This window comes from Ursus americanus, chromosome X, assembly GCF_024610735.1.
Source record: "Ursus americanus isolate L20-20 chromosome X, mUrsAme1.1.p, whole genome shotgun sequence".
Lineage (NCBI taxonomy): Eukaryota > Metazoa > Chordata > Mammalia > Carnivora > Ursidae > Ursus > Ursus americanus.
This window is the reverse complement of record NC_142164.1, coordinates 101,491,942-101,564,030: the sequence shown is the minus strand read 5'-3', so window position 1 is coordinate 101,564,030 and position 72,089 is coordinate 101,491,942. Positions and strand designations below refer to the sequence as shown.

At 42.0% G+C, this 72,089-nt stretch overlaps 2 protein-coding genes, 1 non-coding gene and 1 pseudogene across 3 annotated transcripts; all 4 read left to right on the top strand.

Annotated features, from left to right (window-relative positions):
• Nucleotides 1–49,878: 49,878 nt before the first annotated feature.
• LOC123796267 (U6 spliceosomal RNA) lies at nucleotides 49,879–49,985 on the top strand. Its single transcript, XR_006780703.2, has one exon. It is a non-coding gene; the product is annotated as a U6 spliceosomal RNA (small nuclear RNA).
• Nucleotides 49,986–54,135: 4,150 nt separating this feature from the next.
• Nucleotides 54,136–55,080, top strand: LOC123796260 (melanoma-associated antigen B17 pseudogene; annotated as a pseudogene).
• A 4,436-nt stretch (nucleotides 55,081–59,516) lies between these two features.
• On the top strand, nucleotides 59,517–60,563 carry LOC123796262 (melanoma-associated antigen B5-like). Its single transcript, XM_045803657.2, has one exon. It carries the CDS (start codon nucleotides 59,526–59,528, stop codon nucleotides 60,561–60,563), a length of 1,038 nt encoding a protein of 345 aa, XP_045659613.1. The 5' UTR covers nucleotides 59,517–59,525.
• Nucleotides 60,564–65,614: 5,051 nt separating this feature from the next.
• On the top strand, nucleotides 65,615–66,697 carry LOC123796263 (melanoma-associated antigen B5-like). The gene has a single exon (XM_045803658.1). It carries the CDS (start codon nucleotides 65,615–65,617, stop codon nucleotides 66,695–66,697), a length of 1,083 nt encoding a protein of 360 aa, XP_045659614.1.
• The last annotated feature ends 5,392 nt before the right edge of the window (nucleotides 66,698–72,089 follow it).

Sequence of the window (72,089 nt, the reverse complement as noted above, 5' to 3'; positions counted from 1 at the left end):
CTCACCCCAGAATCGAGGAGAATGCCCAGAGTCCTATCCTTGCTGTCAGACCTAGGAGGCCCAGGGCAACGCTCTCCAACTGAGGTGTCCCTCTTTCCACAGGAAGTTGTCTCACAGAGGAGAGGGCCTTTTTCTAATGGGAGCGGCCTCACTCAGTAGAGGGTGGAAAACTACTTCCTAACTGGAGTCAAGCTGATCACTCTAAAGGAGGATAAGGGGACCCCAACCAGAACAGAAGGGGCCACACAAAGCTCTGCCACTGCTGTCTTCCCTCAGGAAACCCAGGAATGGTGGCATGATGAGTCCCACTCATTTCCTTTTAGGGCCATCTCAGGGAGGTGAAGCACTTGGTCTAAGGAATAAGCATCAGGTTAGCAGAGGGAGAAATTCCAGGTCATGCCAAGAGTCAAGCACAGGTCCCTAAGTACAGAGAGAACCACCCAGATCATAAAAGTGGAGATACCACAGAATACCTCTCCTACTGTCAGCCATGTGACCACAAGAAGATTTGCCATGCAAGGCAATCCTAGGTGGTCAGAGGGAATTAAAGGAGTTAGTGTGAGAGAACAGGCCTCCAGGTCATATAAAGAACTAGTGTGAAGACTCTGAGTGAGGACTAAGGGAAACACCCAACCGAAAAGAGAGGAACAAATAGTCTCACCATCTTCTCTGACCTGAGGAGCTCTAGGAAGGAGTATTCAAATGTGTCACCCACTGGCACCCACCCTGGGGGACTTAGGTCAGTAGAAGGAGGCATCATAGAGTTTGACAGAGTGAGCACTATAGGTCACCAACCTCAGAACAGTAGAGTCTCACAGAGTTTTGTCCCCTTCTATTAGCTCTCAGAATCTCCAAACAGCTGTGAATAGATGTAGTTTACCCGACTTCCACTTCTGGGGACTCAGGGCGGTGAGGCCCTTGGTCTGAAACTAGCACAGAGACAATTTCTAGGTTGTGCCAGAGTTAAGGGTAAGGAAGGACCCTGAAAACGGAGCAGTGCGTGAAAATCATAACAATGGGGGCCCTGCATACTATCTTCCCAGCTGTCAGTCCTGGGAGACATTTGGATAGCTGTCAGGCAGAGCAAAGGCAACCCTCAATTCCTGTCGGGGTGACAGAGAAATGAGGACAGTAAAAGATCAAAAGAGGAAGGAATGAGGCCATCTCAGAGTCAAACTGAGCAACCTGAGTGAGGACCAGTGAGGTGAACCACCACAAGGTCCAGATTTGCCTACCACAGGCAGGTGTGGCCAAATATGGCTATCCTCACTCTTTCTAATGGGTCTCAGAGAGTTGTTGCCTTACTGTGAGGAGATGGCTTCAGGTGAAGGTAGAGAGGAGCCACTGGCCCTCCTAAGATTCAATTTGAGAATCCTGACTGAAGACTGAGGGGGTGACACCCCAATCCCTGAGTAAAGGAAACAACAAAGAGTCCAGCTTTGCCCTTGCTTTCAGCACTTCAAGGCTCAGGGCAGGGGTGACAGACAGAGGATCCCCTATTCCTCCTTTGTATCATGTGTAAGGGAGGTAAAATCCTTAGTCTGAGGGTGAAGTCACTAGAGGACAGGAGGGTGGGCCCAAGCCCCTATGCGGCACACTGAGTAGACTCCCTATGCTAGAACACAGGAGGCCCCACTGCCAGCCCCCGCCATCACCCCAGTAAACCCCGGGCAGGGCTGTGCAGCTGGGGCCCAAGGCTCACACCACCTTCCTCCACAGGGCGCTCAGGGCCCAGGCTGACCAGAATAATGCGAGCCCTGTGGGGTCCTACAGCGGTGCCCTCGGGGACCCTGCAGGGGTGGCCGTGGTCAAAGCCAAGGTGGGATCTCTCTGCTGAAGGGGCTCACCCCACCTCACTGCCCCCCCCCCTCCAAGTGCCCTCACTGCCTGCCAGCCCTGCTTAGTGCCATCATGCCTCAGGCGCAGAAGAACAAGATTTGCCTCCATGAGAAATGCCCCTAGGGTCTTGAGGGTGCCCAGTCTACTGCAGCAGCAGCAAGAGTCCCCCATCCTCCTCCTCTCATTTTGGGGGTACTCCCCAGAGGTCCCCTGTTGCTGGCACTTCCCAGGAGCCACAGAGAGCCCCATCCACCATTATAGCCACCGTAGGGGTTTCATGCCTAAGACCGGGTGAGAGTGCCAAGAACCAAGTTGAGGATAGGAAAAGCATGTCACCGAGAGCACCCTTCCCGGGGAGCTAACACGCAACTCCTCCAACCAGGAAGGTGAACATATTGGTACAATTTCTGCTCCACATCTTATAAAACAAAGACGCATTACAAAAACAGTCATGCTGCAAGTTGTTGACAAAAAGCACGAGAATCACTTACCTGAGATCCTGAAGAGAACCTCTGAGTGGATGGAACCGGTTTTTAGCCTTGAATTAAAGGACGTGAACCCTCACCATCTCTCTGATGCTCATGTGGTACTGGACCTCCTAACAGTGGAAGTTTGAATGATAAGGGTCTGTCCAGACCCTCCTGGTGACACTACTGAGCATGAGCTTCGTGACGGGCAACTGTGCCATGGAAGAGAAGATCTGAGAAGTTCTGAGTAAGATTTGGGTATATGTTGGGAGAACAACTTCATATATGAAGAGTCCAGGAAGCTCATCACCAAAGATTTGGTGAAGCTCAAGGAGCTGGAGTTCTGGCCGGAGCTCCACGGTGATCCTCCACGCTACGAATTCCTGTGGGGTCCAAGAGCCCGCGCTGAAATCACCAGCAAGAGAAAACTCGAAGTCAATGCCACCATCCTCGGTGCCTTCCCATCCCATTATGAAAAGGCTTTGAGAGAGGAGGAAGAGAGCCTATGGAACAGATGCAGCCAGGTTTAACGCCAAGACCAGCACGCAGTCCTGGGCCATTACCAATAACTACTCCTGCACCAGATAGGGTCTGACGGAGATGCTTTATCTTTTCCCTGAAGAATGCAGTTAGTGTTTTAAGCAGTGGAGACCCAGATGGGACTGGAAGAAACACAGTGCATGTTTTGTGTTCCCAGTCTACAAAAGTTTTGGTTTGTTTTACTCTTTTAGTACTTTTTGTAAAACTAAAAGATATGTATCTAGAATATCTTGGATTATTCAAGATTGTGGGAGGAATTAAATAATAATAAAGTAGACATTCTGCTCTCTCCCCCCAACCACTAACTGAGCACCTCTTCTTTGGGAGGCCTCATGCTAGTACTGGGGACGGTAAGAAAAAGAAGACCAGGCCACTGTCTATAGTATTTTAGTCTAGGGGCTGCTGCCATGTAAGGAAGACCATGAACTCCACTCTGTGACCCACACAAATGACAAAAGAAGGGGTGAGGGCGAGACGAGGTTCCCGATGAGCGCGGCCACGAGCAAATGCTCCGAAGCAAGGCACTTCGGAGCCACGCGATGCTGCACCCGCCTTAGAGGAGGTCATTGTAAGGTGAGCAGGAGAGCGGACTAGACGAAGTTGTGAGAATGGTGAGCAAGGAACTTACCCTCACAGGGCGGGTCTCAGAGTTGAGAGATTAAAGACTAGAACGAAAAACTGCCCTTGCTAGTTACTTTGGGACGGTGGATAAAACGGAGAGTATCTCCACCTGGGGCAGGAATAGAAGGGGGCCTGTGCTCTGGTCCCAGTGCGTGTGAACACAGTGTACAAACTAGGTATTTTATGGACATGATCTCTAGGAAAATTCTAGGAAACAAAGGTGACACTCCTCTAAAGTGAGATGTCACTTCATTGTTTTTGCACTTGGCTGGGAGGGCCAGAGGCTACTCCATTAAAGGGACATTCTATTAATTAAATTATTCTGAGTGTAATCTGGCAACCTCTATATGAAGGCGTGATTTCTGGTGGTGGCGAAATGAATAAAAATCAGGGTGGTTTGGATGCAGAGGCATCTGGAGGGAAACTTTTGGTCCCTGACACAAATACTAGGACCCCTGAATTACATCTAGTGGGGGGAGACTCTTCCACACTCAAATTAAATAACATCTTCTCAAATGGGGAAAATTTACATAGTTTTACTGGCCATGCAGTATTTCATTGCTTCCAAAGGTGCTGCATATTTTCTGACATCTCATAAAATTAGAAAAGAAAAAAATCCCAAGGGAGTTGGTATTGTCATCTGGGGTCATAATTATCATAGCAATAAATGCCCCCCTTTAAAGATCACTGTATCAGGTGCTTTGCAAACATCACACCTATTCCAACTGTCCTACCAGATAGGACACATCAGACTCACTTTGCAGATGATGAACTTACAATTTTCTCAAGTTCACCTGGCTTGTAAGTGACAGAGCTGGGACCAGAGCCCTGGTGTGAATGTTCCCAGAGGCCACACTGTGCCACTCTTCCCAGCTGAAGACACATGTAGAGTCCTTTAAGTCACTTTTCTTCCCGCTACTCCAAAACAGATCTCAGACAATAAGAAAGAGGAACTTGTAGCCAAAATATTAAAAGCAGGCATAAAGGAGCATGGTTAATATGAGAAGAATCCACAATTTGGGGATTGGCTATGGGCTGCATTTACCTGAGATCCACCTACCACTAGCCCTGTGGATCCTGGAGAGCAGACTTTGCCCCGGTTCCCCACACGTGTGTCCAGTTCCAACACTTTCCTGAGTTACAGCACCCTTGCCCTGGACCTTCCCTGCCGTGCCCTCCTGTCCAAATCTGGAGTCTGTTAACGGTGTGCTATTTGAGCCTGGCCTCTGAGCAAATACACTGATGAGTGAGCTTAACTAAGTGGTCAATAACCAAAGCCTCCTTCGCAGTCTGGGGATGAGGAACGCCCAGGGATTTCACTATGTAGCAAACACCCACTGAGGCTGAATTCCTCAGAACCGCAGAGTACTTCTGAGGGGAAAATGGTTCCTTGGTAGACAGGCTACCTTTGTACAGCAAAGATCAAAAATAGTTCGCCATCTTTCTGCTCCCTCTTACCTCAGTCCTTGCCCCAGGGGAATAGCTTGGTTTTTTCCCTGGGCCTAATGGCACTTGTAAAGCATCGTGCATGTTCAGTCAGGTGGAGGGTTGCCCGGACTCATGAGCAAAGCTTTTGACCACGCTTCAAGAGAACTTTCTCATCCTATTGAGACTCTAGACTCTATTTAAGAGGTGAGAACAGAAAGGATGAGAATGTTCTTTTATATATTCCATGTCTATATTTAACATGTTTCATCTTTCCTCTTGTGTTCTGAACAAATGGAATCGTCCTAAATCTCGTGGTGCCTCATCTCATCAGTGCAGCATGTCTCACTTCTAGATCAGTTTTAGCAATTACTGTTTGTCCACACTGCTGGACATATTTTCTGCTTCTTTGCACACCTAGTGACTTTCAATTGGATGCTGAAGACTGTGAATTTTGTCTTGTTCACACTTATCCAGCGTAAGTGACCTCAGCAGTTTTTTTCAATACACCTATTGTTTTGATAGACCTAGTTCCTTTTTGCTCTCTATGATCTTTCTGGTTCTTGATTTTGAGCTCTGTTAGGTGAGACCAGAAAACAAAAATCTAGGGCTAATTTTTTATCACTAGAGATAGAAAACCTTTCTGTGGACTTGCTGTGGCGCTCTGAGCACGATACGGTTTGACACTTTGACTAAATGGAATAAGAAGTATTCTGAGCAGTGTATGGACTCCAAAATTTTCCTCTCTGGTACTTTATCCTGTGGATGCTAGCCCCACGGTCCTCCTTGGACCCTTGGCCTCTTGTCCTCAACTCCGGAAGACCACCAGATTTCACCTGAACTACTCAAGGCAGCAAGCCAGGCCTATTCTAGACTTGCTTTGTTTCTTTTGATTCTCTTAGGAGTCACTGTCTTCCCTTGCCTGATGCCCAATATACTGAAAATGGTTCATCATATGTATTTTACCATTTGGTCTTGTTTTCGGTACATGTTCAGGCAAGTGCTTAAAAATCTGCTTCCTGTTATTCCATCTTTGCCAGAAGTAGTAAGACTACAAATCTAAAACCCAAGTTACGGCACATGCAAGTATCCCAAGGTGAAAGCTAACATTTCAAACACATTCAAATCAAAATGAGGCTCAAAAGACTGTGGGACACACACTAATATATATATGCTCATATGGGCATATTTACATGTAAGTAGGAGAGTATAAGCCTGTAAAACAAAATATAAGCAGGGTTCCTATCTTGATGGTGAAAATCACAGGCTTTAAAAATCTCATTTATGTTCAATATTTTCCAACACTGCTGAAACACCTAGGAATTACATTTAAATTATAAAATACTATAAATATTCAAAATGTGATTTACAGACTAAAAATAAACATATATCCTCTAGATTTTTTTGGGCCAATATTAACCTCTTGCCTGATTCTATTCAGCATCTAATTTACTTACCCCTTTCTCAACTAGGGAAAAAAAAATGAATCACCAGTAGTAAGATATGTATACTCAACCAACTCCCTCCAGAGAAAGTATTTTAAAAGCAAAAATTATATTTTTATCTAAAACAGTCTCCCTGAGATGACTGTATCCTTCAATTACATGGAGGACTATATGCAGGCGATATAGGCAGCGATAAATAATAATTACTTTCAGTGTTGTAAATTTTAAGTTTATATATTCTTTGGAAAAGCTCAGTATTAATAAATGGTGTTATTCAAAAATATGTTGTTTCCTCGTAGCTGCAATTAATTCTAAGTAGTGAGACTGCAAATGCACTTTTAATACTCCTTGATTTTCCTAACAACAATGCAAAGGAAATCAGCATTTTCTTTCTTAGGCTATTATTTCACAAAGTGTTTCTTAAGGTAACATGTGACAATATTTCACAATGTATCATGTAAGCAGAACCGGAATTCATGACTTTCTTAATTTGTTCTCCCATAAACGTTGTTACCTTCCACGTTAGCCACGTCCCACATACTTGTTTTCTGTGCTCAAAGTTCCTCTATAGAAGATTTCTATCACATACTGTACTGCTAACAAAGTCATTCATGATTTCACTCTTACTAATATAATTCTCTATTTCTTTGTGCCTCAGACATTTTATCCTCACAGTATTATCTACCACTGTTCTTTTCTTTTCTTTTTAAAAAGCAATATATTCTCTCTGGTCCAGTGAACATTTTAACTCTTTATTTTTGTAAACCATGCCCTCTTTCCAAAATTCATTAATCCCTGAGCTTTCCTCAAATATGTTTTTGATCCAAAGGTGATGCTGTACACTTTCCATTATAGAAAGCACGTACATTATTTGTTTACGGTGCGATTGTCTTCTAACAGTTTTATCTTTCCTTTTCAAAAGAGAGGTTGACGTACTCCACAAAGGATCAAAAGAAAGGAATAAACACCCGTATTTGTCCCAATACTGTTTTATACCTCAACCCGTACTTCAGCCTTACAAATAAAACACGCTCCTTATTTTGACACTTTATCATCCTGCTTCTTGAATATGCCCTCGCTGAAGGTCTAAATGATTGGCTGGAGCTTATATATGTTTAAACAGTGATACAGTACTATTGGGTCACCGGGCACTCATCATTATTTCGCTTTATCATGTATTTTGCCATTTCTGCCCTCTCTGCAAATCCTGTATTATATATTCCTTGCTGAACACAGAGTTTCCTATACATAGAGCTTGTATGCAGAACGACTGCTGCTCAACATTTTTTTTTTTTAATTTCTCAGACTGACATCAGATATTCAGCTTCTGTGTCCCTGAACATCCATCTCTCGACAAGAAAATTCCTTAACTCTTGCATTTTACTCTGATTTGAACTTCAAGGTTTGGACACACTCACACCACCTAAAATTACATCTTCCTCCAAGTCCTCTGTATCCTGTACTTTTGAAAAATGTTTCTACACCTTTTCACATCCTCCTGTGCCTATTTCTTCCCTTTGTAATACTACTGGAGTTATTCATTGATGTGGTTGGGTCCCATTAGTCCCAGAAACACTTTACAGGGATTTATGTAACAACATACTGTATAGTAATATACCTTCTTCAAAATATGAATAATTAAAAACAGGATAAAAAATGAGAGTAGAAATAGTAAGTAGCTCAAGGAGGTAGCATGAAGAATGTTGGTAGTGCAGTCCCGTTCATTTGGGCCTATCCTTTCCAACATCCAACCCAAAAAGGAAATACAAATATAAGTAATTTATAATGTCCATAAGATAGAAACCGAGGGCACTGTCTGGCAAAAAGTACTCTCTTACCTACTATAAGGAGAGACAGCACCAGAGAAAGAGACAACTATGTATAGAAAAAACTTATATAGAAATAATTATATACATAAATTAATAAATATATCTCTATTTGCCTTCTATCCTTCAACGTCTGAGGAGGAAACTGCAGGTGGCACACGCTGCTCTTACCTCCTCCTTCCCATGAGTGTGATGCAGGTCACGGCTCTCTCCGGTGGCTTCAGTGGCTCAGAGGAATGCACGGACTGCGCACCTCTCCAGCCAGTCTCTCTCCCAAGTTACACTTCTGCTCTGCCGAGCTTCTGAGGAGACTCTCCTCATCTCCGAAGCTCCCCTTGACTTCACTTTTCTTCTTCCTGTCCCCTCCTGTCAGCCCCATTCTTCCTCCTTGTGGAAGAGCTCTTCCTGACATGTCCCCTGGCAGGACAGAAGCCCTCCTGTCCTCCAGTTTCATCAATGTTCTCAGAATCTAACAGGACCTAGGCTAACTTCCTCTCCCTTCTTATTGTCCAGATGGAGGAACTGCATCCCCAAGAAACGTTACGTGGCTGTGGAGAATGTAGACATAAAACCCCATCTTTATTATTGCAACGATGCTGACTTTATGCATTTGATAATTAAGAAAGCCTATTAAGAAGCAGGCATCCCCACAGTGTTCACAGGATCTACCGTAAAATGTAAATCATCTTTCTCTGTTTGACATGCTACTGCTGAAGGAAGAGTTCTCTTGAGGGACTAACAATGTGGCATCCGTGGCTGGTGTGTGCCAACAGAGTAAAACCACTGAACCACAAAAGGTGCAAGTGATAGTTTTCTCTCTGTTATTGTTTCTTCAAGTTGGTATATTCTCCCTTTAGCAGATACTCTATCCTTTTTTTTTTTTAAATCTTTCTCACCTCTTGTAACTCAGAGGTTATTTCTTGCCTCTGTTTACTCGCACAGTTTTCTCATATTCCACTGTCTATGTGTGGCTCTGCGTTTTGTTTTAGATCACTGCCTCTACCAGAAGCATATTCTAATCAGGTGGCCAGTTAACTGCAATGGGCCCCAGAAATGCTGTCCTATAAGGGGAGAATGGAACCCTGGTGGACACTGGTAATTATACCATGCATGGTAGCCTGCCTATTCGTTTTAAACTTGTGTATAAAATAGGTGCCCCGTTGGTCCCATCCCCACAGGGAGGATCTGTGCTGGCAGTTGGAGCCATCTTCACTGCCTTCGAGGGACAGAAGTGCAATCCCGCACACCCTGCACTCCACCTGCACGGCTCCGTGGAGCCTTCTTTGGATTTTCAGAAAGAGCTACAGCCGGCACTGCCATGGAAGGTGTGCTGCACAGTGATGGAGGGAGACCCCCAGACCTGGCTGCAGGATGACAAGGACCCCATGCTGATTGTGCCAAGGCCACATCCAGAAGGGTCAAACCCTGCAAGGGAGCTGGACCCCGACCCTGACGGATACCTGGGTTTTTAAGGTCCTATCTTGCCTAGATAACAGCCACATTGGTGCAACTCACCCAGAAAACGACCTGAAGACTGGCAGAACAGACTTTCCACCATCAATCAGAGAGAGGGGGACACATCATAAAGGGTAGGAGGGGCAGAGACACAGTCGGGGACCAAAGTCCCCTTCAGATCAACCACAAATGGGAGACACAACACAGGTATAGAGAAGGGAGAGGAACAGCCCCCATACCAGACATCCCATACATGGGGCCCCTGCAGTGGGAAGATGAGTCCCCTAACATTTGGCTTTGAAAACACTGGGGCTTAATTTGGGGTTTTACAACCAGTGGGGCTTAACTCTGGGCACTTCAAAAATCAGCAGGCTTAGCTCTAGGAAACCCAAAGGGCAAGAGAAAACTGAGTCTCTGCCCTGGAAGGGAGAACTTAACAAACAACTCCACTGACATAGAAGTGTAGAGGCAGCAGTTTGAAAAACACCTAGGATATCCACGAAGAAGAGTTATTTACAAATCCCAGAATTGCAATGGAGGGGCAGGGATCTTTAGAAGACTTCTCCAAGAAAGAAAGAGCTGGTAGGTGCCACTTCTCTCCTTGCCCCCTTGCCTAGATAGCTTGACATTTGTAAAAACCAGCATGAACACTCTTCACCTACCTTGCTCTCAATGCCAGCCCCCATATGCTTCTGTGGATTAGCTCCATCAAAAAAGCTCTTGCAACAACACACCCTGCAAGCAGACCCAGCAGGGACAAGCACCACTCCAAAGTTACTCATGTCCTAAGGAGCGAAGGTCATTACAACCAACAGTGTAACCAGTGCAACCAGCAGATGGACTGGGGGCAGGCATGTGGTTTAACTGCAGGCTCCACCCACCAACAAAAGCCTCTCACGGGACAATGCAGGGAGAGTGCCCCGCAGTTCAGTGTAACCAGAACTCCAGTGGACAGGCTGAAAGCAGGCATCTGGTCTGACTCTGAACACCACCCAACTACAAAGCTACGGCAGCCACAGACTGGCTCCTGAACAGCAAAGGCACCAAATCCTGCCTAGTGCATGCACAATAGGCAAAGGGGGTCACAGCAGCAGACTGTATGCAACCTACATAGGAGACAACTCTGAGGCACCTAATTCTGGTTAACAGGGGACATTGTGTTGTAGGCCATCACAGGACCGCTTATCCATAACGCCACTACTTTTAAAATCAGGACAGGTAGCTGACTTTCCTAATATTTAGAAACATAAAGAGTTAGACAAAAGGAGGAAACAGAGGAATACATCACAAATCAAAGAACAGTATAAAATCACAACCAAACAGCTAATGAAACAGAAATTTGTAATATACCTGATAAAGAATTCAAAGTAATGCTCAAAAAGATACTCACCGGACTTGAGAAGAGTGGAGGATCTCAGTGAGACCTTCAGCAGAAAGAAAATGTAAAAGAGAACCAGTCGGAGATGAAGAATTTGTTAGCTGAAATTTAAAATACACTACAGGTAGTAAATAGCAGATTAGAGGAAACCAAAGAACAAATCAGCAACATGGAAGACAGAGTAATGGAACATAACCAAGCCAAACAGCGTAAATAAATAAATTTAATTTAATTTAAAAAAAAGAAAAGAATTCGAAGTGAGAATAGGTTAAGGGAATTCAGTGACATCATTAAGCATAACATTTGCATTACAGGGATCCCAGAAGAAGACAGAGGAAAGGGGGCATAAAATTTATTTCAAGAAATACTAGCTGAAATTTCCCTAACCTAGGGAAGGAAACAGACATCCAGATCCCAAAGCACAGAGAGCCCCCAACGAAGTCAACCCAAGAAGGTCTACATCAAGACACATAATGATTAAAATGGCAAAATCAGCAAGAGATAACAGTTACATGCAAGGGAAACCCAATATGGCTATCAGCTGATTTTTCAGCAGAGACCTTGCAAGCCATAAGAGAGTGGCGTGATATAGTCAAAGTACTGAAAGGAGAAAACCTGCAACCAAGAACACTAGCAAGATTATCATTCAGAACAGAGGGAAAGATGGAGTTTCCAGGGCAAACAAAAGTTAAAGGAGTTCATCACCACTAAGACAGCTTTACAAGAAACATTAAAGGAAATTCTTTGAGTGGAAAGAAAAGGCCATAATCAGGAGTAAGAAAATTAGAGAAGGCCAAGAAACAGACTCTTAACTATTAAGAACAAACTGATGGTTGGGGGGGGGGGTTATGAGGGAAACAGGTAACGGGGATTAAGGAGTATCCTTGTGATGAGCACCAGGTGTTCTGTGGAAGTGTTGAATCACTGTATTGTGCACCTGAAACTAATATAACACTGTATGTTAACTAACTGGAATTCAAATAAAAACTTAAAAAAGAAAATTACTGAAAGAAAGAATTTCACAGGTAAATGTAAAATACAAGTAGTAGATTACTTAAAAAACCAGTATGGAGGATAAAGCACAAAAGCAGAAAAATCAGTCAAGGGATTCACAAATAAAAGGATGTAAAGATATAAAGTATTATATCATATACATCAAATATGAAGGGGAGGGAGTAAAAATTAAGTGGTTTAGGATGGGTTCAAACTTAAGTGACCCTCACCTAATATAGACAGCTTCATGTGTTAGATCTCCAAATGAACCTAATGGCAACCCCAAATCAAAGGGAATCCAAGTATATCACTAAAGGAAGCCATCAAACCCCAAGGGAAGAGAGCAACAGAAGAAAAAAGGAATAGAAAAGAACTACAAGAACAACTGTAAAACAACAAAATGGCAATAAGTACATATCAATAATTGCTTTCAATGTAAATGGACTAAATGCTCCAATCAAAAGACCTAGGGTGACAGAATGGATAAAAAAGCAAGATGCCTCTATATGCTGCCTACAAGAGACTCAGTGGAGACCTAAAGGCACATGCAGACTGAAAGTACAGGGATGAAAAAACATTTATGATCCAAATGGAAGTGAAAAGAAAGCTGGGGTAGCAGTTCTTACATCATACAAAATAGACTTTAAGACAAAGACTGTGGGGCGCCTGGGTGGCTCAGTCGTTAAGCATCTGCCTTCAGCTCAGGGCGTGATCCCAGGATCCTGGGATCGAGCCCCACATCGGGCTCCTCCACTGGGAGCCTGCTTCTTCCTCTCCCACTCCCCCTGCCTGTGTTCCCTCTCTCGATAGCTGTCTCTCTGTGAAATAAATAAATAAAAATCTAAAAAAAATAAAAATAAAAAAATAAAATAAAAATAAAGACTGTAATAAACAAAGAAGGACACTACATAATGATAAAGGGAACAATCCAGAAGAGTATTTAACAACTGTATATATTTATGCAACCAATACTGGGGCACCTAAATCCATAAAGCAAATATTAACAAACATAAAGGAAAAACTGCCAGTAATACAATAAAGGTAGGGAACTTTAACACCCCTTTACATCAATGGATATATAATCTGGACAGAAAATCAATCAGGAAACAGCGGTTTTGAATGGCATACTGAACCAGATGGATCTAACAGCTATACTTAGAACATTTCATCTGGAAACAGAACATTGTTTTCAAGTGCACATGGAACATTCTCCAGAACAGATCACATGTTAGGCCATAAAACAAGCCTCAACAAATTCAAAAAGATTATCATATCATGTATCTCTTCTGACCACAACTGTATGAAACTAGAAATCAATCACAAGAAAAATCTGGAAAGAACACAATACATGGAAGGCTAAATATATACTACTAAACAATGAATGCGTCAACCAAGAAATCAAAGAGGAAATAAAAAAAAAATACATGGAGACAAAAGAAAAATGAAACCACAGTGATTCAGAATCTTTGGGATTCAGCAAAAACTGTTCTAAAAGGGAAGAAACAAACAAACAAAAAACTCAAATAAACAAACTAACCTCACACTTAAAGGAGCTAGAAAAAGAAGAACAAACAAAACCCCAAACTAATAGAAAGAATAATGAAGATTAGAGCAGAAGTAAATGAAAAAGTGACTTAAACAATAGAACAGATCCATGAACTCAAGAACTGGTTCTTTGAAGAGATCAGTAAAAATGACATGCCTTTAGTCACACTTATAACCAAAAAGAGAGCGAGCGAGAGAGAGAGAGAGAGAGAGGACTCAAATAAAATTAGAAATGGAGGAGAAAGAACAAGCATCACCAAAGAAATACAAAGGATTATAAAACAATATTATGAAAAATTACATGCTAACAGATTGGACAAACCAGAAAAAAATACATTCCTAGACACACATAACCTTCTAAAAATGAATCAGGAAGAAACAGGGAATGTGAACAGACTGATCAGTAGCATTGCAACTCAATCAGTAATCAAACAATTAACAAACAACAATCCCGGAACAGATTACATCACAGGTCAATTCTAACAAACATTTGAAGAAGAGTTAATCCCTATTCTTCTGAAACTGTTCCAAAAAAATAGAAGAGGAAGGAAAGCTTTCAAAATCATTCTACGAGGCCAGCATTACCCTGATACTAAAGCCAGTTAAAGACACTACAGCAAAAACCTTAGAAGGTGATATCTCTGATGAATAAACATGCAAAAATTCTCAACAAAATGCTAGTAAACCAAATTCAACAATACATTAAAAAGATCATTCATCACGATCAAGTGGGATTTATTCCTGGGATGCCAGGGTGGTTCAATACTGGCAAATGAATCAAGGTGATACATCACATCAATAAGAGTAAAGGATAAAACCATATGATCATTTCAAGAGATGAAGAAAAAGCACTTGACAAAGTACAACATGCATTCATGATAAAAGGTCTCAACAAAGTAGTTTTAAAGGGAACATACCTCAACTTAAAAAAGCTATCTATGAACAACCCACAGCTATCATCGTACTCAATACTGAAAAACTTGAGAGCTATTCTTTAAAATCAGGAACAAGACAAGGATGTTCAGGGGCGCCTGGGTGGCTCAGTTGTTAAGCGTCTGCCTTCAGCTCAGGGCGTGATCCCAGCATTCTGGGATTGAGCCCCACATCAGTCTCCTCTGCTGGGAGCCTGCTTCTTCCTCTCCCACTCCCCCAGCTTGTCTCGCTCTCACTGGCTGTCTCTGTGTCAAATTAATAAATAAAATCTTAAAAAAAAAATAAAAAGACAAGGATGTTCACTCTCACCACTTTTATTCAACACGATATTGGAAGTCCTAGCCACAGCGATCGGACAACAAAAAGAAATCAAAGGCATTCAAACTGGTAAGGAAAAAGTAAAACTTATATTATTTGCAGATGACATGATATTATATATAGACCCAAAAGACTCCACCAAAAACGTTCCAGAACTGATAAATGCATTCAGTAAAGTCGCAGGATACAAAATACATTTGTAGAAATTTGTTGCATTTCTATAAACTAACAATGAATTAGTAGAAAGAGAAATTAAGAAAACAAGCCTATTTAAAACTGCACCAAAAGGAATAAAGACCTGTACTCTGAAAACTATAAAACAATGATGAAAGAAATGGAAGACAACACAAACAAATGGAAAGATACTCCATGTGTATGGATTGGAGGAACCAATGTTAAAATATCCATACTACATAAAGCAATATGTAGATTCAAAGCAATCCCTAGCTATCAATGGCATTTCTCACAGAACTACAAAAAATAATACCAAAATTTTTATGGAATCACAGGAGACCCCAAACAGGCAGAACAATCTTGAAAAAGAAAAACAAAACTGGAGGTATCACAATCCCAGATTTCAAGATATACTACAAAGCTGTAGTAATCCAAACAGTATGGTATGGGAACAAAAACAGACACATAGATCAATAGCAGAAAAGAGAGCCCAGAAATAAACCCACACTTATATGGTCAATATATCTATAACAAAGAAGGCAAGAATATACAATGGGGAAAAGACAATCTCTTCAACAAATGATGCTGAGAAAACTGGACCACTTTCTTACACCACACACAAACTCAAAATAGATTATAGACCTAAATGTGAGACTTGAAACCATAAAATTCCCAGAAGAAAACATAAGCAGTAATTTCTTTGATGTGAGCCATAAAAACATCTTTCTAGACTTGCCTCCTTAGGCAAGGGAAACAAAAGCAAAATTAAACTGTCAGGACTACATCAAAATAAGCTTTTGCATAGTACAGGAAACCATCAACAAAACAAAAAGGCAACCAACTGAAAGGGAGAGGATATCTGTAAATGATATATACGATAAGGAGTTAATATTGAAAATATACAAAGAATTTAACAACACACACACAAAAACAAATAATATGGTTAAAAATGGACAGAGGACCTGAAAACACATTTTCCCAAAAACGACATACAGATGGCTGACACAGGAAAAGACGCTCAACATCACTCTCAGCAGAGAAGTGCAAATTAAAACCACAATGAGATATCACTTTACACCTGTCAGAATGGTTACAATCAAAAACACAAGAAATAAGTGTTGACGAGGATGTAGAGAAAAAGGAACTCTCATGCACTGTTGGTGGGAATGCAAATTGCTGCATCCAATGTGGAAAAAGCTTCCCCCAAAACCTAAAAATAGATGGGGTGCCTGGATGGCTCAGTTGGCTGAATATCAGACTTTTGATTTTGGCTCAAGTCATGATCTCAGGGTCATAGGATTGAGTCCCATGTCAGGCTCCAGGCTCAGTGGGGAGTCTGCTTGAGGACTCTCTCCTTTGCCCAACCCCGCCCCCCCCCCCCCGGGCCAGCTCTTTCTCTCTCAAATAAATAAATAAATACAACTTAAAAGAAACCAAAAAACAAAAATACCATAGGATCCAGTAATTCCACTACTGGATATTTACCCAAAGAAAATGAAAACACTAATTTGAAAAGATATGTGCACCCCTATGTTTACTGCAGCATTACTTATAATAGCCATGATTTGGGAGCAACTCAAATGTCCCCTGACAGATGAATGGATAAAGATGTGGGGCATATATATATAAAATAACTTAGCCATAAAAAAGAACGATATCTTGCCTCTGAGACAACATAGATGGACCTAGAGGGTATAATACTAAGTGAAATAACTCAAAGGAAGACAAATACCATATGATTTCACTCATATGTAGAATTTAAGAAACAAAACAAAGAAACAAAGAGACAAAAAATAGACTCATCTACAGAGAACTGGTGGTTGCCAGAGGGTAGGTGGGCGGGGGGATCGGTGAAATAGATGAAAGGGATTAAGAGCACAGTTTTGTGTTTTTTTATGAACGAGAAATGTATAGAATGGTTGAATCATTGTACTGTGTATCTGAAAATAGAACACTGTGTTAATTATATATCAATAAAAATTTAAATGTTATAAAAAAGAGAAGCTATGCTATTTTATAAATCAAACTAAGAATTCTTACATCTTATTTTATGATTAGGAACGTGATAATGTGGGGCACCTGGCTCAGTTGGTTAAGCGTCTGCCTTCGGCTCAGGTCATGATTGGGATCGGGTCCCACATTGGGCTTCTTGCTCAGCGGGGAGTCTGTTTCTCCCTCTCCAGTTCCCCCTGCTTGTGTTCCATCTCTCACTGTCTCTCTTTGTCAAATAAATAAATAAAATCTTAAAAAAAAAAAAAGTGATAATGTGGCCTTCTAATAGGCCTTTCTTTGGAAATACCAAACAACTCAGCAGTAATACTGTTGCGCTCATGAAATAGAGAAAAATACAATCAAAGATTGTCAACTCATGGATTCCCTAATACTTCCCGTCTGTCATTCTGTAAAATTTAAAAATGCGTACTTGGATAGATTTGTTTAACTTATCCAAGGATGTAGGCTACAATAAATCTTAATAAATGGCATACTATATTCACTGGTTCATTTATTCCCTTAACATTAATTGAGTATCTAGTCTTTGGAAAAGACCATGGTATTGCTGGAGATGTTAGGATTTAGGATAGGAGCAATTTTAAGTTGGTGGGCTATCATGGTAACCCAGAGGGACAATGAACAAAAAGGAGTGAGGAAGTGGATTTCTAGCGTAAACACCCTGAGACAAGTCTATTTGGGCATTTGGAAAACTATATTTCTTTAGTGGTACCAAAGTTTAAGAGTAGCTATACGATGGTTGGTAAGGTTGTGGGAGGCGTAAACAGGTGACGGAAACTTGGATGGATGGCGCTTGCATATTTCAGGACTAGAGCCTGGAATGTAAAAGCGACTTTTAGCAGTTACTAAGGAATTTCAGATAAACTTGAAAGAAAGTTTCCACTGGAGAAGGCAAGGGAGGTGTTTTGAGTACTAATCCCAGGGCATTTGATCACTATCTGCAAAGTAATTGTTTTACATTGAACACATGTTACCTTTCATTACAAAAGAAGGGTAACACAGAGGTTGAAACCAGGAACCCACAGAATGAAGCTGACAGCCAGAATTATTCTCAAACTTCAAAATCTTATCAAGAAATTGACAACTTTTGCCTAGTGGAATTTCAAAACAGCTAAATGACTCTCCTGTACCTCCCAAGACACCTGTTTTACACCGGAATTTCTGTAGCTGTTATCCCATTCCTGTCCTAGCATTGTATACTGAGTATGTTAAAACACGTAACCTTTTTGTTTAATAGGTTCACAAATAGAGAGGTACGAAGTTGACTTGTTGAGATATACTTAAACTACACAGCAAAAGCTTCATCTGCAGCTGGACCTTATTTAGATAATGAGGTTTGAAAATTGAATTCAGGTTGTAATGGGATCAGGCTTTTGGGGGTCTTGGGATGGCATGGATGAATTCTGTATAAGGCAGGGATATGAAATAATGGGGCCCAGGGGATGGGATGCGGCAGACCTTTGTGTACTTCTATGCTGAAGTGGGGGGAGGGCCTGGTGGCTTGTTTCTAATCAACAGATGATGTCGAGGTGATGGGTGTCACTCCATTTACTACATTACGGTATATGCCAAAGGTACGACATCACTCCTTTAGTTACAGACATTACGGAAGATACTGTTCTGCTAGCAAATAAGTTCTTGCTTCCCTACTTGCCTTGAATAAAGAAACCTGCCAAGTTTTAAACTGCTTATGGAGAGGGTTATATGGCATGGAGTTGGAGAATTTGGGAACCAAGAACTGCATAAACTGTTGTCCGTCTAAACCCCTGCACTAAGAAACTTAACTGAACTAAAGCACGGCTTTTCGCAGCCTAAGGCTGCATCTTAGGACAACCCAGCTGCTCTTGAGTTCCTATTTGGAACATATCAAGTCTACCAAAAGAATTACCATTTGTTTCAGCCAACATCTGATGATGGGGCCCTGATCTTCCTTTAGAGAGTCTATTTTAAAAAACAAAGCAACAACAAAAACTTTTAATTATAAATCCATCCTCTGTCCCTTTGAGGTGCATATTTATCTCCAACAACCCAGGAGTGTCTTTCTCAAAGATCTGAAAGCATTTCCACTGAAATGTAGTCATCAGGAAGGATAGGCCTGTCTCCCAGTCACTGTGGGAGGAAAAAAGCCAAAAAACAAAAAGACCAACAACTCAACTAAAAAAAAAGCAAAGAAATTGAATACAAGTTTCTCCAAAGAAGATCTACAAATGGCTAACATGAAAAGCAGCCCAGTCTCATTAGTCATTAGGAAAATATGAAACAAAGACACAATGGGATAGCATTTTACTAGGATGGTTACAAAAATGGAAAAACAAAAAAACAAGTGCTAGCAAGAACGTGGAGAAATTGGAACCCACATACAGTGCTGGTAGGAATATAAAATGGTTCAGGCTCTTTGCAAAACAGTTTGGCGGTCCCTCAAATTTAAACAAAGAATTACCATATGACTCAGCAATTCTACTCCTAGGTATATAACCAACATAATTTTAAGTGTATTCAAAGGAATATTTGTGCACAAGTATTCACAGAAGCATTATTATTGTTAAAGCCCCAAAATGCAGACAACCCAAAATTTCCAACAGATAAATAAACAAAACAGAGTATATCCTTGCAATGCAGTGTTATTTGGTCATAAAAAGGAATGAAATACCAACGCACGATAGACCATGGATGAACCTTGAAAACATCAGGATAGGTGAAAGAAACCAGACACAAAAGGTCACATATTGTATGACATGTAGAGGAATTATCCAGTCTAAGTAAATTCATAGAAAGGGAAAACAGAATGATGATTGCCAGAGGCTAGGGAGAACAGTGAACGGTAAGTAACTTTTTGAAGGGTAGGAAGCTAATTTTTGGAATGATTGTGTTTGGAACTAGGCAGAGGTGGTGGTTGTACGACATTATGAATGTACTAATACTACCGAATCGTTCACTTTAAATGTTATATATAAAACACACACACACACACACAATCAGTGGAATGACAGAGGATACCATTCTGCAGCCCCTAATGGATTTATAGAAAAGGGTGAAGATCTCAACAACTATCAACATCACCACAAAGCAGAAAACAGACAGTAGGTATCTGTGAATGGTACAGCTTTGTCTCAGAATTGGATGTGCCAATAAACTGATAAATAAATCTTAATTTAAACAATATTTGTCCTGTAACCATTGAGGATTATTGTTGCTGAGTTTCAGGTACACTGGATTCATTATTCTCTTCTCTGTAATGTTGTGTATGATTGTTTTAATTATAAAAGTATCATGCCTTTAAATTTGATAATCCGCATAAAACAGAACAAATTCTACAATACATAAATCACTATGCTGAAGATAGAGTCAAAACCTACAGCACCATTAAATTTTCCAGGACAAGTCAGGTTTGGAGGCCGATTATACCAAATGGTTAGGGAAAAAGTAATCACCATCTTATTTAAATTCTTCCAAATCATACAAAATGATGGGAAATGGATCAACCATTTTTAACAGAGTAGCTCTCCTTGATACAAATGCCAGGTAAGAATGCCTAATAAAAGAATACTTGATCAAAGATCACTCACATGGAGACAAATAATCATTAAAATAGATTTACAGATATTCAATATAAGCATGAATTAAATGAATAAACAGGGTGACTAAGAAACACAGTGATTACATCACAGAAAAAAATACTGACAAATGGAAATCACTACATTCACAGAAAAAGAAAATGCATTTGTAAAGGGAACGATTATTTTTCTTTACACTTCTACTTTCAGTACTACTGACACCAAACATATGGGTTTTTGGGTTTTTATCCCCCACACCAGCTAGGTATCCTACGATTCAATTCCATTCTGACAATATTTACCTGAAATTAGCATCAAATCTCACAAGTTAAGGGCCCATTCCCATTAAGACTATCCAATACTTAATCACAAATTTCCCATACTTTTGACTGGCTATAAATCAGGGGTTCCCACAAACCCCTCCTTGGGTTTGAAAATTTTCTAAAATGGCTCCTAGAACTCAGGAAAACAATTTACTTGCTAGGTTACTGACTTACTGTAAAAACGAAATGACCCCAGTAACAACGAAATGACCCCAGTAACAACCAAACATAAGAAATGCATAAAGCATGGTGTGGGGAAGGTGCACAGATCTTCCATGCCCTCTCTCCAGCTGCACCACCCTCCCAGTACCTCCACGAGTTCAGCAAACTGGAAGCTCTCCAAAACGCTTTGGTTAGGTTTTGTTTTGGTTTTTTTTAAGAGCAAGAGAGAGCATATGTGGGGAGGGGCATAGGGAGAGAGGGAATCCTAAGGCGGCTCCAAGCCCAGCATGGAACCCAGTGCCGGCCTCGATCTCATCTCACCACCTCGCAGCGATCATGAGTAGAAATCAAGAGTCTGATGCTTAACCACCTGAGCCACCCAGGTGCCCCTGGTTAGGATTGTTACTGAGGCTTCATTACATAAGCACAATTAATTAAATCACTGGCCACTGGTGATTAGGTCAATGTCCAGCCTCTTTCCCCTCCCTGCAGTCAGGAGGTGGGGCTGAAGCTTCCAAACCTTTCCATATACAGCTCGTTCCCCTGGCAGCCAGTGCCCATATTTAGTGGCTTTCCAAAGTCACTTCATGAACATACACTCAGGTATGGTTGAAAGGCACTTGTTTTGAATTATACAAAAAACACTGCTGTCACCTTTATTGCTCTTATCACTTAGGAAATTTCAAGAGTTTTAGGTGCTCTGTGTCAGGAATGGGGATGAAGACACAACAGGTATTTCCTATTATAAATCACGACATCACAATGTAATTATATGCAGAAGTAAGGAAAAGGCCTTTGGTAAAAATTCACTGGTTTAGGTTAAGGAATTTTAGCAAACTTACATTAGAAGGGAATTTCCGCTTTGTATAATCTGTAGTAAGCATACATAAATGCCAAATGCTATAACAATTTCCAATAAAGTAAGAAACAAGATATGGATGTTTGGTACCAACTCTACTATTTGAAATTAAACAATTTTCCTGCTCTGGCATGTAAAGATGTTAAAAGTCATCACTACCATCCCCACAACAAGAAAAAAAGCCCAACAAACTGAAAAGTCAGTAATTTTTCTTAGACCTATTAAGAGAATTGAAGTTACAGGGCAAACTAATAAGCCCAAAACTAAAGAGACGGGCAAATACAGGGAATCACAGCTTCCTGGGAGCAGAAGCCCCTGGATTCAGGAAGGGGCAGGAAAACAAACTGTAAACATCACCTGACAGCTGGGAAGTACAAATGAAAACCACGCAGGAGCTACCACCTCACACCTGTCAGAATGACTAAAATGAACAACTCAGGAAGCAGCAGGTGTTAGCTAGGATGCAGAGAAAGAGGAACCCTCTTACTCTGATGGTAGGAGTGCAAGCTGGTGCAGCCACTCTGGAAAACAGTATCGAGGTGCCTCAAAAAGTTAAAATAGAACCACCCTATGACCCAGCAACAGCACTACTAGGTATTTATCCAAAGTATACAAAAATACTGATTTGAAGGGGCACATGGACGCCAGTGTTTATAGCAGCAATGCCCACGAGAGCCAAACTGTGGAAAGAACCCAAATGTCCTTCCACAGATGAACTGATAAAGATGTGGTTCATATATACAATGGAATATTACTCAGCCATCAGAAAGAATGAAATCTTGCCATTTGCAATGATGTGGGTGGAACTAGAGGGTATTATGCTAAGTGAAATAAGTCAATCAGAGAAAAACTATTATATGATTTCACTCGTGGAATTTAAGAAACAAAACAGAAAAGCATAGGGGAAAGGAGGGGAAAATAAAATAAAACGAAATCATAGAGGGAGACACACCATAAGAGACTCTTAAGTATAGGAAACAAACTGAGGGTTGCTGGAGGGATGGGGTAATTGGGTGACGGGCATTAAGGAGGGCACGAGATGTAATGAGCACCAGTGTTATATGCAATTGATGAATCACTAAATTCTACCCCTGAAACTAATAATACACTATATGTTAACTGAATTGAATATAAAGAAAAAAATTAAAATAAAAAAAAGACCTTAAACTGTAATTGAGGCAACACTAGAAGGAAGCGGTATACGGCAAGCTTCGGAACTAAACACTCCAAGGTACCTAATCACAGGGGATCCCCCACACTTTTCTACGTTTCACCTTCTAGAGCTATACCAAGTTCTCATAGTAAAGATCCATGAAAAATTTCCTCATGTTTCTCACAGGAAGAGGGGGAAAACCCTTTTGAAATAACACCTAAGTAAAAGTTACCATTTTGAAAGACAGGCCCAGACAGTTTTCTCTACTTTCTGAAACCAACAAATCCGGGTGAAGTAAAAATCCTGACTCCAGCCCCCTCTTGCCACCCTGTCTCATATAAGGGGGCGGGTGGAGGGAGAGCTGGGAAGCATCTGTGAAGCTAACAGCCCAGGGACACAGAATTACTAAAATATGATGAACGAATAATAGGATTACAGGCCACTTCTCCTCCCCGCACACCTTAGCAGCACACCAGCAAGGTTCCACTATAATACTAGAGAATTATGGCTAAAAACTGCAAGGCACAGACTGTTTATGGAGGAGTTCCTAGATGGAAATGGAAACCTCAGATACCAACAGTAACAGCAAACAGTAAACACAGTTTAACTCTTATTCAGAAAAACATATACTCTCACACTTAAGGACCAATTTCACTCAGTTCCTATTATCTAATAAGTCATGTTTCAACAAAAAATTAGAAGGTATGCTAAGTGGCAGGAAAAACAAGCCTGATGAGACAAAGCAAATTAACCACACTCAGATATGGAAGATAATTTGGAATTATCAGACTAGAATTTTAGAATAGCTATAATTGAGATGCTATGTCTCTAATGGTAAAAATGAGAAACACAAGAACAGTGGGTAACGTAAGTAGAGAGATGGAAACTCTAGGAAAGCATCAAGAGGAAAGGTGAGTCATCAAAACCCTTGTAACAGAAATGAAGAATGCCTACGAGAGGCTCAACAGTAGACTAGACACGACCAACGAAAGTCCCAGGAAAATTAAAGATAGGTCAAGGTAAGCTCCCCAAAGTAAGAGTCCAAGAGAAATTAGGGGAAAAAAGAAAAGCAGAAGAAAATAATCAAGGATAGTGGGACGATTATAAAACACATAACCTTGCATAGCAGTAATAAGACAAGGAGAAAAAACAATATTTAAACAAATAATGAATGGGAATTTTCCAAAATTAATGAGAAAATAAGCCACAGAACTAAGAAGATCAGAGAAAACCATGCAGGATAAATACCAACCAACCAACAAAAAACAAAAAGACTACACACAGGCATATCAAACACTGCAGAAAACCAAAGAGAAAGAATTCTTGAGAGAAGCTGGGTACAGGTAGGACTTAAAGACACAAACAGTTACATCCTATTTCTCTTCACAAACCATGGAAGCAAAAAGACCGTACCTTTCTTAAAACATTGAAAACAAAACCCCAATATCACCATTCAACTAGAATTCTGTAGCCAGTGAAAAACCTTAGAAGTTAATGAGAAATAAAGACCCTTTCAGCCAAACAAAAACCAAGGGAATTTGTCACTAGAAGATCTACTTTATAAAAAATGTTAAAAGAAGTTCTCAGGGGGAAAAAAAATGGTATAACCAGAAGTTTGGAACTACATAAAGGAAGAGAGTTGGAGAAGGAATAAATGAAAATAATAGAAAGCCTTTTTCTTATTTTTCATCTGTTCAAAAAGATATCTATGTGTTCAAAATAACTTTAAACAACAATGTAACCAGTGACTATATCTTATGGGTAAGCAAAATTAATGGCATCAATGGTATGACACATAGGAAGGGAGGAACTGGGAAGACTCTGCTATAAGACACTTGTATTAACAATGACAGTATGGTGTGATTTGAAACAAGACTTGAATAAGGTATAAATGTCTAACGAAAGCTCTGGAAGGTCACAGGGAGGAGTGGCCAGATGAGGGGTACCTGCACTATTTATCAGGAGGAGTCTCAGAGAGTTTAAGTCACTAGTGTGAGGGCTTAAGTTAGCGGAGGGGAGGTTATCACAACTCTTACAAGGAGTCAAGTAAAGACACTGAGAGACGATTGAGAGAATCCCCAAAAGTGCACAGGCCCCCAAAAGCGACCACCTGGTGACTGTCAGATTGGGGAAGCCCCAGGCATGGCAGCTAAGCTCAGGCCCCCAAAACTTCCTACCAGAGGTTGGGAACAAAATGCCACCCTTGGTCTGAGGCCAGCAAACTCAGCACAGCAGAGGGAAAATTCACACGACCTGCTAAGAGTCACTGAAAACACCCGTGCTAATCCTGCAGGACTCTCCCCTACAATCCAGCACACCACATTACCCCGCCCCCTGCAGTCCTCCTGGGGGCCCAGAACCACATGACCGGAAGTGGATCTGGAAGCCCCTGAGAACTTCCTACTAACCACACCGTGCACAGTGAGGCCTTGTCGGACAACTCCTGCCTACGGTGAGCACAGACACAGGCCCCACGTGCCGGTAGGGGTCGAGGTGCGAGGAGTTGGGGGTTACAACCACGGGGACACGCCCCCAACTGCCCCCAATCTGATGTGAAGTATCTCAGGAGTAGCATTAGCAAGTCGCACAAGGAGTCCAGTTTTTTTTTTTTAACCTATATTTTCTATTAACCTGAAACAGATAACATGTTATTGGCATAGGAAATGTCATGGAAATATGAAATAACTCCACAGGAAAATTACTTGGGAATCACAAAAAAGAGAAATAGGACAGTAAACCGTTAAACTCTTGGCTGGGCTTATTCTTTCAGTCTTTAAATAGCTGGGTTTTCTCTGCTTATTCAGGAATGTGGGAGAAATGAAATCATAGGGGGTGCCTGGGTGGCTCAGTTGTTAAGTTTCTGCCTTCGGCTCAGGTCATGATCCCAGCGTGTTGGGATCCAGCCCCATGTGGGGCTCCCTGCTGGGCGGCGAGCCTGCTTCTCCCGCTCCCCCTGCTTGTGTTCTCTCTCTCAGTCTCTCTGTCAAATACAATCTTTAAAATAATAAAGTTGGAAATTTAAAAAAATAAAAATTAAAAAAAGTAATGAAATCATAATATATTAGAAATCCTGCTGTCTAATTCCCAAGCATTAATTCAGCATCTGCTGTTTGGAAGAGTCCATGGTAGTATGAGGGAATAGTAAGAAAAAGAAGACTGAGCCACTGTCCATAGAATTACCAGTTTAGGAGCAGCTATCATAAAAGGAAGATGGTGAGATACACTCTAAGACCTAATAGTCAACAAAAAAGAAGGGGTGAAGAAGAGAAGGAGCTTCCAGATGAGAACAGTCAAGTGTAAATTACCTGAGGCCAGGCGGTTTGGGGCTGGGACTCTGCAAGCCTTCAGAGGCAGAGTGTTGGGCTAAGTGAGGATAAGGGAATAGTAAGGAAAGGGCAGATAGTAGATTGTGTGGCTGGGAGTGGACAGACTGAAGCCTGGAGTGGAAACTGCTCATAACAGCTACCTTGGGCATGTGGGAAAACCAGACAGACCTCTCCATCTGAAGCAGGAATGGATGGGGTCCTGTGCTCCTGTCCCACTGGAGGTGAACATAGTGTACAAACTAGGCATTCCATGTACATATCTAAGAAACTTCTAAGAAACAGGGCAATCCTCCCTTGAAGTGTGGTCAAGAAGCCACCAAGTTCACACTGCCTTGGATGAGGAGAGCCAGAGCCTACTCCATTGAAATGGCATTGTAATTAGGTTTTCTTGAGTACAATTCTGCAAATTCTAAACTAGGGACCACTGAGTTGCCTCTAACTGGGTAAGACTCATACTGAAATTAAACAACATATGCTCAAATAGGGACAATTTTCTTGCCAGGCAACATATTGGCTATTTTGGTGTTCTCTGTCCTGCAGTGCATATTCTCGGACATAGGCTGGATCAAAGCAAACAAACAAAATATTGCAAAGGTATGGGTGGTATCATCTGGGACCAAAATGATCGGAGTAATAATCGTCATTCATAAGAGACCAAATATTTGCCGATCACTGTACTAGGTGCTTTTTATACATTACGTACAGTTCCAACAGTCCTGTGGGCTGGGGCTTATCCAATGCACTTAACAGAGAAAGAACTTGAAATATTCTCAAGTTCAGAGGGCTAATGAAGTGACCAAACCAGAAGTAGAGCCTGGTCTGATTTCTCTGGAGCCCACATTGTGCCACTCCTCCCAGCCCAAGGTTGATCTTGTGTCTCTTAATTCATTTCTCTTCTCACTGTTCCACAATGGCTCCTAGGTGATAAGAGGACCTTGCAGCCAAAACATTACAAGCAGGGACTAAGGAAGGAAGGTGAGTATGATAATAAACCGCGGTTGGGGGATTACCCGTGGGCTTCATCTACTTAGGATCCTGCCCTACCTCACTCACCCCAGGGCTTCTTGAGAGCCGAGTGCTGGCTTTTGTTCAATTCTGGCATTTTCCCACATTACAGTATCCTTCTCCCAGGCCATTCCTAGTGTGACCTACTATCCAAGCCTGGAAGCTGACCTGCTGGCCAATTCTTCACCGCCTTTTTCTCTAAAGGCCATCGCTTGTTGCCAATGTAAAGACAGTCCAGAATCACCTGCCTTCCTCTTGACTTAGAACATTTGAACTCCCCGGCAGTCATTTTCTTCATGTGGAACGTCTATGACAGCAACAGACCCTGGGATATAAAAGGTGGTTATAGACAGGTTTAGACACATCCATGTCAAAGATCACTTCAGAAACAGAAGTTTAGAACCCATGTGTGTTTTCACTACATTCTCGAAATATGTCCCAAGTGGGCTCATAAGTAGAGTTTGCTTTGGCACAGCTATGTCTGGGGATAGTCTGGGGATACGATCCTGCAAGTAGAGAAGGTTTTTGAAATCATCCTGGTGTATGCAGTATAATTTTAAAGGTGTGCTATTTGAGCCTGGCCTCTGAGCAAATACACTGATGAGTGAGCTTAACTAAGTGGTCAATAACCAAAGCCTCCCTCGCAGTCTGGGGATGAGGAACGCCCAGGGATTTCACTATGTAGCAAACACCCACTGAGGCTGAATTCCTCAGAACCGCAGAGTACTTCTGAGGGGAAAATGGTTCCTTGGTAGACAGGCTACCTTTGTACAGCAAAGATCAAAAATAGTTCGCCATCTTTCTGCTCCCTCTTACCTCAGTCCTTGCCCCAGGGGAATAGCTTGTTTTTTTTGTTTTTTTGTTTTTTTCCCCTGGGCCTAATGGCACTTGTAAAGCATCGTGCATGTTCAGTCAGGCGGAGGGTTGCCCGGACTCATGAGCAAAGCTTTTGACCACGCTTCAAGAGAAAGAGAACATTCTTTTCCTATTGAGAGTCTGGAATCTACTGCAATGGTTAGTCCAGAAAGAAGCTCTTATGATAAGATGATCCCTCCCTGCTGAAGTTTTACAGAATCCTTTGGATAAACCTGATGTGATCCTGTATTGTGAAGCACCTGCCACATAGTAGGCTCTCAAAAATGTAGAATTTCAAGGCAGACTTAGCCTTGCCAGAAACTCCACCAGGAATGGAGGAGATTGTTTTCGTAACAAGTTCTTATTCTCCTTTTATTTTTTTTTTTAAAGATTTTATTTATTTATGTGACAGAGAGACAGCCAGCGAGAGAGGGAACACAGCAGGGGAGTGAGAGAGGAAGAAGCAGGCTCCCAGCGGAGGAGCCCGATGTGGGACTCGATCCCGGAACGCCGGGATCACGCCCTGAGCCGAAGGCAGACGCTTTAACGACTGCGCTACCCAGGCGCCCCTTATTCTCCTTTTAGATTTATTTGAGAAAGAGAGAGCATGAGCAAGGGACAGGGAGAGAGTCTTAAGCAGACTTCCTGCTGAGTGTGGAGCCAATGTGGGGCTCGATCTCACAACCCTGAGATCATGCCCTGAGCTGAAATTAGGATTCTGATGTTTAATCGACTGAGCTACCCAGGCGTCCTGTGTTTTCCTAAAGAATTTGAGTAAGTGCTCTTTTCCTGAGTATCTACTATGCAAGTTTATGGGAGAGACTAGAGCTACACATCTACAGGTGTCTTGCCCCCCTCTTTGGACACCGGTAGACTATGCTGCCCAGCTTACTTGTAGGTAGGAAGGGTCACGTGACTACCCTTGCTACTGAAATATAAGTAGAAGCATTTTTTGTCATTTTCGTGCCTACATATTTGACAGACAGTATTCTAGCCCCACACTTTCTTCTTCTGCTCTATAGCAAGCACTGAAACCTGTGATTAGATGATGGATGGAGCCTGAATCCCTGGGTCACATGATAGCACAGACCCCCTTCCAACCCACATCCAGAAATGAGCCTTCATTCTGTGGAGCTGTTCAGATTTCACATTGTGTCCGTTGCATCAGCTAGCAGCTACTTTAATACACAGCTGCTCTTTCTGTTGTTAGACTTATTTCAATATTTTAATTACCAAGATAATGATGCATATATTCTTGCAGCAAAATAATTCAGACAATACAGAGAAATCACAACTGCCTGCTTTACATCATGCCTAGTAAACTCAGCAACATCCGCTGTGGTGAATAAAATTAGCCTGTGATAGGTGTTATTTTAAAAATGATTCTTTAATTTTTTTCTACCAGGACTTATTTATTTTATAACTGGGAGTTTGTACCTTTTGACCACCTTTACCCATTTCACCCACCCCACTTTCCACCTCTGGCAACAACAAATCTGTTCTCTGTATCTATCCATTGGGGATTTTTTTTGGTGATGGTGGTGTTTTTAAAGATTCTCACATATGAGTGAGATCATATGGTATTTGTCTTTCTCTGAATTATTTCACTTAGCATAATGCCCTCAAGGTCTATCCATGTTGTTGCAAATGGCAGGATTTCCTTCTTTTTATGAGTGTATAATATTTTATAGGTATTACATTTTATTTATCCATTCATCCATCAATGGACACTTAGATTCCTTCCATGTCTTGGTTACTGAAAGAATGCTGCAATGAACGTGGACTACAGATAAATTTTTGGCTTAATGTTTTCTTTCCTTTGGATATACAGATGTACTATAAAAATTTATTGTGACTTCAACATACACTAATCTTTTCTTCTGTCATATCTAATCTGTCATTAGTCCAAAAGAACGTGTATTTTTATCCCAGATATTGCAGTTGGTACCACAAAGTTCATTTGTGTTTCTTTATATCTTATGTGTCTCTATTTAACATGTTTTATTTTTATTCTTGGTTTTTGAAAAAAATGGAATATAGTTATAATTCTTTTGATGTCATTGTCTACTCGTCCGATTATCTATATCATTTCTAGATAAATTTTGATCAGTTAATTTTTATTCCTGCTAGTGGACATATTCTCCTGCTTGTTTGTATGCCTGGCAATTTTTGATTGGATGCTAAACATTGTGAATTTGGCCTTGTTCACACTTATCAAGGCCCAGTGTGTCGGATACTATTTTTTCAATACCTATAAATTCTTGAGCTTTATTCTGTGACTCAGGTAAGATTCTTAGAAACACTATGTTTTTTTCAATTTTTGCTTTAAAGGTTTGTTGGGTGTTGCCAAAGCTGCATAAATCTATGACCAAGCCTGCATCACGACAGAAGCAACTTTCTGAGTACTCTCTCTGATGCCCTGGGCATGACACGGTTTTCCATTGTGACTTGTACAAGTAGGAAATACCCCATGTGGAGTCTGAAATTCTCTCTGCTACTTTGTCCTCTGAACTCGAACTTTCTGGTCCTCCTCTAACCCTCAGTCTCATCTTCTCAGCTCCTGAGCTGCGGGTTTCACTTTAACTACCAGTCTCTGCATTGTGGACTCAAGGCAACAAGCTGGTGCATTTCTAGGCTCACTTTTTTTCTTTTCCATCTCTTCTGAGTTACTGTCTTTCCCTGATGGCCAATATATTGAAAATGGTTGTCATTTTTATTTTGGCACTTTTTCCTGTTTTCTTAGTTGTTTCTGGCAGGTGGCTAGATCCATTTCCTATTATTCCATCTTCTCCAGAAATATAAGTAGTACAATCCAAAATTAAAACCTACATTTTTGTGACAAATGCCTTCAAACTGCAAGCCACCCAACATTTAAAACACATTAGAATAAAAACTTGGATGGAGAGACTGTGGAACACACAGAAGTGCGTTTGTGTGTGTATGCATGTGTATGTAAATACATATATACATTCATAGACACACATTTAGAAATAAGTAGCAGAGTATAAACATGCAGGGCAAAATATCAAAAATGTTCTCCTCCTCCTTGTGGAAAGGTATATGATTACTTAATTATTTATGGTTTCTATATTTTCCAACACTGATAAAACACATATGCATTTCCTTTATGTTTATAAAATACTATAAATATTCAAAATATGATTTACATACCCTGCAGAGAAACTGAACCAATAGGATGTTTGTGTGTATGTATATACATCTCTATGTATCTATGTATCTATCGATCTACCTAGAGATATTTATTGTAAGTAATTGACTCACATGATTATGGAGGCTGACAACTGCCAAGATCTGCAGGATAAGTTGACAAGCTGGAGACTTAAGAGAGCTGAAGGTTTAGTTCCAGTGTAAAGGCCAGCAGACTTGAAACCCCAGAAGAGCTGATATTTTCAGTCTAAAGATAGGGGAAAAAAAGGTCCCATCTCAACGGCAATCGGGCAGAAGGAATTCTCTCTTAGACCTTGTTCTGTAGGTCTTCAAGTGATTATAAAAGGAGTACCCACATTAGGGAGGACAATCTGTGAATTTAAATGTTAATCTCATACAAAAGCACCCTCACAGAAGCACCCAGAATCATGTTTGACCATGGCACCCCATGACCCAGTTAAACTGCTACATAAATCAAACCATCCTGACACTGAAAATAAACATGCAGTCTCTGACTAACTTAACCCTTTAATAATTAGGAAAAATATTTAAAATCTAACTATTAGGCTATGTGCATTTAACCGGCTTAAAGGATGCCCTCCAGAAAGTTTTAAGTTGTATTTTAAAAGCAGAAATATATATATCTCCTACACAAATCCTCCCTGACATGATTGGATTCATTCACTATTTTCAATATTTATATGAAGTGCTGTTATGCAAGTAATAGTGGCAACAACAAAAAACATTGATTGCTTTCAGTATTACACACTGTATTTCTATATTACCCAAGCTCATATAAAAAATTGTGCTATTTAAAATATGTAATATTTTCACTGCTGCCATTAATTCCAAGTAGTAACTACAAATGTACTTTTTTTTTTACTTACTGATTTTCATGAGAACAATGTCAGATAAAGCTTATTTTCCCTCACAGACTATTATTTAACACATTTCCTAAGCCGACGTGTGAGTATCTTTCACAAAGTAAAAACCATGTAAACAGAACTGGGATTCGTGACTTACTTAATTCCTCTCCCCTACTGTCAATGTTGTTAACTTCTCAGTCGTTAGTTACACATCACATACTTATTTTCTGGTTTTGACATTCTTCTATTACAATGTTTGCATTCATAAATTGTTCTGATAACAAAGGCACTAATGATTTTGTTCACATTGATATAAATTTATATTATCTTATGCCTAAGTAATTTTCTCCCCATGGTATTATCTGCTCCATGTTATTTTCTTTTCCTTTATTAAAGAATTATATTCTCTCTTCTCAAGTGAGCATGTTTTATTTCTTTGCTTTTGAACCACGGCCCTCTTTTCAGAACTCATCAATTCCCAAGTTTTACCACATGCTTTTGATCTAAAGGTGATTCTTCAGATTTTCTGTTACAAAGGGCATATAAATACTAGTTGGCAGTGCAATTCTCAGACTACTTTACTTTCTCTTTTTAAAAAATTGCCCATATTCTCCAAAAAAGGTAAAGAAGAATGAACAGACACCAGTATTTTCCCTAAAACCATTTTATAGTTAGAGCAGCACCTCAACATTGCAAATCAAAACTCTTCCTTCTTTTCCCACTTTATCATCTTGTTTCTTTAGTATGCCTTTGCTGCGGATCTAAATTACTTGCTGCCCCATTCTTGCTTTTAAGTAGTTACACAATCCTACTGAATCATAAAACAGTTGGTATTATTTTTTTTAAAAAGATTTATCTATTATTTGATGGGGGGAGAAGGCAGAGGGAGTCGGGCTGAGCGTGGAGCCCAACGTGAAGCTCCATCTCATTACCCTGAGATCACGACCCTGAGACCACAATCTGAGCCAAAACCAAGATTCGGACGCTTAACTGACTGTGCCTCCCAGTGGTCCCAGCAGTTGTTGTTATGTTACATGATGATAACATATGCTCTGTCATTTTTGCCTTCTCCGCATCTCCTATATTCTATATTTCTTGCTGAACATGGACAGTTTCCTCTACTTTTGCTGCCCTGAAAACCACTTCTGCTCAATACTTTTTTGTCGGGGCGCCTGGGTGGCTCGGTCGGTTGAGTGTCTGCCTTCGGCTCAGGTCATGGTCCTGGGGTCCCGGGATTGAGCCCTGCATCGGGCTCCCTGATCAGCAGGGAGACTGCTTCTCCCTCTCCCTCTGCCTGTCGCCTGTCGCTCTGCCTGCTTGTGCTGTCTGTCAAATAAATAAATAAAATCTTCAAAAAATATATTGTTTTCTTAAACTGGCATTAGATATTCAGATTCCATGTTCCTGAGCACCCATCTCTCAACGAGCAAATTTCCTAACTCCTCTATATTTTACTCTGATTTGAAGCATCAAGGTATGACAATCTTCCTACCATCTAAATATCTTTTATATCTATATTCTTTGAAAAACGTTTCTATGTCATTTTCTTATACATTTTCATTTTCCTTCATAACACTGCTTCATTTATTATTCATCAATATAATTGAGTCCCATTAGTCCTAGGAACAATTTAAGGATATTTACATTAAAAAAGACTTCACAGTAAAATAATATAATAATTTAAAATTTCAATGATTAAAGCTAGATTTTTAAAATTAGAGTAGAAATGCCAAGTTGAATTCAACAAGGATCTAGTACACAAAATGTCTGTGTATATCCCTGTTTGGGAACAAAGTTTGGACCTGTCCTTTCTAACATCCAATGTGAAAAGGAGACCAAATACAATAAGTAATTGATAAGGCCCATAAAATGAAAACTAAAGCCATTATCGGACACAGCTCTTTTTCATCCTACCAAAAGTGAAGGAGAGAGAAATAGAACGAGAGAGAGAGATCCATTTCTCTTCTGTCCTTCACGTCTGGGGAGGAAACAGTGTAGGGGGCACACGCTGCTCTTACCTCCTCCTTCCCGTGAGGTCGGCGCGTATCATGGCAATAACACTGTTGCACAAGATAATTAAATAAACTGCAATCTAATTCAGAGTGTAAAGTTTTAACATGCACTTATTTGACGGGGGGGTAGAATTCCTTAAGTTCTTTTCCCCCCTGCATGTATTGATTTATGTAACAACGACCAAAATCAGGATACAGAACTCTTCTCTCACCATACAAAATGTCTTCAACACTCCCCATCTGAAGTCTCACCTTTCCCCAAACCTTAAACCTTGACAACCATGGATCTATTTTCCACTACTATAATTCTGTCATTCTGAGAATGTTATATAAATGGAAATTTATGGTATGTAAGATTTCACATTTAGGTCAGCTTTTTCACTCAGCATAATACTCTCAAGATCCATCCAGCATGTTTCATGTATCATTAATTGGTTCTCTTTTTAATGCTGAGGAGTATTCTATCATACTGATATGCCTGAGTCTTTTATACGTTCACCAGTATATTGAAGTACAGTTGGGTTATCTTAAATTCTGGGCTGCTATAAATAAAGCTGCTATGTACATTTGTTTGTGATGTTTCAGCCTATCTTTTCTCTGAAGTCCTAGGAAAAGGCTGCTTGATCATATGGTAGGTGTGTGTTTAACTACATAAACCTGACAAATTGATTTCCAGAGATCCGGGACCATTTTGCTTTCTCACCATCCATCTATGAGCAAGCCAACTGCTTGAAATCCTCACTGATACTTGGTATTTTCAGCAATTTCTATTTTAGCTATTATAGTAGGTGTATAGTTGCAACTCATCACTGTATGAAATCACAGTTCCTTAATGGACACTTATGTGGAACACATTTGCATCTGCCTATTTTCCATTCACAGGTCCTCTTTGGTGAAATGTGTTCAAGTTCTATGCATATTTTCTAATTGGACTCTTTTATCTTATTGTTGTTCAGCATATTCTTCCTTATTTCATTTGGGTATAAGTCTTTTGTCACAAAGGTAAATTGCAAAAATATGCAAATCATCCTATCTGCAGTTTTTATTATCTGTCTTTAACAGTGCCTCTTGTAAAGCAAAAGATTTTAGTTTTGATGAAGTACAACTGATCAATGCAGATCTAAAGTGAGATCCAAAAACACTTCATGGTGGAGGGGAGGCGCATGCCATACCTTGTGCTGGCTCTGCAGCCTGCAATGAAAGGTAGATGGTAAGATCAGAGAAGGAAAAGGTTTTAAAGTTCTGCCCCTTTTGCTTCCCGGTGAGTCTGGGAACACTGACTTACTACTGCTACACTACAGGAATCAGAGGAAGCCCCTCAGCCTCCCCATAACATGGGTTTACGTAGCTGTGGCACTGTGACTCCAGGGAATACAGAAACACCTGACAACTCTTTCTAGGTAAGTACTAGAATTTTCCATGATCATTTTCATAAACTATAAAGAATGAAAAATAGAGTAGTTATTATCACAGCAAATCACATGGTAAGACGAAATAGTTTTTCATGGAAATTTTGAGATTATGCTTATGTATATATGAACACGAAATCACTAACACACACAGTTGGTGGGTGTTTTTACTATTCCATATATATCTTACTATAATTGAGGGTCAAAGTCACTGTGCCGGACATTGCAATGTTACACAATGTCAAAAGATTGACAGCTCCCAAAAACATCTGGTTCAGCACCTTACCTTTAGAAAGGCAATATTTTTTGGACAGAAGCTACATCAAGTCTGGTTGGTGAGGAGAAAGAAGAGTTAAGTCGGTTTATTATCTGACAGCCTGCTACGGCCTGAATGTTTGTGTCCCCTCCAAAATGCATACACTGAAACCTACATCACCAGGTCATGAGGGAGCAGCTCTAGTGAAAAGGCACCTGAGGGACCCCTCACCCCTTCTACCATGTGAGGACACAGTGAGAGGTCAGCAGTCTGCAACCCAGCAGAGAGCCGTCACCAAACCAACCAACCATACTGGCATCCTGATCCGAGACTCCCAGCCTCTAGAACTGAGAGAAATTTCTGTTGTTTAGAAGCTACGCAGTCTGGTATGCTGTAGAGCAGGCCGAATGGACTAAGACACAGCATATCAGCTGTCCCGGGCACGATGCCTTTTGTGGCAGGTTCTTCAGCTCACGTCTAGCCTGGGCAAAATCTCAGAGCCTGTAGCGACGACATATTACTAGAAAGTCTTAGACAAGGAGCAATAACCACATATAAGGATCTGCCTGAGGGAGGACTAAGGTGACCACAAACGTCAGAACATAAGCATTACTACATCCTCGCCTCTGCTTTCAGACCTGAGAGGTCCAGGCAGCTGTATTCAGCTTTGGTGAGCGGTACCCAGGATCTAGGACATCAGGTCCCTGCAGCAAGAGAAGACGCACCCTTCATCTCCTGCTCTCCTCTTTTCTGGGTATTCCCCGGATGCTGCCTGCCATTTGGACACAAAGCATTCTCCGGGCCTCTCAGATTCCCCCATCCACCACCCAGATGCAGATTTTTCATGTAGCAGAACTGAGGAAGATGCCAACAGCCAAGAGGATGAAAATCTAAGCACTTCACAAGGCCCACCTGCCACAGAGACCTCATGCAGAGGCCCTTTAACCAAGACGGAGGCTTAGTTGATACAGTTCCTTTTGCTCATATATAAAATTAAAGAGCCCATCACAAAAGCACACATGCTGAAAAAGGTCAACAAAATGTGTAAGGACCCTTTTCCTGCGATCCTGTGGAAAGCCTCTAACATGTGGAGCTAGTCTTTGCCCTTGCTTGAAGGATTTTGACACAACTAAACATTGTCCTTGTTAGCAAAATGGATTTCACCCATCATGGGAATTAGAGTGCTGCCAGTGGTTATGAAAGACTGGTCTCCTGATGACCTTCCTGGGCATGACCTTTGTGAAGGGCAACTGCACCACTGAGGAGAATATCTGAGAACTCCTGAGTATGATGTAGATATATGCTGGGAGAAAGCCCTTCATCTGTGGAGAGGCCAGAAAGCTCATTACCAGAGATTTGGTACAGGGGAAGTACTTGGAGTATCAAGCGAGCTCCTGATAGTGATCCTACATGCTATAAACTCCTGTGGGGTCCAAGAGCTCAAAGGAACCACAAGATGAAAGTTCTGAGATTTCTGACCAAGGTCAATGAGAAGGCCCCATTTCCGCCTATGCCAATATAAAGCCTTCGTGAGATGAGGAAGGGAGGGCCTGAGCCAGAGCTGTGGACGCTACTGCTATGGCTCGGACACGGTCCCAGGTCACAACCAGCAGCTTCATTATCCCTAGTGAGGTTTTAGGCAGGTTCTGCACTTTCCGGTCGAATAGGTCCATCAACCTTACAAGTAGGGAGGGGCTGCTGATGGGAGGAGGGAAGACATTCCATATCATCGTATTCCTGTTTTACTGGGTAACTTGGAGATTTTCCTTCCTTCTTTCCACCCTTCCTTACTTCATTTCTTTCTTTCCTTCTTTCTTTCCACTTAGTTTCTTTTTTTTTTTAAGATTTTATTTTATTATTTATTCGACAGAGATAGAGACAGCCAGCGAGAGAGGGAACACAGGCAGGGGGAGTGGGAGAGGAAGAAGCAGGCTCATAGCGGAGGAGCCTGATGTGGGGCTCGATCCCATAACGCCGGGATCACGCCCTGAGCCGAAGGCAGACGCTTAACCGCTGTGCCACCCAGGCGCCCCTCCACTTAGTTTCTAAATGTTGTTCCTTTAAATAGAAAATTTAAACAGCTTCGGAATGTAAGCTTATGAATCACCACTTTGATTATACATTTATTGCTTTGCATCAAGTTTAGGAGTAGAAGCTATGCTGTTTTGTAAAACCAACTGGGACAATTTCCATCTTATTTTGTGATCTAAAACAGAATAATGTGGCAATTGAGTAATTGCTTCTTTGGAAATATGAATGGATTCAACAGTAAAATTGTTGTGCTCAAGAAACAGTGATGAAGTGAAAAACAAACTCTCAACTCTTGAATTCCCTGAACGTTCAGTTTGTTGCTCTGAAAAATTTAAACACACACAGATTTATTTAGCTTATTCAAGAATGTGGGAGAAACTAAATTTTAATAAATTAGATACTATGTTCATTGGCTCATTTATTCCCTAAGCATTAACCGAATACCTGCTTTTTGGAAAACACCATGCTGTTTCTGGGGATGCTAAGATTTCTCGCATAGGAGCAGTTGGAAGCTGGTGGGGTATTATGCTAGGGCACACGGATAATTTAGAAGAAGAATCTAAGCAAGAGCAATTAAGCATAAACATTCTGAGACAAGTCTATTCAGGATTTCAGTAACTGCAGTTCTTCAGAGGTACTGAAGTTCAAGTTTCGCCCTGCGGTCTGAGAGGTAAGGCTGTGGGAGTGGTGAACTGGTGCCAAAACCTCAAATGATGTGTCTCAGAGTTGAGAGACTAAAGCCCGCAATGCTAAGTAGCTCTTAGCAGTTATACATGAATCCTGAATAAACTAGGGAGAGCGTTTTTATTGGAGCAGGCAAGGTATGTGTTATGGGCACTTGTCCCACTGCATTTGATAACCGTTTGCAAAGTATTTATCGACATTCTCAACTGCAAACTCAGTCTGCCTTTCATTCAAAAAGTAAGGATAACATGTTTCATAGATCCACACAGAAAGATGTCATGTGTCCAGTTGGTATACTTAACGACTACACCTAGGATTCTAATCATTGGTAGGTGGACCTGATCTAAATAATAAGATTCGAAATCCGAGGTGATGTTGTAATTGGATCAGGCTTTTGAGGATCTTAGATGGGGGAAATGTATTTTGTATCAGGTAGGGACATGAAACAATGGGGCCTAGAGGATAGAGTGTGGCATACACAACTGTATGGGGGCCCATGATTCCCCACCCCCCAGGGATCATATCTTTGCATACTTCTACCCTCAAGTGTAGGACCTACGCTGGATTCTAAGGAAGAGATTATGACAAAGGTGTTGGGATGTCACTCCAATTATTACATTACATTACACATCAAAGGTAAGACAAGACAACACTCCTCTGATAACAGACATAGAGTGTCTTATATAGTAAGATACAATATTGGTATCAGATATGCTCTTGGCATCTTGCTTGTTTTTGAAGAGGAAATCTGCCATGTTTTGAATGCCTATGGATCAGGCAAAGTGGCATGAAACTGCAGGCTAGGTTTAGGTACTGAGGTTAGTCTCTAAATAACAGCAAGAAAAAAACCCTCTAAGGCCTAGAGACAAAAGGAAATTAATTCTGGCAAACAAAATGAGCTTGAGAGTGGATTTTTTTGGGGTCACTTTCAGTTTCTAGTCTAACATGAACAGAACTTACTTTATCACTCCCATCCTCACAACAAGAAAATATCTGAACCAACTGCAAATTGGCAATTCTTCTTATATCCATCAGAGAATTGAGGTCACAAGGCTAACTGCTGCTCCCCAAAATGGAGAGAGAAACCGGCTGGAATAGAGAATTACAGCTCACTGGATCATAAGTCCAGGAGCAGAAGCCAGTGCTGGAGCTGGCACCAGGACTGGGAAACTTCAGAGTGTATGTCACAGATTTCTGGAGACTCACTGCAGAGCAGCTTCGAGTTAAAAACTCTAGGCAGGTCTCCTCTAATAGGGGCTCCTAAACGTCTCTAAGTTTTACTTCCAGGAGCTCTACCAGGTTCTTATACTGACAATAAAGGTCAGATAACGGTGCCATTGTACTTCTAGCAGGGGAAAGATACTATAAAGTAGCCAGTTTGAAAAATGCCCAAAGTGATCTGTTCTTCGTAACAAGGCTTGCCTACAGAGAAACTATTTACCAGAGCCTTAATGACTAGGGTTTTGTTAGAGCCTAAGCCATCTGGGGCAGGGGAAATGATGCCAACTCTAGCCCCCTCTAGCCTTCCAAGAGGAGGAAGAGAAATACCCCAAAATAGGCCCTCCTTACTTCCTGTTTTACCTAAGGTGTGAAAAAACTGAGAAGCACTTGCGAAGTCAGAGCCCAGAGGCACAGGCTCACTACAAAACTGAGACCTAATCATTAGATTACGGACTACTCCCCCATGTCCCACACCTCACTACCACACCAACAGGGCTCCTGTCTAATAACAAAAGATTACAACTGAAAGAGCTGTACATCTTGGACCTTATTTAAGAAAAACAGAGAAGATGGGGGTGCCTGGGTGGCACAGCGGTTGGGTGTCTGCCTTCGGCTCAGGGCGTGATCCCGGAGTTATGGGATCGAGCCCCACATCGGGCTCCTCTGCTATGAGCCTGCTTCTTCCTCTCCCACCCCCCCTGCTTGTGTTCCCTCTCTCGCTGGCTGTCTCTATCTCTGTCAAATAAATAAGTAAAATCTTAAAAAAAAAAAAAAAAGAGAAGATGAAAAGGACACCAGAGAAAATTTAGTCTCCGACAATTGCAGCTACAGCAAACAATAAACACTGTCTGACTCCAGGCCAGAAAATCATAAAATCTTTCACCCAATACTTTATATCTAGCATTCAACAACAATAACAAAAATTATAAGGCATAATAAGAGACAAAAAACATAGTTTGAAGAGGGAGAGCAAGCATCAGATCCAGAATCAGATATGGCAGACATTTTGGCATCATATCAGGAATTTAAAATAACTATGATTAATATGCTGTGGGCTGTAATAGGAAAAGGGAAACTGTGCAAGAATAAATAAGGGATAATGTGAGTAGAGAGATGTAAGCTCCAAGAAAGAATCATAAGGCAATGTTAGCCATCAAAAACACTGCAAAAGACATGAAGAAACCTTTGATGGGTTCATCAATAGGCTGGACATGGCTGAGGAATGAAATCAATAAATTTGAAAACATGTCAACAGGAACTTCCAGATGAAATGCAAAGAGAAAAAAAAGAACGAAATAGATGGGAGAGAAGAGCCAAAAACTGTGGGATGACAAAAGATGTAACATTTGTGTAATGGAAATACTAGAAGAAGGAGAAAGAGAGCTAGAAACGGAACAAGCACATGAAGTAAAAATGACAGAGAATTTTCCAAAATTAACAACAGATGCTAAACCACGGATCTAAGAGGCTCCAAGAGTGCCAAGCGGTATGAAGAACAAAAACTACACCTAGGCATACCATATGCAAACTGTAGGAAACCAACCCAAAGGAGAAATTCTTGAGAAAAAGGCACCTTGTGTACAGACACAAGGGTCAGAATCACATTGTCCTTCTCTTCACAAACATGCAAGCAAGAAGAGAGTCAAATTAAAGCTTGAAAGAGCGAAAAACAAAACCCTACCAACCTAGAATTCTATATTGAGTAAAATTCTCCTCTGAAGTGAAGGAGAATAAAAGACGCTCACAGACAAACACAAACTGAGGAAATCTGGTACCAGAAGACCTCCCTTGCAAAAAAATGTTAAGTTTTTTCAAGGAGAAGAAAAGTAATATAAGTCAGAAACTCCGACCCATATAGAGACAAGAAGAATGTCAGAGAAGGAATAAATGAAGGCAAAATCATTTTTTTCTTTATTTGATCTAACAGATAATAGTGCAAAATGATAACAGAGACAATCTATTCCGTAATTATATCTTATGAGGAAGGAAGATGAATGACAGCAATGTTATAAGAAACAGGAGGGAGGAACTGGCACTACCTGTGAATCTGTAGTGCATTATTCGAAAGTGGACTTAGGTAGTCATAAACGCATCTTCCAAAAGTTAGAGCATCCACTAAAAAAAAGTAAAAATAATTGCTATGCTAAAGAGGAGAGAAAAAGGAATTATAAAATACTAAATTAAAGCCAGAGAAGGTAGTAAAAGGGTGAGAGACAAAAAAGAAACAGAGAACAAGAGCAACAAACAACAGGGTCAGAATATTACGGTAAATATAAATCCAACTATAGCGATAATTAATTTAAAAGTCAGTGGTCTAAATACACTACTTAAAGAATACAAATGTTCAGAGGAGAAAAAACAATACACTGTCTACAAGAAATCTACCTTAAATGTAAAGACACTGATAGATTAAAGAAACTGAAGAGATGGAAAAAGACATACCATTCTAATACAAATGAAAGGAAAGCTGGACTAACCATTTTGCTTTCAGACAAAGCAGAATTCAGATCAAGGAAAATTACCAGAGATAAAGAGAAGTATTACATAATCACAAAGGGGTCAATTCTCCAAGATGTATTACCATCCTTAATGTGTATGCACCAAAAAACAGTGTCAACATACATGAGGGAAACACCGATGAGACAAATACTTCAGCACACCTGTCTAAGTAACTGACAAATGCAACCATCAGAAAATAGTAATGGTATAATTAAACTGCATAGCACCATCAGTGAAGAAGGTCTACATGACATTTTTAGAAAACATAGCGACAAGAGAAAACACATTTTTTCCCCAAGTTCACACGGAACATACATCAAGACAGACCACATTCTGTGCCATAAAACACCATCCAATTTAAAGAACGGAAATCATGCAAGCATACTTTAGGACCACAGTGTAATTCAACTAGAAATAAATAACAGAAAAATAACATAAAAATCTCAAATACGGGAGGATTAAACAACATACTTCTACATAAAAAGATGCTTACCACTGTATCTCATTTGTAAATTGCAAATTAAAACAAAGAGATACCAATAGACCCGTTGGAATGGCTAAAACCGAAAACACAGACAAACCCAAACACTGGAAAGGATGCAGAGCACTAAGACCTCTCATTCAGTGCTGCTAGGAGTGTAAAACGGTATAGCCACATGAAAAACCATTTTAACAGAATCTTATAAAAGTACACATACTCTTATCATACAATCCAGCAGATGCACTGCTTAGTGTTTACCCACGAGTTGAAAAATTATGTTCATACAAAAACCTGCCACAAAAGTTTATAGCATCATTCATAAATGCCAAAGGATGAAAGCAACCAAGATGTCCTTCAACAGGGAATGGAAAAACAAATTGTGGTACGTCCAGACAATAGAATACTGTTCAATGATATAAAGAAATGAATGTTCAAGCCATGAAAAGACATGGAGGAACACTAAATGCATACTGCTAATCTAAAGATGTGAAAAGATTACATACCCTCTTATTTTAAGTATGTGACATTCTGGAAAAGGTAAAACTATGAAGACAGTAGAGAAGATAAAGGATTCAGCGGGATGGAGGGAGGGTGCGTCAGTGGAGCACAGGGAATTTTTAGTGCAGTGGAGCTACTCTCTGTAATACTATAATGATGGATACATGTCATTATACGTTAGTCAAGACCCATAGAACGTACACTGCAAAGAGTGAACCCTAATGTATGCTATTTACTTTAGTTACTAATAATATATCAATACTGGCTTATTAATTGTAACAAACACACTAAACTAATGCAAGGTAAGATGTAAATAACAGCAGAAACTGTATAAGGGGCTGAGAGGGTAAATGGGAACTTGCTATACTTCCTGCTCAATTTTTCTATAGCATGAAAAAAGTAAAGTTTCTGAATAAATAAGCATCCCCTCAGAGTTATATACTCAGAGTAGTTTTTGTTTTCCTGGATAATCTGAATACTGCAGTTGACCAATTTCTTTTTCTTTTTCTCACATGAAACCTTACTTTCTCTTCTGGGGGAAAAAAACCCCAACTCTTTTAGTAGCAGTTAAGTTTGCTCAAATTTCTTCTATCATTAATAAGTAAAATGTAACAAAGCAAAATACTCCCATGAACTCTGAAACTTGAAACTTCCTCTAAGTACCTCTATTCTGGTCCTAGTGCTTCTTTGCATAAACACACACACACATATTCAAAATATCATAAAAGCATTGAGAGATATATTCAACTTGTAAAAAATGTGAGCATTACACATAAAGCTCTATAGCATCCTACTGCTCAAAACAGCCCAAAGGGGTACTTACAGGGATATTTATTATATTAATCAGATTTATTACAAACATGTACAAAACATCCAAACAATTCAAGAAGCTAGAGAAAGAACAGCATATTCAACACAAAGAAGCAAACGTAGGAAACAATACAGATGAATGAAAAGTGATCAATTAGAAGAGAGCCAGCTACCGAAAGCTAGTTCTTTGAAAGGATGTATTTAAAAATTTTTATAAGTATTACAATCATGAATGAAAGAAGCAGTTATACATGATATTAGGTAAATAAAACTGGGCAAAATTTAGGTGGATTAGAGATATGGCAATGATAAAATAACACTGTAAGTATTAACCAGTATCTCAAGATAAGTGATAGGCAACAAAGAAGTTCTACCTAAAGAAGAACTTCAGATACAAAACTCAGGAATTTTGGAATTAGAAAATGACCATCCTGCTGCCTCCAATGGATTTAATGGATAAAGAAGATGACTGCCAACATTACCACAAAGGAGACAACGGACATCATGTACGTCCTGATGGAAGCGCACGTTTTTTTGTTTAAAGATTTTATTTATTTATTTGATAGCCAGTGAGAGAGGGAACACAAGCAGGGGGAGTGGGAAAGGAAGAATGTGGGGCTCGATCCCAGGACTCTGGGATCAGGCCCTGGGCCAAAGGCAGACGCTTAACAACTGGGCCACCGAGGCACCCCATTGAACTTGAGAATATTTCTTAAAAACCTTTTCAATTGATTTGATGGATAGGGTTGTACTAAATTCTACCAGCAATTAAGCAAAATGTCCCTTCACCCCCCCCAGAAGCGCACATTTTTAACCCTGGAGTGCACCTAATAAACACACACCTAAACCTTAATATGAAAAGGATTCTACTATAAAAATTGAGGATTGCTATTGATTAATGTTAGATAACTGGGTTCATTATTCTAGTGTCCATACTGTTGTCTATGCTTGAGAATTTCTGTAATACAAGGGCTCTGTTTAAATATTCTGCCTTTAATATGAAATGTGATGTGGGGTGCCTGGGTGGCATAGTCACTTAAGGGTCTGACTCTTGGTTTTGGCTCAGGTCATGATCTCAGGGTCGAGAGACTGAGCCCCACATTGGGCTCCATGCTCAGCACAGAGTCTGCTTGAGTTTCTTTTTCCCTCTCCCTCCCTCTCTCTCTCTCTCTCAGTATATATAAATAAATGGAAGAAAAAAAAAAGTGATGTACAGGCAGATCTCATTTTATGGCAATTCTCAGATCATCATGTCTTCTATCTAATGAAGGTTTGTGGCAACTCTGTGTAAAGCAAGACTACTGGTGCCATTTTTTTTCAACACAATTTCCTCACTTTGTATTTCTGTGTTATGTTTTGGTAATTCTTCCAATATTTCAAACTTTTTCATTATTCTTATATGTATTATGATGCTATATAACCAATGATCTTTGGTAAGTACTAATTGTCTCGAGGCACCAAGAATCACACCCATAAGACGGCAAACTTAATCGATGCTATGTGCATTCTAACTCTCCCACTGACCAGTTGTTCCCACTGTCTCCCCCTCTCCACCAGCCTGCCTATGCTGAAACACAACAATACTGAAATTAGGCCAATTAGTAACCCCACAATGGCTTCTTAGCGTTTAAGTAAAAAGAAGATTTCCATGTCCTTCACTTTAAATTGAAAGCTAGCAATTATTAAGCTTAGTGAGAAAGGCATGTCAAAAGCCAAGATAGGCTGAAAGCTAAGGTTCTTGCACCAAACAGTCAAATAGTAAATGCAAAGGAAAAGTCCTTGAAGAAAATTAAAAGTACTACTACAATGAGCACACAAAAGTGAAACATGGATAAAGTTTCAGTGGTCTGGACAGGAGATCAATCCTGTCACAATATACATCCCCTTAAGCCAAATCCAGAGCAAGGCCCTAACTCTCTTCAATTCTTTGAAGGCTGAGAGAGGTGAGGAGGCTGCACAAGAGAAAATCTGAAGCTATCAGAAATTGGTTCACGAGGTTTAAGGAAAGAAGCCATCTCCACAACATAACATACAAGGAAAAACACCAAGTGCTAATGTAGATGCTACAGTAGGTTATTCCGCAGATGGAGCTAAGATAACTCATGAAGGCGGCTACACTACACACAGATTTTCAGTGTAGATGAAACAACATTCTATTGCAAGAAGATGCCATCTAGGACTTTCATAGCCAGAGAGAGGAGAACTCGAAGCCTGGCTTCAAAGCTTCAAAGGACAGGCTAACTCTCTTCTTAAGAACTAATGCAGCTGGTTGAAACCAAAGCCCATTTTCCAGGACCCTTAAGCCCAAATCTTAGGACCCTTAAGAATTATGCTAAATGGGGGCGCCTGAGTGGCGCAGTCGTTAAGCATCTGCCTTCAGCTCAGGGCGTGATCCCAGCGTTCTGGAATCGAGCCCCACAGTGGGCTCTTCTGCTGGGAGCCTGCTTCTTCCTCTCCCACCCCCCTGCTTGTATTCCCTCTCTTGCTGGCTGTCTCTGTCAAATAAATAAATAAAATCTTAAAAAAAAAAAAAAAGAATTATGCTAAATGTATTCTGCCTGTGCTCTGTAAATGGAAAAACAAAGCCTGGATGACAGCACACCTGTTTACAACATTATTTACTGAACATTTTAAGCCCACTATTGAGGCCTAGTGCTCAGAAAAAAAATTCCATTCAAAATATGACTGCTCATTGACAATGCACCTGGTCACTTGAGAGCTCTGATGGAGATGGCCACCGAGATTAAAGTTGTTTTCATGCCTGCTAACACAACATCCATTCTGCAGTCTGTGGATAAAGGAGTTAATTTCAACTTTTAAGTCTTACGATTTAAGAAATACATTTCATAAGGCTATAGCTACCATAGCTAGTGAATCCCCGATGGATCTGGGCAATGTCAACTGAAAACCTTCTGGAAGGGATTTGCCACTCTAGATACCATTAGGGACATTCAAGATTCACGAAAAGAAGTAAAAATAATATTAATGGGGATCTGGAAAACGCTATTCCAATCCTCATGGATGACTTTGAGGGTTTCAAGACTTCAGGTGGAGGAAGCAATTGCAGATGTGGTGAAAATACAAGGGGACTAGAAGTAAGTAGAGCCTAAAGATATGACTGAACTGCTGCGATCTCATGATAAAACTTGAATGGATGAGGATTTGCTTCCTACGGCTGAGCAAAGAAAGTGGTTTCATGAGATGAAATCTACTGCTGGTGAAGATGCTATCAAACAGCATCACATAGTACAGAGAAACTGTGTGTGAAAGGAAGAATCAGTCGATGTGGCAAACTTCCTTGCTGCTTATTTTAAGACATTGCCACAGCCACCCCAAACTGTAGAAACCACCACCCTGATCACTCAACGGTCATCAACATAGAGGCAAGACCTTCCATCGCAAAAAGCTTATGACTTGCTGAAAGCCCAGATGATGGCTAGAAATTATTAGTAATAAGGTACTTCTTTATTATAATATGTATTTTTTTTTAAGACTTATTTATTTGAGAGTTAGAGCACATGCGTGCAAGGGCGAAGGACAGAGAGAGTCTTAAGTAGCCTCCACGTCCTGCACAGACCCTGACGTGGGGCTCAATATCACATCCTTGAGATCATGATCTGAGCAGAAACCGAGTCAGGCGCCCAACAGACTGTCCCACACAGGTGCCCCATACTACGACATATACTTTTTAAGGACATAACGTATTGCACATTGAAAAGCAGTATAAACATAACTTTTATATGAACTGGGGAAACAAGAAATTCAACGGACTCTCTTCGTCACAATATTTGCTATATTCTAGTAGTTTGGAACCAAATCCGCAGTATCGCCAAGGTATGCCTCTATACCACATCTTATCATATATATCTCAGCTCAGTGTCTCACCATATAAAGCAGCCAATTAATCTAACAGGTATTCACTGAGCACTAATGAAGCTCTAATTTTCTCCAGAAATTATTAAAAAGCAATTTCCTCATTTTCCTCACTTCTAGTATAACTGGTATTCTTTGAAAAGTTTTTTTTTCCCTACATGTCACCATCTTTGATGACTTTTTAAGACGCACTCACCTTTGAATATTTAGTACAACCTCTTACGTCCTAGCAAGTTACATTATAATTTCAATATGGAAATTACCATCTTCTCACTTTAAATATTTTTAAATGTACTTAAAGTATCCTTCATCAAATTACATAAAAGTAACACATATTTTATACTCATACATCATGAATAAAAACTACTTTAATGCATTTATAGCTGAAAAGGCATTTAGAAATTTCACTTAATAGGGGCGCCTGGGTGGCACAGGGGTTAAGCGTCTGCCTTCGGCTCAGGGCGTGATCCCGGCGTTATGGGATCGAGCCCCACATCAGGCTCTTCCGCTGTGAGCCTGCTTCTTCCTCTCCCACTCCCCCTGCTTGTGTTCCCTCTCTCGCTGGCTGTCTCTGTCTCTGTCGAATAAATAAATAAAATCTTAAAAAAAAAAAAAAAAGAAATTTCACTTAATTAATCTGTCCCACATAATTGGAACTGTATGAGCTTGAAGCTTTCATTAAGCTATTTTTAAATTAAGGTATGCACACTGTTTTTGTTTTGTTTTTTTCAACATAATGCTTTTGTACAAGTAACAGACTACTGTATAATGTGAATATAACTTTTAGATGCATTGGGAACCAAAAAATCCATGTGACTTGCTTTACTGCAATATGTACTAGCTTTACTACGGTAGTATGGAACTGAACCTGCACTATCTTGAGATCTGCCTATAAAATGGAGCTTTTTAATCAAAATATTGTGAAATTAAGTCAAGGAAAACTCATCTAAAATGGAGTCAGGAGGCCAAAAGGGGAAGCTCTCATAACTTACCACTTATATTCAGTTGCAGACAGGTAGAAATCTATTTCCTATAGGAAGAAGATCATACATATTTCACTACAAGAGCAGGAGGAAAAAAGATTTTTCCCTTGTCTAGTAACAGCCCAGCCAATGAGAGACTGTCACAACTCAGCCAATGAAAAGCCGTTTCAAACTCCCAGTTTACTACAATGGACTATATAAGAGCTCCCCCAATTTCTCCTTCGATCTATTAAAGAGTATTCCTCTCCTTTGTTCTTGGACTTGCCTATGGTTGTGCCATTGCTTCCAAGTCCCAAACTAAAATTCTCTGCTATTTCCAGATAAACCCATCTTCCTGGTAAAAATGGATGCTTACTTTATGGTTAACATTATATAAATAAGTAAATAGGTCCATAGAGAGACAGACATCTTCAACCAACAAAATAAGATATTGAAACAGCAGTCCAACACAAAGCAACATCAAAAGACTCCAGGGCCACCCAGGCTTTAGGGCTTGTTACACAAAATGGTAAAGGAAAAAGTAATCACCACCTCATGGAAACTTATGTAAAATTACACAAAAAAAGGGAGTTATTCAACCATTAAAATAGGCCACCTCTTCTTGATACGAAGACCAGCTGAGAATCCCTCAATAAAACAACACTTATGCCAAGCTCACTTGCATAGAGACAATTATCCTAAATAAATTCATAGTATTTCCAATATAGCAGTGAAATAACATTAGCAAATGCAGCCAAATGGAAGTAACTACGTTAGCAAAAAAAGAGGGGAAAAGGATGGGACTATGTGCGAGGGTAAAGAAAAAGCCTTTGACAAAATAAATTAATGACACTTGGTAATGATAATAAGTTTTGGCAAGTGTGCATTACAAAAGAATTTCCATGCTAGCTTTGGCACCAAATACACTAACAATGGACTGATACAGAGAAGACTAGCATGGCCCCTGTGCAAGAATGACAAGCAAATTTGTGAAGTGTTCCATGTTGGGGGAAAAAAAAGAAAATGGGAACTATTGCAAACATACCCAATAGGTTTGAGAAGAAAACAAAGGCATATGATATCAAATCCACTGTCTACAACTGAATGAAAATACATACCCAATATGCAACTATTATGCAAGAATATGAATACCAAAGTAAATAAGAGGAAACGATAACGAAAAGAAAGAGGTAACAATATCATCTATTAAAAAGTTCTAAGTAATTGGTACAGAAATTATTAAGATACATAAGCAACTTCAGAAAGATGTATAAAAGATCAACATAGCAAATTAAGAAATCTGATAAAACAAAATCACTAACAAATTACAACATGTAATGGAAAATGTATCACTGAAAACAACAATAATATCCAAGATATACCTAATACAAAACCAAACAGATACCTACAAGTTCTTTAGGAGATAACTATAAAAACGTACTGATAGACCAACACAAACCAAACTACAATGAGATACCACCTTACACCAATCAGAATGGCTAAAATTAACAACACAGGAAACAACCGATGTTGGTGAGGATGCAGAGAAAGGGGAACCCTCCTACACTGTTGGTGGGAATGCAAGCTGACGCAAACACTCTGGAAAATAGTATGAAAATTCCACAAAAAGTTTAAAATAGAATTACCCTACAACCTAATATATATCCGAAGGATACAAGAATAGTGATTTGAAGGGGCAGCCATGTTCACAATAGCCAGAATGTGGAAAGAGCCCAACTGTCCATCAACAGATGAATGGATAAAGAAGAGGTGGTATTATATACAATGGAGTATTACTCAGGCATCAAAATGAAATCTTGCCACTTGCAATGACATGGATGGAGCTAGAGTGCATTATGCTAAGTGAAAGATGTCAGTCAGACAGACAAATACCATATGATTTCACTCATGTGGAATTTAAGAAACAAAACAGACAAACACAGGGGAAGGGAAGGAAATATAAGATGAATACAGGGAGACAAACCATGAGAGGCTCTTAACTCTAGGCAACAAACTGAGGGTTGCTAGAGGGGAGGTGGGTGGGTGATGGGCATTAAGGAAGGCACTTGATGGAATGAGCGCTGGGTGTTATATGCAACTGATGAATCACTAAATTCTACTTCTGAAACTAATATGCTATATGTTAAACTGAATTTAAATAAAAAAATTTTAAAAACTTACTGAAAGACTTATGAAAAAGAATTTTCAAAAAAAGCAGTTTATTATGTTTATTTATATAAAAAAGAATATCATAAAGATGTCAATTGTCTTTAACATATTTACAGATTCATGGCCTTACCTATAGCTACAAATATGTCACCAACTCAGGCTGTTTTGCCCATAATCAAAATCAACCCTGCAAAATTTAAAAAGAAATAAAAAACCGATATCGACAAGAGCAAAACAACAAAAATGATAAGCTTCTGAGGAATATTAACTGTGTTGAACTACAGCCTCTGTGTGGGCAGGTGGAGGCCTGCTTCGTGATTGAGAATGGTACTAGCCTGCAAGAGGGACCCATGACAGAACTGACTAAGGGAAGGTTTTAAGTTCAGCGCTTGGCTCATCCAGTATGCCCTGGGACAATGAATTTCTACAGCTTCAATAAAGGTACGGGTTGGTTGTAGCAGTGTTGAGTACAGAGGCTGTGCTAATAACCACCGGAAAATTTGCCACTGAATGTGGACTGGCCATCATTAACATCTTAACAGAACAAAAGGTACAAGGCACAAACTAAAATAGACTAGCAAGGATCACAATAACTGCACATAAGGATGGAAATTCGTTCCAGAAAATCTGAGTGATGAGAATGATGTCAACTAAAAGAAGCCCCAGGAAAGTGGTCAGGCTAAGGAGCACCCCACTTTCCAACGGGATTCCTAAGGGCCTTGATGAGGGTGTGAGGAGGTATGAAGTGAGAAAAGGAAGGAATTCCAGACCTACCAACTCAATTCACTTTCCCTGAATGAAATCCGATGGGCTCCTCCACCCAGAAAGGGACCCTAGAGGATTCTCACCGTACGACAGCCATGTGGCGGAAGTCTCAGGTAGGAGCGGCCTGATGAGGTGTACCTGGAATTCATATCAGGAGGCTCACAAATCTGAAGTCTTTGGTGTGAAGAGTTGGCCTTAGGTCAGCTGATTGGAGGTAGCCAGGAACCTTCCAGAAGCGAAGTGAGACACCGAGACAGTAATGAGTGGTGCACGAACAACATAAGCTGCGTGCAGGAGTCCTTGTGGTATCATGTGTGGAGGGATCCAGACATGGCAGCTAAGGTCAGGCCCCCAAATACTTCCTACCAGAGGTTGGAAACAAAATAAGACGCTTGGTCTGAGGTCAGCGAGCTCCTAACAGTCAGTGAAAGCCCATGTGTGAGTCATGCGGGACTCTTCCCTACAATCCAGCACACCAAATTACCCCCCCAAAACTCCCCACCCAGCCACAGAGCTCCGCCCATAACCCCGCCCCCTCCACTGCCCTCCTCCTGGGGGCCCAGAACCACATGACTGGAAGTGGATCTCCAGGCCCTCGAGAACTTCCTCCTAACCACGCCGTGCGCAGTGAGGCCTTGTCGGACAATTCCTGCCTAGGGTGAGCACAGACACGGGCCCCACGTGCCGGTAGGGGTCGAGGCGCGAGGAGTTGGGGGTTACAACCACGGGGACACGCCCCCGACTACCCCCCAGCCCCATCTCCCCTGGAAAGAGGGGTCCAACAGACCCTGCCCCGCTCCGCCCCTGCTCTCGGGCCTCGGAGGCCCCAACATGGTGGTTAAAGCCCCAAGTCCTTTCACTTACCCCGCGGGGTCTCAGGGATGGCAGGCCTCGACCCGGGGCTGCTGGCCTCGGCCCGGGGCTACTGGACTCTGGCTCGACTCAGCACACGCAGAGATCCCAGGCCCACTGGTGGGAAGGAAAGGACCCTGGTGAGGATTGCGGGGACTCCATACCCCGGAACATGGGGGGGGGCACGCAGAGTCCCCACTCCTGGCCTTGGCCTCGGAGGGTCCGGGCTGGTTTCAGACGGAGGTGCTCCCTCACTTTGTGCTCTGGAGACTCGGCGAGGTAGGGGCCTTGGTCTAAGGGGATGGCAGCAGGTCAGCAGAGGGAGGTGAGGGCTACTGCCTGGGAGGGGAGGCACGGATCAGCAGGAGGATTCCTAGGGCCTCCCAGGAGTCAAACTGAGAGCCTAAATGAGGACCACTGGGGCCCTGAACCACAGAGCCTTTATGTGTCTGCTGTAACTTTCAGACTTGGTGAATCTCCGGCACGTGGGGCTACACACACGGTCACCCTCACTTGCTCCTAATGAGTCTCCAGCACCTGCTGCCATCAGCGTAGCTTGAGTGGCCAGCCACAGGGCAAGCTCCGGGTTCTACCAGCAGTCAAGGGAGGGCCCTGAGTAAGGACTGAGGGAACCACCCACTTGAAGAGAGGGGACCAGAGAGAATATGGCCTGTCCCGTCCTGTCGACCCTTAAGATCCCAAGAAAGGAATGCCAGGCAGAGACATCCCAGCATTTCTTCTATCAGGTCTCAGGCCGGTGGGAGCTTTAATCGGCAGGTGCAGCCAGCGGTCAGAGGGAGGGAGGGTCCCAGGTCCTACACGGAGCCAAAGTGGGGCTTCTGCATCATTCCGAGGACCCCACGAACTCAGGGCAGAGAAGCCCTCCCATAAGTGTGCAGCACTAGGTGCCCCGACTTCAGGGGTGGGCTGAAGTGCTCCCTCCTTTCCTCCCCCAGGGAACCATGGAATATCAACAGGGTGGCCTGCAGAGTGGGGGAGGGCGGCGGGGGCCCGGGCCTTGCCAACCATTAACAGGACGATCTTGAATGTGAACGGAGAGGACCCCCACCCCCCGCCAAACCCGGACACAGGGGTCTTCACGGTCACCCCAGTAACCCCCAGGCAGGGCTGTGCGGCTGGGACCCAAGGGTCACGCCACCTTCCTCCACAGGGTGCTCGGGGCCCAGGCTGACCAGGGTAACGGCAGCCCTGTGGGGTCCTAGAGCCGTGCACGGGGCGGGGAGGGGGGGGGGCTGGAGGGGCGGCCGTGTTCAAAGCCAAAGTGGCATCTCTCCACCGAAGGGGCTCACCCCACCTCACCGACCCCCCTCTCCAGGTGCCCTTGCTGCTTGCCAGCCCTGCCCAGCGTCGCCATGCCTCGGGGCAAGAGCAAGGTCCGTGCCTGGGAGAAACGCCACCAGGGCCGCGGTGAGGCTCAGAGTCTCGGGGGTGCTCCTGCTGCAGCAGCCGCAGCCGCAGCCGCAGAAGAGCCCCCCCACTCCCCCCAGCCCGCTGTGGGGGGGATGCCCCCGGGCTCCCCCGAGGAGGGTACACCCCCGCAGCCCCAGGGCGCCCGGGCCCCCGACTCTCCTGGCGAGGGCCCTGCAGGCCCGCCACGTGACCAGGGCGCCGGGGGCCCGGCCCCGGCCGAGCGCAAAAACCCCCTCACCCGCAAGGCCAGCGTGCTGGTGCAGTTCCTGCTGGAGAAGTACGCGGCCGGGGAGCCCGTGGCGCACGCCGCGCTGCTGAAGCTCGTCAGCAGGAAGTACCGCGAGCACTTCCCCGAGATCCTCAGGCTCACCTCGGAGCGCATGGAGCTGGTGTTCGGGCTCGAGCTCAGGGAGGCCGACGCCCGCAGCCAGACCTACGTCCTGGTCAGCAAGCTGGCCCTCCCGAGCGACGGCAGCCTGGGCGGCGGCGGCAAGGGGCCGCCCAAGACCGGCCTCCTGATGGCGCTCCTGGGCGTGATCTTCATGAAGGGCAACCGCGCCACCGAGGAGGAGGTCTGGGAGTTCCTCACCGTGCTGGGCGTCCAGGCGGGCAGGAGGCACCCGATCTTCGGCGAGCCCAGGAAGCTCATCACCGAAGACCTGGTGCGCCAGGGCTACCTGCAGTACCGCCCGGTGCCCGCCAGCGACCCTCCGCGCTATGAGTTCCTGTGGGGCCCGCGGGCCCACGAGCAGACCAGCAAGATGCAGGTGCTGCAGGTCCTGGCCAAGATCAACAACACCGTGCCCAGGTGCTTCCCGCAGCTGTACGAGGAGGCTCTGCTAGAGGAGGGGGAGCGCGCGGTGGCCCGTGGCCCTCGCCGCGTCTAGTCAGTCCGTCGGGGCGGCTGCTTTTCCCTGGGGTGGAAGAGGGCAGTCGACCTTCCAAGCGGTGCAGAGTCCTGGGGGTTGGAGGGAACAAAGCATACATCATCTTCCTATTTGTTCTAAACTGGTAGCTTCTAGCAACACATACACAGTTCTATTTATTTAGGTGTTTTCAAATGTTTGTTTCTTGTAATAGCTCATTTAGCTTTAGAATATAAACTTAAGAATGGCAGGGCTCTCATATTTATTGCTGTTTAACAACTGAGAGTTACAGTTTCGGTGGAGGAAAAAGAAAGTCACAAACCATCTATATTGTATTTGCGGTCCAAAAGCAGATAACAAGGAGCTTTGCTTTTTTTTTTTCTTCCTGTTGCACATAAGTAATTTGTAGGTCTATGTTTTCTTTAAGTTTTCGAATGTTGTTCATTTTAATTGAAGATTTTGCTTCGGAATCTAAGTTTATTAATGCCATGGATAACACATTTATTAGTATTCAGGTTTAAGATGAAGAGTTTTGTTTTTGTTAACAAGCCGAAAAACGTTCGATATTTTCTTTTTGCTACAGAGCAAGGTAACATGGCACTGGAATAGGGTTATTCATGGGAATGTGAGAGAACCTCATAGGAAAATATTTGGGATCAAAAAATGGTGACACATAAGGAAAGGGTGGTTAACTTGTTTTATTCTCTTTGTCTTTGCTTTTAAAATTAAATAATATACACCTGGATATGCGTAGCTAATTCAAAATGTATGAGAAATTAAAGTTCTTGCTCATTCCCTCTTTTTCCCTGGACGCCCAGCACGGTGAGCAGCATTAACTGAGTAGCTGCTCTTTGGAAAGCTCCCTAATAGCACCGGGGATGGTAAGAAAAATAAGCCGGAACCACTGCACATAGAATTGTAGACTTTAGCAGTAGTTACCATACAATGAAGATGGTAAGACACATTCTAAGAAATAAATAAATGACAATTTTAAAAAAGGGTGCATAAGGGGAGGTCCTGGATGAGAACAGTCTAGTGTAAATTACTTGATCAAGGCTGTGTTGGCTTAGGTAAGATGCCAGTCCCTTGCGTGGAAGGTCTTTTAAAGCCAGACTGCGTCTTGGGCTGGGTGTGGCTGTGGGAGCACTGGGCAGGGATGGACCAGGTCCTCAGTCAGTGGTTCTGAGTTGAGAGACTAGGCCTAGAATGGAAAACAGATTTTCACAGTTACTTTGGGATTGTGAGAAAACCAGTGACAGTCCCTGGCTGGGGCCTGAATGGAAGGGGTCCTATGTGTTTGCTCCAAGGCAGGTAACACTGCATAAATGAGGTGTTTTAGGCATAGAATGTCCAGAGAGTTTCTGAGTAATAAGGGTAATACTCCTTTGAAGTAAGATTCTAAGAAGCGCCTGGACTTTACCACTTATCACGATATAAGTAAGAGCTCACTCCATTAAAAGGGCATTTTAACTAAATTACTTTTAGTATAATTTGTCAAACTCTTAAGGTAAGGCTGGAATTTTGGTGGCAATAAAATGAATGAAAATCGGGGGTAGATTAGATGGAAATGGACCCGGGAGGGAAGTTGTTGATCCTTGACACAAACAGGACCTTTTAGTTGCATCCAACTGGAGAAGACAACCCCATACCCATATTAAACAACAGGTGCTCTGATGGAGAAATACTATTGCATTTTATTTGCCCAGCAGCATTTCAGTGGATTTGGATTTTTATATTGTTTGGAGTTGCATATTCTCTAATTCCGGCTGGAAATAAAATTCTGTGAGGAAACAAATGTTACCATCTGAGGTCAAAATCATCTTAGTAATAACTGCCATTCATTAAAAGTACCAAACTTAGGGGTGCCTAGGTGGCTGTTGGTTATGCATGTGACTTCAGCTCAAGTCATGGTCTCAGGGTCATGGGATTGAGCCCTGCATTGGGCTCCACGCTCAGTCGTGAGTCTACTTGTTCCTCTTCCTTTCCCTCTGACTGTCCCCCTGCTTGTGCTCCCTCTTTAAAATGAATAAAATCTTATAACAAACATAAATAAAAGCATCAAACTGTGCCTAACACTGTGCCAGGTGGGTTACACACATCACATGTATGTCTATAGTCCTACATGATAATACATTATCAGACTCACTTTTCAGATAAAGAACTTAGAATATTCTCCAATTTAAGGCTGGCAAGTGACTGTGCTGGCCTAGACCCTGGCTCTGAATTCCTCAAGAGCCCACACTGCCACTCCTCCCAGGCCAAGGCACACCTATGTCGCTTATCTCATTTTTCTGCTCACTATTCCAAAATGTATTTCAGGTATTAAAAAGCACAGCTGCATACCCAAAATACAGATCTGGAATACGAAGCCTGAGGAACAATCAATAAAAATAGCAAAATTAGCGTGCAGTATGAATAAAGAAAGAGATAATATTCAGTGACAATTATATTATCAACAAAGGAAATGTCAGTAAACCTCAAAAGATCAGGGGCTCACAGTATCATGTGGCTCAGTCCCTTCACTGTGGAAAGTAAATCTTTTAAGAAGTGCAATTATGTAAGAGGTTAAGTCTGTGAAGAGAAGGAAGAGATCAGCTTGCTTTCTGTGACCGCACACAACCTGCCGTGGGCCCCCACCTTTCCTATACCTTCTTCATCTACAATCACTCCTGGGAATCAACCCCTTCACTGACAGCTTTGCAGCAGGGAGACTAAGCAAGAGTTTGGAAGGATGAGGTATTTCCCAGGAAGCCTTTCAAAGAAGAGATAGGAGTCAATATGAAAATTCTGATGAATGAAGACTAAGGAGGCTAACACCCATGATAACTGGAATCACAGAAAGACTGGCCCGTGACCCCCTGGCAGAGCTGCCAAGATAAGCACTCCCTCACTTATTTTGGGGGTTCTCAGAGCCATGAGAACTTTGGTCTACATGGGTGCCTGTGCCTTTCCAGGTATGATAACAGGATTCAGGCTTCTTGGGGCGCTCTCTGATCCAGGTGGGGGTTTGCCCCTAATCTTCACTTAGGATCTTTACCTTGACTCCTAGCAAGCCCTGGGTTTCCATGTTCTTTCAACCTAAGATCACCCATGTAGACCAACGTTCTCATGGCCCTGAGAACCCCCAAGATAAGTGAGGGAGCGCTTATCTTGGCAGCTCTGCCTTGTCCTCCCAGTCTTCCCGTGATTCTAGTTATAATGGGGTTCCCATGGTGTAAGGGAAGAGACCTCAGGCAAGCAAAGGAAGGAGTCTCAGGTCCTACCAGTAATCAAGGGGAGGATCCTGAGTGAGAACTTAGGGAAACATTTTCCCCTCAAAACTGAGAGAATCACACAGAACTCTGCCTTTGCTGGAAGCCCTCGGATACCAGGGCATTGTTGACATAATGTGACATATTCACTTCCTCCTATGGTGTCACAAGGGGGTGACAGACTTCCTCTAAGGGGTGTGGCTTAAGCATCAGCAGTGGAAAGATTTCTTGGTTTTTCCACAGGCCAAGGTGAATAGCCTGAGGACTAAAGGAGCCACATACCCCTAACAGTAGGAGCCTGAAAGCGTTAGTTTCTTACTTCCAGCTTCAGGAGACCAAGGACAGGTACGGTCAGGTAAGGAGATCCTCACCTCCTTCTAGGGTCTCAGGGTGGTACAGACCTTGATATGATGGGCAGGCCTAAGGGTAAGGGAGGGAGGAATTCCAGGCCATGAAAAGGGTTGGGGATCAAAGCAAGGACCAAGGGACTCCCCACCACTAAATAGAAAGAGTAGCCAAGAATCTGGCTCTGCCCCTGGTTTCAGCCCTTGAAGAACCAGGGCCAGGCTATCAAGTCAATACCTCCCCCACTTATTGCTATCAGATTTACAGGGAATGAAATCCTTAGTTTGAAGGTGCAGCTACCATTCAGGGAAAGGGGTGGAGGTGCCAGGCCCTACACAGATCCAAAGTAAGGACCATTAATGAGGACTGAGGACCCCGAAGAGGCCAGTACAGAAAACTCCCCACTGAACATTCAGACGTAGACAGGAATTATAAGATCAGGACCCCTTTCACTTCCTTATTGTGGGTGCCAAGAGGCTTGTGATGTCAGCCTCAGGAGAACAGAGGAAGAAAAATCCATGACCTGCCACTAGTTGACGGATGGTCTTGCATAAGAGACTCCTCAAGCCCCTGCGCTCACCCCAGCATGCATGAGGCAGGTCTGGCAGGAAGCAGCCTAAACCTCACTCTACTTTCCTTCACAGGTTTCCCAAAGGACAGGCTGTTTAGGAGAACGGGAGCCCTGTGGGGTTTTAGAGAAGTGCCCTCGAGGAAAACTGCAAATGTAGCCTTCCTCATATACCACCAGCTGAGGTGGCATTTCCACGCTGAAGGTGCACACATCCCCTTAACCTTCCTCTTCCTCTAGTGGGCCCTCATCCCCTGCTCTCCTACTCACACTCCTAACCACTGTCCCTCATCATACTCGTTATGCCCCGGGGTCAGAAGAGTAAGCACCGCACTCGTGAAAAACGCCGCCAGTCTCGCGGTGACTCCCAGAGTCACAGGAAAGTTCAGGCCCCTGTAGCAATGGAAGAGTCCCCCACCTCCTGTTCTCCTGTTTTGGAGGGTAATACCCAGAGTTCATCAGCTATTGAGTCAACTAGCACTTCCCAGGAGGCTTGGGGAGCCCCGTCTACCACCATTACCTCTTCAGATATTTCTGGCACAAAATCTGCTGAAGGTGAGAACAACCAAGGTGAGGAACATCTATGTTTCCCTGAGTTCTCACCTTCTACTGAGAGCACTGATATTCTAACTATGAAGGTGAGTTTGTTGGAGCAGTTTCTTCTGTACAAATACAAAATGAAACAGCCCATTATGAAGGAAGACATGCTGAAGATTATTGGCCAAAACTACAAAGACCAATATCCTGAGATCCTCAAGAAAGCCTCTGAGCGCATTGAGGTTGTCTTTGCAGTTGACTTGAAAGAAGTCGACTCAACCAGACAATCCTATGACCTCATCAGCAAAGTGAAACTCCCTAACAATGGGAGGGTGCGTGCTGGCAGGGGGTTACCCAAGACTGGTCTCCTGATGACAGTCCTCGGTGTGATCTTCATGAAAGGCAACTGTGCTACTGAGGAAGACATCTGGAAATTTCTGGGTATGATGCGAGTATTTGCCGGGAGGAAGCATTTCATTTACGGAGAGCCTAAGAAGCTCATCACCAAAGACTTGGTGAGGCTAAAGTACCTGGAGTACCGCCAAGTGCTCAACAGTGATCCTCCACGCTATGAGTTTTTGTGGGGTCCGAAAGCCCAAGCTGAAACCAGCAAGATGAAAGTCCTGGAATTTTTGGCCAAGGTCAATGATACGGTTCCCAATGCCTTCTCATCAAGATATGAAGAAGCTTTGAGAGATGAGGAAGCAAGAGCCCAAGCCAGACCTACAGCCAGGCTAGGTGCTACTCCTATAGCCAGTGTGCATTATAGGGGCACATTCAGCAACTTCTCCCACCCCTATTGAAATCTGAGGCTTTAAAAAAAAATCTAAATAAAAAAATATGACATCACAATAGGGATTTGCATGGAAATGTGAAAGAATCCCACAGTAAATTTACTGTGATAATGGAATATAAAAAAATAATAAACCGTGATCAACTTTGGTGTTCTCCTTTCAGTCTTTTGTTTTATAAAATTAAAGGATTTATGCTTCAATATGCTTAGTTTATTAAATTTAGGAGACATTAAATCAGAACAAGTTAGACCTCATACTCTCTCTTTTATTCCCAAAATGTCTACTGAATGATCTGCTTTCTGGCAGGTTCCATGCTAGGACTAGGGATGCTAAGATAAAGACCTAGCCTTTCCCACAGAACTTTAGAAACTGGTAGCTATGATCATAAGGAAGATACTGAGATACCCTCTATGTCTTCAAGTTAAAAAAAGAAAATTAGAGTGAGAAGGGAGGTGTCCTAGGGCAGAGCAGCATGTATATTCCCTGAAACGATGCAGTTTGAGTTTTGGGATACTTCATGTCAATCTGTGATGTAATTTCAAATTAAACTACATGATGGATTAGACTGAGATTATGGGAATGGTGATCAGAGGCCATACCCTAATATGATGCATCTCAGAGATGAGAGAAAAGAAAAATCTTTAAATGGAAAACTACACTGTGCTGCAAGGTCTAAAATTAAGGTTCAATATTATGGGCTCCTTGACATTTAGTGAAACTGACAGGGCCTCAAATTGCCTAAATGAAAGTTCCCCTCCATACTGTGCACTTGCAGATACGATCCACTATCAAATAACCGTCTCCATCAAGCAGATGAGGTACATACCTCGCTTATTCCTAAGTAGCAGATTTCTGTTCCCTACCAGCTTGCAGAATTATTCAAAGAAGCTGATTACATGGTACCATGGGAACTAAAGGTCACCTCCACCTCCTGACACCAAATCGTGCCTCCCACAGATGTGCTCATTCATTGTATTCCTGGGTGTAACCCTCATGTTGTACTATGTAGCACGGGGTGTCCTTCTCCCCCAGCCAAGTGAGTACACATGATTAATAACCAGTCGTCTTTCTCATCTCTACAGTGTCAGGCGGTGCATGTTTGAAGTCTACACAAACCATAGTGTGGAAGTTCCTTCCTTACCTCATGGGGTAAAAAGGAGGCCATTAAAACAAACTCTTATAAGTTACTTTGGCATCATATATAATCCAGAAAGAAATCTCTACCTCTAATCTGTTAGGAATGCCCTAACAAAATAACACAGACTGGGTGGTTTCAAACAAAATTTATTTTCTCATAGTTCTGGAGGTTGGAAGTCCAATGTCAGGGAGCTGGCAAAATTGGTTTCCTCTGAGGTTCCTCTCCTTGGCTCCCATATGGCCACACACTTTATTTGGCTGTCCTTTTGTGTGCATGAATCTCTACTGTCTCTTTGTGGGTCCTAGTCTTTTTTTTATAAGGACACCAGTCAGACTGGGTTATGGTCCACCCTAATGGCCTAATTTTAATTTAACCATCTCTTTTATGACCTCATCTCCAACTATAGTCACATTCTGAGGTATGGGGGGTCATGGCTTCAACATGAATTTTTGGGGGGACACAATTCAGCCCTGAAAAGACAAGAATCAAAGGTGTCTTTGTTACTATCTCAATAAAGAAGAATATAGTGCACAAATAGGCATACTAAACACAATGACTCCAGGGAGTTTCGAGATAAAAGTGTGAACTCCCTTGAGGTGACACACACAGAAGGCACTGTATTTATACTTTTTTTTTTGCTTTGAACTGGTAAAGTCAGAGTCCACTGCATTAAAAGAGCATTTTAATTAGATTATCTTGACGATATTTTGGTAAATTCTAAGAGAAGGCTAGATTTTGTTGGGGAGGGAACAAACGAAAATAGAGGTGATTTGAGTGGAAGGACAACTGGGAAGAACTTAATGAGTGGGTCCTTGACAAAATGCAAGGAGTTCTAAGTTGTATCCAGGTGGGGAAAGAAAAACCATGCACCAAAATTAATAATAAATACTCTAATAGGGAAGAAATGCTTAATTTTACTTGTTAAAGTCAATTTTTGGCTGATTTGATGTTCTTTTGTCTAAGAGTATTGCATTTCCAAGGACATATTCTGGCTTTAAAAAAACATTCCTCCATAGGAGGATGATATTATCTAGGTAAAAACCATCCTAACTGCCTTTCATTAAATGCCCAGTATTTGCCAGTCATCTTGACGGATGCTTTATATACAGTACCTACATTCCCACAGTCTTACAATATAGTTTACCACACTCAGTTGGCACATGAAGAATGTAAAATATTCTCATATTCACAAGGTGTTAAGTGTCAGAGCTAGCCTATACCCCTAGTGTGAATTCATCCAAGGCACGCAGGGCCTATAACTCCCATCCTGAAGCAGACTGTGTGAGCCTTTATTCACTTTTCTTGTTGCTACTATAAAATATATCTCAGTGGATTAGGGAAAAAAAAAAAAAAAAAAAGGAATATATGGCCAGAGCAATAAGAATACCAAAATAAATGAGCGGTATGAATAATGAAAGGAAGGATATAGCATCTGCTAATAATACGCAGTGTTGCTTAACTTCAAAAAATGGCGGTCTCATGAAATTATCTGGCTCAGCCAGTTTCCTATGGCAAATATTTTAGAACAGAAGTTACGTAAGAGGCCACATCTGGATAGTAAAGAGAAGGAATATATCGGCGTGATTTTTTACTCTGATATTCCACCTCCCAAGCTAAGTCTCTTAATTGTTTTTCACCTTCCCCATCTCGTATCAGTCCTGGGACACAGATTCATCCTCTTTAAGATTTGCACTTAAGAGATTATTCAAGAGTTTGCAGGTATGTGGCATTGCTCTGAAAGCCTTTCATTAAAGAGACAGGAGCGAAGATGAGGACCGTATAAATGAAGGCTGATGAAAGCAAATTCAGTCACGTAGGTAGTCACGCAGCGACCCCCCCGCCCCCCGCCATTCCCCGGCTCTTACATCTACGCTGTCAGACTGATGTCTCTGCAAGAATGGTATCAAGGATGTGAGGACCTCGTAAGGGTGGTGGTGGAGTGAAGGGCTCAAGGTCCTAAATGAGTTTAGCTGACAATCCTGTATGAAACTGAGGGTGTTCTCCACCCCAGAACAGAGGGGGCACCAGAGATCCTGCCCTTGCCGCAAGCCTTGAGAGGCCCTGTCGTTGGTGACAGGAAGAACAGCCCTCACTTCCTCTTGCGGCGTCCGAGGAAGGTGCCAGACTTTGCGATCGGCGGGTGCCTCAGGGCACGCGAGAAAGGAATATTTCAGACCCAAGCACAAGGTGAGAAACCTGATTAAGGAATGAGAGAACACCCTTTCCCCCCAAAGTGCCTTCCTTGCTCCTTTTGAGGCCCCGCGCCTACTCTCGGTCTGAGCCCCCCCAACCGTCGAGCCCCCCCCCCCCAACCGCGTGTGCGCGCGGCAGAGCAGTCAGGCAGGCTGAGGTAGATTTCTGCCTGGAGGATCGCAAGAAGGTGAGGGCTTTCTTGGGAGGCGCCAGTTCAGCAGAGGGAGAAGACCCTAACAAGAATCAAGATGAGGAAAGTTAGGTAGAAATTCTGACCAGAGCCCTGCTAGCAGCTCCCGGGGGAAATAAGCATGGCGGTCAGGTGGGCGTGAGGATTCCCTCCATATTTGAAGGATCAGGAAGCTGAAGACCTTGATTTCAGGGGAAGGGTACAATGCTCTGAAGGATATCAAAGATGTGGAAATCAGAGTTAGTTCTGAAGGGACCAATAATTCTAGGACTATAAGGTGGCATAGAACTCACCGGGACCATCAGTTCCGGGGAGCTTTGGGGCAGGGCCACCAGACTTATCGCAGCAAGGAAGGACTCGGGGATGAGACAGCCTTGGTCTGAGGGCAAGGGCCCTAAGTTAGCAAATGAAAGCATTCAGCTGGGAATCAGGGTCAGGACTGTGAGGAATGAAGGAATCTGTGTGATATGTTGACTAACACTCATTTTTTTCCTGTGGTGTCATGTGAGAGTTGTGGGGGAACAGAGTGTGTGCTGTGAGGTGGAGGCGGGTAGGAGATTTTGTTTAAAAGGGACCGTTTGTCCTCTGCAGTAGGAGGATTTCTAGGTCTTTCCAAGAGTTAATGTAAGGACCATGATGTCTGAATGGAACCACCACAATGAGAGTACAAGACAAACCATCCCCAATTCTTAGCCTTGGATAACAATGGGCAGGGGGGCCAATTCCCATATTCTCCCAGCTGGTGTAAGGAGATGTTGGCAGGGAAAGAAGAGTCCCAGGCTATGCCAGGGGGCAAAGAAAAGATGGAGGGGACCACTGAACATAGAAAGATAACAAAAAATCAGATTCCCACCTTTGCATTTAGAACTTGAGTTCTGAGCCTCAACGTTACTTATTTATAACAAATTTGAGGGAGAAGAGATCTTTATTGTGAGGATACAACCACCAGTGAGCAGAAGGGAGGTGTGCCAGGCACTACCTGGAGGCCAAATGAGTACCCTGAATGAGAAATAAGGACCAAAACAGTCCATGAAGGAAAGTTTTCCACATACCTCTCAGTTGAGTGCCTCAGGGTTAGGGAGTAAGGAACTGCTACATTACTTCTTCTTCTGGGGTCTCTGGCTTTGGTTTGAGGTATCAACTTCACAGCAATAGAATAGAGGAGGCCCAGGACCTGTGGAGAGTTGACAAGATGATCTTAAAGTTGAACTCAGAAGACCCCCAGAGCCCAGAACAGAGGTTCCCCACTGGCAGCCTCTGATGTCACCCCAGTACACCCCAGACAGGGCTGGCAGACAACAGTCTAGGTTCCCTTTAACTTCCTCTATAGGGTTCTCAGGGGACAGGCTCACTAGAACAGGAACCTTGTGGGTTCCTGGAGCAGTGCCCTCAAACCTGCAGAAGCAGCCTTGGTTAAAGCCAAGGTGGAATCTCCCTACTGAAGGCACTCACATCATCTCATTCTCTTTCCTCCAGGTGTCCACATCTCCTGATCTCCTATTGGTACTCCTATGTACCATCTGTGACCATAGTGCCATCATGCCTCGCAGTCATAAGAGTAAGCTCCAGGCTTCTGAGAAACGCCGCCAGGCTCGAGGTGAGGCTCAGGGTGAGGTTGCTCAGGCCATAGCAGCAGTGGAAGAGGAGTCTACTACCTCCTCTTCTCCTCAGTGTGAAGATGCTGCCCAGAGTCTGCCTCCTTCTGGGTCAAGTAGCACTTCCCAGCGGCGTCGAAGAGCACAAGCCACCACTGTTACTTCTACAGCCGTTTCTAGCACTAGATCTGATGAAGATTCCAACAGCCAAGATGAGGATAGGGTAAGCCCCTGTGAAGCCTCATACTACACTGAGAGCCCAGGAGAAGATTCACTGACCAGGAAACCTGGCTTATTGGAGCAGTTCCTTCTGTACAAGTATAAAATGAAACAACCCATTTTGAAGGAAGACATGCTGAAGATTATCGGCCCAAATTACGAAGACCGATTTCCTGAGATCCTCAAGAAAGCCTCTGAGCGCATTGAGATTGTCTTTGCAGTTGATTTGAAGGAAATCGACTCAACCAGACAATCCTACGACCTCGTCAGCAAGCTCAAACTCCCCAACAATGGGAGGGTGCGTGCTGGCAGGGGGTTACCCAAGACCGGTCTCCTGATGAATATCCTGGGAATGATCTTCATGAAGGGCAACTGTGCTGCTGAGGAAGACATCTGGAAATTCCTGGGTATGATGAGAGTATATGCCGGAAGGAAGCACTTCATCTACGGAGAGCCCAGGAAGCTCATCACCAAAGATTTGGTGAGGCTGCAGTATCTAGAATACCGCCAAGTGGCCAACAGTGATCCTCCACGCTTCGAGTTCTTGTGGGGTCCGAAAGCCCTAGCTGAAACCAGCAAGATGAAAGTCCTGGAATTTCTGGCGAAAGTCAACGATACCATCCCCAGTGCTTTCCCATCCTATTACGAAGAAGCTCTGCAAGAAGAGGAAGAGAGAGTCCAAACCAAAGCCATGGTCAGGGCTAGCAATATTGCCAAAGTCATTATACCTTCCAGGGCCATGTCCCAGAATATCTTTCCACCCCTAGTGAAATCTGAGTTCTGTTATTCTCCAGATAAGAAAATATAACATCACAATAGGGATTATATTATTAGCAATTTGAAAGAATCCCATAGTAAAGTAGTAAAGATAATGGAATAGGAAAAAAAAAAAAAAAAAAAAAGAAACATGGTTAATCCAGTTTTTACTTGTTCCCTTTAATCATTAGTTTTACAGAATTAAAGGATATTATACTTCAGTTTTGTTAGTTTGTTCAAGAAAGAAATTAAATCTTAAGAAATTATCCTTTGTGTTTATTGGCTCTTTTGTTCGTCACACAGTGAGTATCTGCTCACGGGAAACCTCGGTGTCAGTAGTGCAGACGCGAATATAAAGGAGATCCAGCCTCTATTCACAGAATTTTAGAGCCTTTGAGCTTCACACATACAAGTAAGCAGCTGAAATATCCTCTGTGGCCCACAGGTAAAGTCAAAGGAATGGGTGAGGAGGGGGTAATCCTTATGAGAATAATTCAGTGGAAATCTCCTGAGCAATGCAGTTGGGGACCTCAGGAACTTGCCATCTCTCAGTGGGATGTAATTTTCATTTTCAGTGTGTGGTGGGCTAGCTGAGGCTGTGGAATTGGTGAGTAGAGGTACCTCGATGGTACACTTGAGGATTATGAGACACCACCCTGCGTTAGTCATGGACTGGGTGACTTAAACAACAGACATTTTCACAGTAATGGAGGCTGGGAAGTTCACAAGCAAGGTGCCAGCAGATTCAGTTTCTGGCGAGAGACCTCTTCCTACCTCACAGATGGCCACCTTCTCCATGTGTCGTCACATGGCAGAGAGAGAGAGTTCTGGTTTCTCATGCTCTTAGAACCCTAATCACATCATGGGTGTGCTATCCTCATGACCTCATCTAAGCCAAATTATCTCCCAAAGCGTCCACCTCCAACTACCTTCACATTAGGTGTTAGGACTTCAACATATGAATTTTGGTGAGTGGGGACCCAAACAGGCAGACCGTTACAGAAAACTGGTGTTATGAGTTACTTCGGGATTATGGGTAAACCAAGGAGAAGTCACCCCCTGGGACAGGAAAGGAGGGTGTCCTTTGTTCTTATCCCAGTGCAGATGAATACAACATGCAAAGTAGGGACTCAGAAATAAGGGTGATGCCCCTTCAGGTGAGAAGCTACTGTGCTGGCACTGTTTGCCCTGAGTTGGGAGAGCTAGAGCCTGCTCCATTAAAAGGGCATTTTAATTAGATTATCTTCACTAATTTGGCAAACTGAGCAAGAGCTAGCTTTTGTTGAAGGTGTAATGAATGTTAACAGAGGTCATTTGATTGGAAGGGCACTTGGAAGGAATGGGAGGGCCTGTACCTTGACACCACTTCTAGGAACTTGAGTTGTACCCAACTGAGACAACTCCATGCCTGAATTAAATGACAGATGCTCTAATGGGAAAAATTTAGTTACTTTTACAAGCTAGGGTAGATTTTCGGTTAATTCCGTGTTCTTTGTTGAAGAAGACTGCATATTCTCTGACACTTCCTGGATTAAAAGAAAATAACAAGAGAGGTGGGTGGTATCATTTGGGATCAAAATAATATTAATCGCCATATTTAAAACATTGGGTAATATTTGCTAGTCACCTTATCATGTGGTTACATATATACATTCCAGATGACAGAGCTTACCAAACTCACTTGGATATAGAAGAACTTGCAATTTTCTCAAGTTCACAAGAATGGTCACTACCAAAGCTGGGACTAGACCCCCGGCTTGTATTTGCCTAAATGCCACATGGTTCCACTTGTCCCAACCCAAGGCAGACCCGCTGCCTCTGAATTCACTTATATACTCACTATTCCAAAATGTATCTCAGGCAGTACACAGGCACTCGAAACCAAAGTACTACAATCAGGCTTTTGAAGGAAATTAAACATGAAAACAAATCATAATTTGGAGATTATCCTTGTTTCCTTTTCCTAGTATCCTACTGAGAGCTGACTCTGCCCCGGACCTGGTATTTTGTCCAGTTCCAGCACCTTCTATCATTACAGAACCCTTCACCGGGGACTTCCCCCGCGTGCCCTCCTTCCAACTCTGGAACCTGACCTTCTGACCATTTCTTCACTGTGGCCTCCTCTGATGGCTGTCCTCTATTGTTAGTGGAGAAGAAAACCTGTATCACCTGCTCTTGCCCTAAATTAGAGCATTCCAAATCCCTGAGGGGTCACTTGCTTCAACATATCATCTTTATATACCTGTTCATGTGGTAATGTGGAGATCTTCATTTCTTTCTCTCTCTCCCAACCCACCTGAGACTGCATTCTCCAAATGTTAAACCTTTTAATAGATTATTTGAATAGCTTCTGAATATAAATTTATGAATCATTTTCTTCACACATTTATTAACATGTATCAAGTTTACAGGTAGGAGTTTATATATATATATATATATATATATACATATATATATATATTTTTTTTTTTTTTTAAAGATTTTATTTACTTATTTGACAGAGACAGCTAGAGAGGGAACACAAGCAGGAGGAGTGTGAGAGGGAGAAGCAGGCTTCCCGCTGAGCAGAGAGCCCGATGCAGGGCTCGATCCCAGGACCCTGGGGTCATGACCTGAGCCGAAGGCAGACGCTTAACGACTGAGCCACCCAGGCGCCCTGGAGTTTTTATATTTTTAAATGAAATTGGAAAACCTTCCCAATTATTTTGAATCCAGGACAACAAGGCATCAGAATAGGTGTTACTTTGGAAATATAAAATAACTCGGTAGTAAAATTATCTGGATCAATAAAAAGCAAAATAAAGTGAAAGATTATCAATTCCTATACTCCTTATCCCATTTAGACTGTTGTTCAGGAAAATTTAATGATACATACCTGGATTTGCTTAGTTTACATAACAATTTACAAGAAATTAAAGCTTAATAAATTGGAAAGTATGCTCATTTACTCCCTTAATATTAATCAGGCATCTGCTCTCAGAAATACACTGTGCTATTGCTGGAGATGCCAGGATTTGGGGGGGGGCGGCGGGGGAGGATGTCTAGGAGCAGTAATCTCATAAGGATGATAGTAAGATATTATAGTAAACTAGAGGGACAATTAAGAAGGGGCAACTGGGTGGCTCAGTTCGCTAAGCCTCTGACTCTTCATTTCAGCTGGGGTCGTGATCTCAGGGTTGAGGGATTAAGTCCTGTATTGAAATCCACACTCAGCAAGGAGTCTGCTTCTCTCCCTCTCCCTCTTCGTCTGCTCCTCCCCACACTCACACATTCTCTCTCCCCTTCTCTCTCAAATAAATAAATAAATACTTTAAAAAAAAAAAAAAAGAAAAAGAGGAGAGAGAGGGTGACGGTGTTGGAGTCCAGATGAGCTCAGTGAGGTGGCAGGTAGGAGGAAATGTTACAAGAATGTTTAGAAAACTGCACGTTTTTCAGTGAGACTGAAGTTTAGGGTTAGCAATGTGGGTTAAGACTGGGGGAGTGGGCCAGTTCTCCACATGATGTGTTGAAGGATTGAGAGACTTAAACTTGGAGAGAAAATGGCTTTTGAATCCTGGATAAACTACAAAGAAACTTTCCATTTGCAGAGGTAAGGTAGGTGTTCTGGGCCCTGTTACACTGCATTTGAATACAGTGTGCAAAGTCCTATATCTCACACCCATCTGAAAACCTGCACAATTTTGCATAAGTTGTTTTATTATTTTATTTCATTCAAGACACATTTTTAAAATTTCTCTTGGGTTTTCCTTTTATACTCTTGTGTAATTTATTAGTGTTTTATTTAATCTTCATGCTTTGGGGATTTTTCCGGTCATCATTTTGTTAGTGATTTCAAGTATAATTCCAGTTATTGTCTGAGACACATGAATTCCATTTTTTAAAAATATTTGTTAGATATGCTTTATGGCCCAGAATGTGGTTTATCTCGGTGAGTGCCCCATGTGAGCTTGACAGGAATGTGTAGTCTGCAGTTGAATGAAGTACTTTGTAGATGTTAATTGTATCCAATTGATTTATGGTGTTAATGAATTCAACTATGTCCTTACTGATTTTCTGCCTGCTGGATCTTTTCATTTCTGATACATAAAGTTGCAGAAGTCTCCAACTATTACAATGGATTCATCTACTTTTTCTTACAATTTTTGCCTCATTCAGTTTGATATTCTGTTCCTAGGCACATACCCATTAAAATACTGCTATGTAATCTTGGAGAATTAACACGTTATTATGTAATGCCCTTCTTTATCCCGGATAACATTCCTTCATCTGAGCTTTGCTCTGTGTGTAATTAATACACCTACTCCCATATTCCTTTGGTTAATAATACCATGGTCTATCTTTCTTCATCCCTGAACTTTTAATCCATGTGTCTTTATATTTAAAGTGGGTTTGTTATAAATAACATGTAGTTGAGATTTGTTTCTTGATTCATACAGATATTCTTTCTTTTTTTTTTTTTTTTAAGATTTTATTTATTTATTTGACAGAAAGACAGCCAGCGAGAGAGGGAACACAAGCAGGGGGAGTGGGAGAGGAAGAAGCAGGCTCCCAGCCGAGGAGCCGGATGTGGGGCTTGATCCCAGAATGCCGGGATCACGCCCTGAGCCGAAGGCAGATGCTTAACGACTGAGCCACCCAGGCGCTCCAGATATTGTCTTTTAATTGGTGTTTTCAGATTGTTGATATGACCAGATTAATATCTACCATATTTGTTATTGTTTTCTATTTTTTGACCTTTTCCTATTTTCCTTTTTTTTGACTTATGCTCTTTTTCTGCTTTTTGTGATTTTTAAGGTTAATGAACTTAATCAGGGGAATCATTTCATAAGCTGATGTATACCAAGGCATCACACTGCACACATTAAATAAACACAAAGTGTATTTATCATTCATACTTCAGTAAAACTGGAAAAAATTAGACAGGTCATATGATCTCATTTTCTTTCCTTCCTTAGCATATCAATTCTGAATTTCTAAACATCTTTTCAAGGGTCACCTTAGTGTTTACAATATATATTTACAATGAATCCAAGCTCACTTTGAAATAACAGCGTATGACTTCATTTTTTATTATTATTATGTTCAGTTAGCCACCATATAGTACATCATTAGTGTTTGATGCACTGTGGGCTTTATAGATAGTGTAAGTAGTTTATGTAATCACAAATTATTCCTAATTCCTTCCTCCTATCCCTTATTTCATTTCTGTCATTCATTTCACTTGTGCATGAGTTATAATCATCAAATACACAGTTATTATTATTTTGAACAAGCTGTTATCTGGTTAAGAATTGGAAAAATAAGTTTCATTTTACTTCCACTCATTTCTTCTCTAATGCTCTTCCTCTTTTAATATAGATTCTATATCCTTTTCTTTCTTTTCTTTTCTTTAACAAACTTCTTTTATCATTTTTTCCACATACTTCTACTGGCAACAAATTCCC

Excerpts from the sequence above, each read along its gene's own strand:
- LOC123796262 (XM_045803657.2), top strand. The coding sequence starts at position 59,526 with ATGCCCCGGGGTCAGAAGAGTAAGCACCGCACTCGTGAAAAACGCCGC.
- LOC123796263 (XM_045803658.1), top strand. The coding sequence starts at position 65,615 with ATGCCTCGCAGTCATAAGAGTAAGCTCCAGGCTTCTGAGAAACGCCGC.